We start from the raw sequence: 71,351 nt of genomic DNA on the forward strand, positions 1-71,351 counted from the left end.
TTCTGCCTTTTTTACAAATTGAAAATTTGTGGCAACCCTGCATGGAGCAGAGATCTGTCTGTGTTGTTTTTCCAATAGTATTTGCTCACTTTGTGTCTCTGTGTCACATTTGAGTAATTCTCACAATATTTCAAGCTTTTTCATTGTTATATTGGGTGTGGTGATCCAGTAATTTCAATGCTGAAAGCTCAGTTGATAGTTAGCATTTTTTAGCACTGAAATATTTTTCATTAAGATAAATACATCTTCTTTAAAGACATGATGCTATTGCACACTTCATAGACTACACTATAGTGTAAACATAACTTTTTATGAACTGGAAAACCAAAAAGTTCCTTTGACTTTCCTTATTGCGGTTATTTACTCTATTGTGATCTGGAATCAAACCTACAGTATCTTTAAGGTATGTGTGTACCTACTCCGTGGTAGTTGGTAGGAAGTTTATACTAGCCCTCCCCTTCCTCCCCAAGATTATTTCTATAGTTTTGGTATTGTTTCCTCAGGAAATTGTGCTTTTCCTTAATATTTGCAGTTTTATTAGGTAAAAGTCAAATAGGGTGGTAAGAGTGTGGTCTCTGCAGGCAGAAACAGGGTTAAGGCCTGAGCTCTGACCTACTTTTGGTGCCTTGGGCAATGTGCTTAACCTCCTGAAGCCCCTGTTTCACCCACAGAGCTCGGTGGCAGGGGCGCCTGACCTTCCTTGGCTGTCAGGGGGACTAACTGGAAATTTTTCACGTACCACAACACCTGAGCCTAGGGAAAACTGTCAGCTGCTGCTGTTTTCATTACCTAGAGCTCTTTCCCATTCAAACGCTTTGGGGTTGTAAACCTCTGTTCACCTGTTAACTGAAAGGAACTGGGAAGCCCTCCCCTGGTTTCTAGGCCTGGGGACATGCTATGGAACAGAGAAATTATTTGCACCTTGAAAGTCAGAAGTTTATTCCTTCTCCAGTGACCCTTTAAAGCCATATTTTTTCTTCTTTTTGGGGAGCACTTTTTATATATTCCTCCATTTAATTAGGAGTTTTAAATTTAATACTAAAGAATGGGGGAGCAGGGGTCAGTAAACCTTTACTGTAAGGGATCAAATAGTTAATACTTCAGGCTTTGTGGAATATATGGTGTCTTGAAAATGACTCAACCCCGCCATTGTAGCGTAAAAACAACCATAAACAGTACTTATACATGGTTGATGCTGTGTACGGTACAACTTAATGGGCAGTGAAATTTGGATTTTATGTAACATTAGTGTGTCGTGAAATATTCTCTTAATCTTTTTTCAACTGTTTATAAACACTTTTCAATTCAACCATTTTGTATGTGGACTGCCCCAAAAAGGACAGCAGGCTGGAGTTGGCCTGCAAGCTCTAGGTTGCCATAGAATTTCATGACACAGTGACTAGTGGTTTCACCTGGAGTCAGGAAGATTTGGTTCTAATATGTATTTATTGGATGTATTTGGACAAGTTACCCAGTGCGCTGAGCCTCATGTTCTTCACCTTGCAAGCAGGTGAAACCTAACAAACCTACCTCCTCAGGTGGTTAGGTTGAGCTCATACCAGTGAAAGTTCGTGCAGTGTTGGGAGTCTAGCGGATCACAGTTGAGCTAGCTCACATTCTTTTCTGAGAGTTAGTAAAAATGCTAGCTCTCAGATGCTTGAGGGTGGAACTAGATGACCTCCATTTAAATCCTAGCCATTTGTCAGCCATGTGACTTGGGGTTGGTAGCCAGCCTCTCTGTGCCTCCCTTTCCTCGACCTCTAAAGTAGGGTTATCATCATACCTACTTCAGACTGTCTTGAAGAGTAAATAAACTAAACTTTATAAAGTGCTTAGAAAAATACCCACACATATAAATTCTCATTATTAGCTGTTATTCACAGTAAGACATATCTGGGGTTGAGAACACCAGTGCTGTTGTTAAAATGAAGACTGTCTCTTTTCAATTTATAAAGCATAGGAATTGTTTGTTCCTTGCAAGTGTGAAGAAAGTTGCCTGTAAATGGCAAGGGCTCAGAGCACTTTCTGAAGAAAGCACTCCGTTGACATTTGCCAAGATTTTTTAAAATCTGCCTTCTTTTCAAGAATGATCCATCTCATTATGGCTTTCACATGTAATTGCCTAGAAATGCGCCGGGTAGTGGTTGAGAGCTCAGGCATCTGACAGATTGTGGTCTGACGCCTGACACTACCGCCTATGTGCATGTCCCTGGGTCAGAGAGGCCTCTCGTCTGTAAGACTTGGATCATAATCGTATTTGTCGCATTGAGTTGTTATGAGGATTGAACATGATCACATACAGTACTCGGTGCCAGGCCTTCCCATTGTGAGAGTTTAATAAATGATAGCCATTACTTCTCTTATCCTCCGGGGCGCTGTTACAATAAGAACCATTTGAGATTGAAAACCATTTGCTAGGTTCTTAAGGGACAGCCTTCCCTCTTCTAGGTTTGGAATGCTTAGAAGCATGATAGGAATTACTTGTTTTTAGGAGGTTGCCCTTGTGGACCCATTAGTCATCAATTTATGTTTTCTCAAAAAAGTGGGCCATTTCTTGAAGATTTTTACTGTATTTGCATAGGATTGTGTTTTGGAAAGTAGGAAACTGTGGACAGAAAGCCCTAGGTTTGAATTCTGGGCCTGCAGATTTCTCATCTATAAAACAAGTAGATTAGGTCCAGTTCCATTAAGATCATTGGAAGAATTCACTTAGATAAATATTTTAAACAACTTTATCTGGATACAATTCACATACCCTACAATTCACCCATTTAAAGTGTACAATTCAGTGGTGTTTAATTTATTCACAGAGTTGCGTAACCATCACCCCAAACATCACTACCACACTTTTAGGACATTTTCATTATCCTAAAAAGAAACCCTCAGTCTCCATTCCCCTTTCCCCAGCCCTAGGCAGCCATTCATCTGTTTTCTGTCTCTACAGATTCGCCTGTTCTGGACGTTTCATGGGGGCCTTTATTACTGGCTCCTCTTACTTAGCATGATGTTTTCAAAGTGCACCCATGCTATAGCCTGTGTCAGTACTTCATTCTCTTCTGTTGTGGAGAGACCACATTTTGTTTATCCATTCATCAGCTGGTGGCCATTTGAGTCGTTTCCACTTTTGGCTATTATGATAATGCTGCTGTGAACATTCATGTACCAGTTTTTCTGTGGATGTAGGTTTTCATTTCACCTAGAAATGGAATTGTTGGGTCCTATGGTAACTCTGTTTAGCCTTTCAAGAACTGCCAGACTGTTTTCCAGGCACCTCCCAGACAGTTTTGTAAAGCACTTAACCCAGTTCCTGACACAGAGCAAGTGCTCCTACGAGATAGCTATTCTGGTAACACATCTTCGTTGTAAGAAATACGTTCTTGAAAGCTACTCTTCTAATTTACTTAAATGAATTGGCAAGCCTTCTGTATTTTTTAATGCTCCTGGAACAGTTTGTGCACACTAAGAATAATTTGTTCCTTGGGCATTTGAAGGACACCTCCTGTCCAACTGAGATTTCAAGTAATTTCTGTTTCCCTAGAAATGATGCATTTCTTTAAGCTTTTCCAGTTTGTCAGCACAGAATTATACAGCATGGTGGTTGAAGAATCTGACCTCTGGAGTCATTTACTAGGTATGCCAGTTGGAGTGAGACTCCATGAGCTTCAGTTTCCTTTTATGTGAAGCAGATGGTGAGGGTATCAGTCTTGGAGGTACTGTAAGGATGAGCTGCAAATACACGCAATGCTCAGTGCTGTATGTAGCACACAACAGGCGATCAGTAAATACTAGTTTTTAATCTCATGGAGCTTATGGAGTTGACACCTGTGCTAGTTTACTAAAATGTACTGGAGAAGCTTAACACATAGGAAGTCTTTGTAAGAAGATTTTTCCTAATTTTTTTCTATTCTTTTGGTAGTTAATTTTGGTAACTTTTATTTTCCTTGAAAATGTTCTTTTTAATTAACATTTGAGTATGTATTAGTCTAAAATCTTACTTAATATTAACATGTTTGTTTTAACTTTTAATACATTTCTGTGGTTCAAAATGCAAAAGAAAAGGATATACAGTGAAAATTTCCTTCCCACATCCCATCTCCCAGCCACCAGTTTCCCTCCTTGTAGAAAACCAGTGTCACTAGTTTTGTGAATAATCTTTGCAAAGTTTTTCCAAGCATATAGAAGCATGTGTGTGTGTGTTCCCATCTTTTAACAAATAAAGCGTATTGTGTTCAGTGTTCAACACCTTGGCTTTTCACTTAGTGTATCTTGAAGATCATTTCATAAGATACTTCTCATTCTTGTTTTTAAGGCTATGGAATTTTCTGTTATATGTAATATGTAGAATTTGTAAAATCTCTATCTCTTATCTGCAGCTGTTTTTCTCCTTTCTGAGTTATGTTTTACTTTTATCTCAATGACTGTCTTTTTCCTGTTCTCTTTAGGTTTTTCTTGTGGTGGGCTTGTGGCAAAACCAACCACATAAGAATGTATTTTCTCTTCCGGCCTGATGATCTGCATTGTGGAAGTCAAATCACTTCTCCATATCGTTCTAGTCACGTCCTGAGGTGTTGGCATGTGAGTATGGGTGGCAGTCAGGCCATTTTTCAGGAGCCTTGGGTGAGGTCTGAGCACTGGTCACTCCTCAGGGGACCCCTGCAGCACGCTAGAGGTTGTGGTTACTGGGGCTCTCCAGTCCTTAAATGGCCTACAGGGCCCTGCAAGGTCTGACTTCTCTCTCTAGCCTTTGTCTTATGCCAGTCTGTATTTTAGTTCCATGGCTCTCCATGTTCCTGTCTGCCTCCTAACCTTTGTACTCACTGTTAATTAGGTATGGAAGGTCCTCAGTACCTGGTCCAGGTAAGACTCATTGTACATGCTTAACGCACAGTGCATCTTTTATTCCAGTTACTGCTTGTTGTGCATATTATTTGTGTGTTTATTTGATTGTCTGGATTCATCCATGGGCCACGTGCCTCATGAAGGCAGAGACTGTGTCTCCTTGTTGTTTATCATTGTATCCCTAATACCCAGATGCAGTTGATACTCAATACCTATTGATCGAGTGGTTGACTAAAGTGGTGCCTACCATTTGCCAGTTCAGGATTAGAGCTTTCTGGCTGGTAAACGAGTTTGAGAAAATGTATGTGTTCTGAATAACCCTGCATTTTCTAAATAAGTATTTTGATTAGCATGTGATAACGACTTCTGAATGTTTTTGCTGGCTGGGAGAAGGTACTGTGAGGGGAACGGTGGGTAGGGGAGACTCCCTCGTGTATAGGAACTCCTGTAGTCCTGGACCTTAACACTGTCCACCAGACTGGACATTTTTCCTTTTATAACATCTGATCTGTGATAGGGTTGGCCTCTGCCTATCTTTAATCCTCTGTGTGATTTGTTGCTTTGGGGAGCTGTTCATTTAGTGTTTGAGTTTAGGAGCAGTTTTTGTGAAAGACCTGGTTGTGTTTAATATGAATGTTTGGTTTTCTGTTGCCCTGAAATTCCTGGAGAGGGTTAAAAAATAAAAGTTTACCCTTAAAAAATTGGTTAGATTTGCATTCCTGAGAAACTGTGTACAAATTTGTGCACTAAGATACTTACCTATCCAGCACTGAATGTATATACAAGAGTCCTAAATACTGAAGAACTGGTTTCTTTATTTATTTTGTGAAGTAGTGCTTATTTTAACCTGATTATTCATGCAACAAAACTGCCCTTTGTGGAGGACTTCCAGAGTCAGAGCTGTAGCAAAGAACTTTCCAGAATCCTTAATGTCTGCACTTGCTTGATCATAAGCATTTCCAATGTAACATATCCAAAAGAGAGCTCTTGAGTTTATGCTCTTCCACTGCCCAAACCTGTGACCCAAGGACTCAACTTAAGATTTCCATTTACCCAGTTGCCCAAAGCAGAAGCATAGGATTCATTTCTGATACTAGTTTTCTATGCCACACACACACAAAATTCAGCAAGATTTTTCTTTCTGTCTTTAAAACCCGTCTTGTATTGTTTGCTTCTCTCTGTCTCTATGGCCACCGTGCCAGATCAGAGCACTGTCGCCCTTTGTCTGGACAGCTGCCTCCTAACGGGACTTCCTGCCTCCTCTCTTACCTAGCTCTGTTCCCTGGTTCCCACACAGCAACATGAGTCATCTTGCAATGATTATGCCATGCCAGACCTTATGTAAAAGTCTTTCATGACCCCCCATCCCATTTGGGATTAGATTGAAGATCTTTACCTTGGCCCATAGCTCCTACAGAGCTGGCTCTTGCATACTTGTAGAGCCTCATTTTATGCCCATTGATTCTGTTCTTGCTAACCTCCAGCCATTCTGGTGTCTTTTCTATTTTTTGTGTATTGCTATTCTGTCTGTCTAGAATATTCTTCCCCTTGTTCTTCCGCTGGCTCCTCCTCACAGTTTAGTCTTAGCTTCTCTTTTTCAGAAGCCTTCCCTGACTGCTGTAACCACGATACAAACACACCCCTTCTCATTTTGGCATCCTTATTTTTTTTTTTCTTCAAAACCCTCACTGTAGTTTTTAAAGGTTTATTTTTTCAAAATGTGTATCTTCCCAGGTAGACTAAAGCTCAAAGACATATTTATCAAATAAATGCATTAAGGCAGGGCTATTTTAATTTCTTTCACAACAAACCATGAACCTGGCCTAGCATTGGGCCTTACATATAGGAGGCACTCAGATATTTGTTGGGTGAACAAGCATTTATTGAGACCTCCATGTGTAAAAGCTCTTTGCTAACGCATGTGGTCATAAGCCCCAGGTAGCCCAGTTTATTGCAGATTGATTGTTGGCCAGAGGTTCTCAGACTTTGCAGTCTCAGGACCCACGTACGTTCTTGAAAATTATCGAGGGCTCCAAAGGACTTTTGTTTATGGGGTTATATCTATCAATATATATAGTTTTGGAAATTAAAATGAAATTTAAAAAATTTTTAATTTTAATTCACTTGAAAATAACAGTAGTAAATCCACAACATGTTATTATAAGCATTTTAATGAAAAATGACTTAATTCCCAAAACAAAAGATTACTGAGAATCTTTTGTAATCCCTTTAACATCTGGCTAAAATGAAAACAGCTTCAGTGTTAAATCTGTCATAATTTCACATGTCATACAGCCTTGGGAAAACTCCACTGTACACTTGGGAAATAAGTGAGAACTGCTGTAGGAAGTTTAGGAGATGATATTTTTTTTTTTTTTTTTTTTTTTTTAATAATTATTTTTTATTGAAGGCTAGTTGACACACAGTATTACATTACATGAGTTTCAAGTGTACAACACAGTGGTAGAACATTTATATACATAATTCTAGGTTCCAGCTATCACCCTACCAGGCTGTTACAATATCTTGACTATATTCCTTATGCTATACCTTACATCCCGGTTACTAATTTATTTTACCATTGGAAGTCTGTCCTTTTTTTTTTTTTTTTTTGTGAGGGCATCTCTCATATTTATTGATCAAATGGTTGTTAACGACAATAAAATTCTGTATAGGGGAGTCAATGCTCAATGCACAATCATTATTCCACCCCAAGCCTAATTTTTGTCAGTCTCCAATCTTCTGAGGCATAACAAACAAGTTTTTACATGTAGAACAAATTCTTACATAATGAATAAGTTACATAGTGAACAGTACAAGGGCAGTCATCACAGAAACTTTCGGTTTTGCTCATGCATTATGAACTATAAACAGTCAGTTCAAATATGAATACTCATTTGGTTTTTATACTTGATTTATATGTGGATACCACATTTCTCTCTTTATTATTATTATTTTTAATAAAATGCTGAAGTGGTAGGTAGATACAAGATAAAGGTAGAAAACATAGTTTAGTGTTGTAAGAGAGCACATGTAGATGATCAGGTGTGTGCCTGTAGACTATGTGTTAATCCAAGCTAGACCAGGGCAATAAAACATCCACGTATGCAGAAGATTTCTAGGAGATGATATTTTTAATTGAGATGGTGCTGTGAGTTTTTGTGTTCATACTTCAAACCAACCCCTTTTTAATATAAACTTGCAATGACATCTGTATGGATCAAAACTGAACAGAAAAATACAAGGATATGTGGGGGTGAAGACATAAACCTGCTGAACTTCTGATTTTGAAACAGGCAGATGGTTAATAATTTGCTGTGGAGTAATAAGGCGCAGAACCACACCATGCATATTGAGGTCACGGGCTCTTAAACGGGCTGGGGTCAGATTCCCCTGACACGAATGAACCCATGGTGGTTACCCAGGGCTCCAGGCTCCAGGTTATATTATGAGCAGTGGCAGGAGGTAAAAACACAGCCATGCAGAGAGGACTCAGCCTAAACTTAAATTCTGCTTAGTGACTAATATATCCCTTTATAACATGGCTCAGAGCCTCCAGTTGATTTGACTCAGGACTAAGTTTCTCAGGGCCAAGATAGAGATAAAAAACAAACAAAAAACGTTAGATGTGGAGGAAGAGGCATTGGCAGGGGGAGATACTAACAGGACATTAATTTCACTGCTGAGAAATGCAGTTCAGGTCAAACAGTTTTAGTGTGACTACGTTTCTTGAAAAATAAAGAATGGCGTTCATAAAATGCTCATCCATTTGACAAAGGTGGAGATAAGAAAGGATCGGCTCAGTATTTCAGACATGAAAAAAATACAGCCTTTGTGAAGCACATCAAGGGAAACACTATATTGGATGCAGTTAGAAAGAGTCATTACTCAGAAAGCAGCCCAGAAAAGAATGTGAAAAATAGAGAAGGTAAATGGATGATGGATTACGAAGGGCCAGTGTACTGTAATTGGTTGAGAAAATAGAGTTGAAATAGCAGAAAAGCTATACTGGCCAAGACTTCTCCAAAATGGAAGAAAAACCTTAATCAGTCATAAGTCCTGAGCAGGATAAACAAAAAAAATCCTTACATAATACCTATTTTGAAAGCTACAGCGGGGAAAAAACCAGAGTTACTGGGAACATTTGGACTGACAGCAGACCTTCCCATCAGCAGCATTAGACATTAGAAGACAGAGGAGTAGTATCTTCAGACTAAAGAGACAAGAGTCACCTGAGAATTCCATCTCCAGATAAACTGTCATTCAAAATATCTTGTAAAGCCATTTTTAGAAATACAAATAGACTTCTTTATATACTAAGAGACTTATTTAGAGATTTTACTACAATGAGAAAAAAATGAACCTAGAAGGAATGAGTGAAATTCAAAAAACAACAATGAATGAATAGATTCTCAAAATATCAATGAGTATAATGAATCATTGACTGTAAAAATGGTTTGTTTTTTGGGGGGTTTGTTTAAAAAGATACAGCTAAAATTCTAGGCCTTGGCCAGCTATGTGGGAATAGAACATTCAGTGAATTGCTTAGGTATGCCAGAATCCTTTTTTATTCTATACTATGTTTAAAAAACATGTACATGTATATAAGTTAGTAATTTAAATATAGATAACAAAGAATCTGAAAAAGACCTGAAACATAACTGAGATCTTCCAAATTAGAAAAATGAGGAGTAAAAAGAACTTGATCAAGTGAGTAGAAGGTAAGAAAAGAGAAAAATAATTTAGAGCTGATAAACAGACGACTAGGAAGAATAATGAAAATGTAAACACAATAAGCTTGATTCTATAAACATAAATAGAAATTGGTACCTAACAGAGAATACTCATTTTTTTCCCTCACATTGAAAATTAAAAATTGATTATATCTTAAGATCACAAAGAAAGTTTTAACTTTCAAATAATAACATATAGGCCATATCATTTGATTATAATGCATTTAAGTTAGAAACCTAAAATCAAAAGAATCTGGAAACTTAAACATGTTCTGTAATGTCGCTGAGAGAAAATATAGTGGAAACAATGTAATATAGTACTGAACAATAATAGTGAGCTATATGGAATGTGGTTCAAGTGATACTTGGAGGGAAAGTTATAGCATTAAGTGTATCTGTTAAAAATTAAGAAAGGTTGAAAATAAATGAGTTAAAAATGTAACTCAAGACACTAGGAAAGGAAACCCAAGTAAATAAAAAGAAATAATAACTAATTAAATGGAAAAGAAGAATATGGTAAAAAACCCAAGTGACTTAAAAGACATAAAATTGTTAAATCTTTAGCAAAACTGATGAGGTAAATAAGAGTAGATTAAATGATATTGGTAATAGAAAAGGGACGAGATTACCAATAAATTAAATGTCAGAAGAATGTGAGTAATTCTATGCTAATAAATTTGAATGAAATAGATAATTTTCTTGGAAAATTTAAATGATCAAAGTGACTCATGACAAAGCAGAAATGTAAGTTCACAACTAAGGAAATGAAGTCTAATATATTCCATGCAAAAGGGCCTCAGATTTAGATAATTTTACTAATAAACTTTAGAATAGAGAATCTCTAGTTTTAATTTACTGCTGTGGTGAATATAAGTAGCAAGATAACAATCCAAGCCATTTTATAAGGCTGGTATAACTTGACACTGAAACCAGGCAAGGGTGGTATAACAAGTAAATAGATGCAAGAAACGAAAGTACAATGGACGCCAGGAGTATCCAGCTGCATGTGTGTATATAAACAGACCCTCGTAATCATGATCAAGTAGGATTTAGGAATGCAAACAGGTTTCAGCATCAGAAAATTTGCCTTAGACATCAACTGGAGTGTATAAAATAATAGAGTGTAATCTTCCTAATAGATGTAGATAAGTCATTATATCCAAAACTAAACTTACTTATGTTAAAATTTTTAGAAAACTAGAAATTAAGGGAATTTCCTTAACCCCCCAAAAAGAGGCTCTATAAAAAATGTGTGAACATTTTTACTTGATGGTGAAAGATAAGCAGCATCTCCTGTCTCCTCTGGAACATTACTTGTTCCTTATCACCCCACAGGTCCTAGCCAAGCACAATCACAGCAGGAGGCATGACGGCCAGGGTAAATGACTGTCATTGATAAAGATGTTAACATTTTAGAGAAACCAGGAAAATCTATAGATGAACTATTAGAACCAGCAAGAGAGCTCAGCAGGTTCACTGGATACAAAATCAACAGATAAAAAGCAATAGCAGAAAATTCTTCTCAAAAACTCAAAACCCAAGACAAATCATGAGGACACAATAGGCAAACTCAAGTTGAGAGGCATACTACAAAATACCTGACTAGTAATCCTCAAAGCTGCTAAAGATGTGAAAAACAAGGAAATACTGAGTAGTTGTCACAGCCCAGAGTTGTCCATGGAGATGTAACCTAATGTAATGTGGTGTCCTGAATGGGATCCTGGAACAGAAGGAAGACATATACAGAAAAATAAGTGAAATCCAACTAAAGTCTGTAGTTTAATAGTTTTGTACTAATATTAATTTCTTCATTTTGACAATGTATCAAGATTATGTTAATTACCATCAGGGGAAACTGAGTAAGAGATCATTATGATATCTTTACAACTTGGTAAACTATTAATCTGCAGTTATCCCCCCCCAAAAAAGCTATGCCACTGTTATAACCCTAAAATAATCAATTAGATAATAGAAAAAAAGACCTCCTAAAGTCAAATAGGACCTTTATAGAAAAAAATTACAATATACTGTTACTGGCAGTAGAAGACATGAATAAGTGGGTGGCATAGACCATAGTCAAAGGTGGGAGGTCTTGACTAACATTTTCAGTTTTCTCTAAATTGCTCTATGGATTTAGTAAAATGTCAATCACAATTGCAATAGGATATTTCATCAGACTTAACAAGTTAATTCTAAAAGTCATTTGAAGATAGAAGACTATGAAATAGCCAAAGACACTTTGAAAAACAAAGTGGAGCATTTGCCATTTCATAAATTAAGATATTTTACAGCTGTAATAATTAATGTAATGCTTGAACACACAGAGATAGACAAATGGGTTAATGGGAAAGATCAGAGAGTTTTAGAAACAGACCCACTGATACATAGAAACATAATATATATCAGGAAAAAAATTAGATTCTTACTACAGAACATACAGAAAAGTAAACATTAAAAACCTAAAACTTAAGATTATATGAATATCTTGGTGACTTCAGTGTGGGTAGGGATTTCTTAAGGTATAAAAAGCAGAAATCTGAAGGAAAAGATTGTTAAATTTTACAGCACCAAGACATCCTACAGTATGGGAGAATATATTTGTAAATGACATATCCGACAAGGGGTTAACATCCAAAATATATAAAGAACTCACACGCCTCAACACCCAAAAAGCAAATAACCCTATTAAAAAATGGGCAGGGGATATGAAAAGACACTTCTCCAAAGAAGAAATTCAGATGGCCAACAGGCACATGAAAAGATGCTCCACATAAGTAATTATCAGGGAAATGCAAATTAAAACCACAATGAGCTATCACCTCACACCAGTTAGGATGGCCAACACAGAAAAGACTAGGAACAACAAATTCTGGCAAGGATGTGGAGAAAGGGGAAAGGAACCCTCCAACACTGCCGGTGGGAATGTAAGCTAGTTCAGCCATTGTGGAAAGCAGTATGGAGGTTCCTCAAAATAAAAGTAGAAATTTCACTCCTAGGAATTTACCCAAAGAAAACAACTCAGATTCAAAAAGACATATGCACCCCTATGTTTATTGCAGCACTTTTTACAATAACCAAGATATGGAAGCAACCTAAGTGTCCATCAGTAGATGAATGGATAAAGAAGAGGTGGTACATACACACCACAAATACTGTTCAGCCGTAAGAAAGAAACAAATCCTACCATTTACAACAACATGGATGGAGCTGGAGAGTATTATGCTCAGTGAAATAAGTCAGGCAGAGAAAGACAAACACCAAATGATTTCACTCATATGTGGAGAATAACAACAAAGCAAAACTGAAGGAACAAAATAACAGCAGACTCACAGACTCCAAGAAGGGACTAGCGGTTACCAAAGAGGAGGGGAGGGAGAGGGCGATTGTGGGGTATCATGATTGGTGCACATGGTGTGTGTGGGGTCACGGGGAAGACAGTGTAGCTCAAAGAAGAGAAATAGGGACTCTGGCATCTTACCTCACTGATGGACAGTGACTGCAATGGGGTATGGGGGGCACTCAATAATAAGGGCGAATGTAATAACCACATTGTTTTTCTTGTGTAACCTTCATAAGAGTGTATATCGGTTATACCATTAAAAAATTTCACAGCACCAATATTTATCACTCTTCCTTGACAAAAGATACTGATGGCTTTTCTTTTACCCTTGTTTATGGTACAGTTTCATATTTATATTTACATGTTATTGGGGGTAGGCGGGAGGAGGTAATTCAAGCTGGAACATGATGTCTTACCCTTTAAAAGAGTACCTTGTATCCTGTGTAGAGAATACTTTGGAGGGAAGGGTTTGGAGTGGAAGCAGGTGGTTATCCAAGGAGGCTAAGATGTAGGGAAATCATGGTGACTATCAGGCAGAGGGAAAACGGGACAAATTTGGGATGTGTCTTAAATATAGAGTCAGCAGACTTGCTTGGTGAATTGCATATTGGTGGTAAGGAAAAAGGGAATCACAAACAATTCTGAGAGCTTTGGGTACCACAACTGGTACCATTTACAGAAAAGAGGGAAAAGGGAACTAAGTTTATTATAAATGCTTTGAGTTGCCTATTAGACATCCAGGTGGAGCAGTCAGCTATTAAGCAGACATATATGAGCCTGGGCTTCTGTGGAGAGTTCAGCAGAGGATTTAAATTTGGAAGCTGTTGGCATGTGGGTTGTATTTAAATCATGCCACTTCCTAAGAGTGGATGTTGATGGAGAAATGTAGTGACTGAGTTCTGAGGACTTAGAGGTTGAACAGACCAGAAGCCAGTCACAATGACCTTGAAGAGTCCATTGAGAACCAGGGAAAAACCAGTGCAGTGTAGTGTCACCGAAAATAAGGTAGTTTGAGTTTTTGTTTGTCATCATCATTTGTTTGTTTTAACGAGGATGTTGAATGTTAGTGAAAGCAAGTGAGATTCTGAACAAGTATCCTAGTGGCATGAAACTGCTGAGATTTCAAGGGTGTGGAACGGACAGGATGCCGAATGGCTTAGTGGGAGAGAATGTGCGGTAAGGCTGTGGAGTCAGTGCTGGAAAGCCATTCTATCACGAGGAGTTTTTTGGTGGGGAAGGAGATTGCTGAGAAAAGGGATGGTAGCTGGAGAGCCCTGAGAGCATGTGGTATCTGATGAGAATGAATGATCCAGGTTCCAGAGAGAAACTTGTTTTGAAGATAGAGCCCTTTGAGAAGGAGACAGGGATGATGGGGTCCATAGTATGTGTTAAAGTCACCTCCCAAACCATAATCAGACATTAGGATCACTTGAGGAGTTCTAAAATGAACAACTCTGTGGGACCCTGGGCATCTGTGGCATTTAACACTCCCCAGGTAATCCTAACGTTTAGCCAGATTTGAAACCCTCTGACCTAGGTAGTACCACATTTACTTTTTGGTGGTGCCTCTAGAATGTCTGTAGAGGCTGCTGGGGGATATGTTTTGAAGGCACATACCAAACAATGTTTGCATTAGGTTTTATGTTTATGTGGCCGTGCTGGGTGAGAAGAGACAAAGACTTGGGAAGTTAACACATCCCCCACCCCAAGCCAGGAGTTTCTTAATGCAGCAAGCAACTCCTGATTTATATTTATACTAACTTACAGTTACATTCTTTGTGCTCTTAGGTTACCTGCTCTTTGTAATTAACTATCTTACGAATTTTTTCCTTTAAAATTGAAGTCATACATTTTAATTTGCCATATAAATTTGCACTCTATGGCTTTACTAGAATAGAATTTAATTCTGCAGGATACTCGCATGTAGTCTTTTGTACATCTCTGCTTATTTCGTTGAGAGTGGAATAGTTGGATCAAAGCGTATATTAATGAGCTTTTTATAACTCATGGATTTTACTACTAGAGAAGAAATGTGGTTCGAGCAGGGAGATTCAGACCCTATTTGCTGGAGAAGGAAAAATCCCTTCATCCTTCCCGTCGCTTTTCCCTAAAGGTAACCAGCCAGCAGTCTCCTGCGTCCCTTCCCAGAAGCCTTCCCTGCACATGTGTTCGTGCTTAGCCAGCAGTGAGAACACTCACCGGTCCGCCCCGTGGACGCGAGCCCCGCACGCCCCGCGCTGCCCGCTCCGGGTCCCCTCGCCTCGTGGTGTCGCTCCGTGCGGGCCCTCCGCCATTTGCGTTTCCTGTGAACTGCGGGTTCCTCCCCTGGCGCCGGATGTTCTGGCTTGGGCTGGTCTTTATTGGTCTCCGAGAGGTCTTCCTTTACTAAGCAGCCCTTCGTCCTTCTTGTCTCCCTCTTGTTGGTCTTTATACTTGGACGTACATGATTTTCATTTTTTTAGACAAATGTATACTTTTTTTTTCTTTGGTTTTGCATTTGAGATTTGTTAGTGGCCCTTCTCCGTGTCACCCCTTTCTTTGTTCGGGGGCCGCACCCACGCACCCTCATTTTTCAGATCCCTTTGGGCACCTCGTATTGTCTTCAGTTGACGTCAACCTCCTACCTTCGTGCCAAGTGGTTGCCACGACAACCGCGGCCTGCTCGCCAGGACTCAGGGGCGTGGCGAGGGCTCCCCCGCCCCCCGAAAGGCAGCGGGGCTTCTGATTGGCCTGCGCCGGAGCCCCGCCTCTGCGGGGAGCCTGACAAGGAGTCGCGTAGCGAGGCTCCGTGCAGACGGCTGGGAGCCGCAGTGGACGGCGTCGCGAGCGGACAGCTGCAGAACGGATATGTCCACCCTCGGCTGGTGGCTCCGCCGGTCGCCGTAGGTGGTGCGCATGGGCTGCGCTTGGCCGAGCCGTCGGTCCGAGGCACGGTGGTGTGCTGTGGTGAGATGAGGTGAGTCCGCTCGAGGCTGGGCGGCCGTCACCCCGCAGCCCGGGACCCTGGTTGTCGGGGCGGACGGTGGGGCGGGTACACGCCACAGCCGGGACCCTGGTCAGCGGGGCAGACGGCGGGCGCACACTGCGGCCGGGACCCTGGTCGTCGGGGTGGACGGCGGGCACATGCTGCAGCCGGGACCCTGGTCAAGCGGGGCGGACAGAGGGCACACGCCGCGGCCGGGATTCTGGTCAGTGGGGCGGATGGTGGGCACATGCTGCGGCCGGGACCCTGGTCAGCGGGTTTGGGGCAGCAAGCGACCTCAGCGGCTCTGGGGTGGGGGCTGCCGCGCTTGCCGCAGCTGCTGGGGTCTTGGGCGGGCTGCCTCAGTGAGGTGGCCCTGGAGCCTGGGAGGGCTCCGTGCCGTCTTGCTTGTGGAGACTGGTTCTTGTCACGCCAGCTTGCTAGGGTGGGCACCGGTGAAGTGGCGGGCTGTCCCTAAGGCGTGCAAGCGGGCGTATTCTCGGGGAGCCCCCCACTTTTCTCGGCTGGGTCTGGGAGCTGTGGAGCACTGTCCCCATTCCTTGGTGGTACCTGATGGTCTGGGTCCCCTTTGGCCACCCCTGTGTTTAAGCCAGAGTTTGGGGGCGGGACTTGTTTTGCCGCAGTGGCTTCGGGAGGGGCTAAGGGCCGCAAGAGGTGGGGCCAAGGCCTTGTCGTGCCTGCGGGACACTTCTTCTGGGCGGTGGCAGGCAGGGGAGCCCCGCCCAGCCCCGCCCGCCCCGCTCCATCTCAGCTGAGGTTTGCTGCACAGGCGCTGTCCTGATTGGTTGACTACGGAGTGGGGCGGGGCCGAGGGCTGTACTGACTGCCCGTCTCCTGCTAGGAAGATCTCATCGTGCCCCGCCCACCTCGGCACCATCTTGGATGGGGCGGCTGAGGTTTGCCGTGCAGGCGCTATCTAGGCTAGCAGGCTGCAGCGCGGCAGGACCAAGGGATGCGGAGGCCGCAGTGGCTGAGTTGGTCCTGTGTTCTTTGCAGTGATTGAAGGCTGCGGGGTCCTTTCTACCTCGCATCTTCTTTGCTGGTTGACAGTCTGGCTGTAAGAGTCTTGCCGTGTCAGTGCCACCCTGACTGGCATGGAATGGGGTCTGAAGTCTGACTTTTGAGACTGAGCCGCGGCTAGTGACTGGGGCGTTGTTTTAAGGGCTGTGTCCGTGTACCTGAAGAATCCAGCTCTGTGTTCGAAGTTTGCCACAGCAACTGCAGCCGCCGCTGTGGAACTGTTAGTCTTGAGGCACAGGGCCTACCTGCTATTTCTCCTTGGCTAGCTCTGGGGGCTGCAGAGGTTCACCCGTTCCCAGTTGTCCAGAGACATTTTTCACCCTGGGATGTGTCTGGCTCCATCTTTTGGTTTGTGGGTGGGGAGCAGCCCAAGTGTGTTGTGCAAGCACCCCATCAACTGGGCTGAGGGGGTGGGGCCATGGGCGGTCTTGGGAGACTGACTGTTCCACATAGCCCCGCCTACTCGCCCTATGCGTATTGGCCAATAGGTGGCAGCCGAGGATTAGTGTGCATGCATCATCTTGACTGACGTAGGGTGGCTGCAGCGCTTGGCCCACCGATGGCCTTTGTGCCCTGATTGGTGCTCCAGACTCCAGCCCCACTCCAGCACTATATTGGTCGGTAGGTGGCTGCGGAAGCTTACTTCGCAGAAGCCCTCGTGAATGCTAATGAGTTAGAGGGGCGGGCTTGAGGGAGGGGCTGTCGCGTCCTGAGTGACTGATGGGGGCTGCAGAGCTCTGCGCACTCAAGCATTGTTGGCCTAAGGGTGGCAGTTTACTCTACAGGCACCACCACAAATGACAGCGGAACATCAGGGACTATGTCCTGAGTGACTGGTAGGATGGGAGGTGGGCTGCAGAGTCCCACCATCTCTGTCACTTAGTTGACCGGTGGTGGTACTTGAACCTTATTGCGCAGAAACCATCTGTAATAATCTGGAGCTGGCTGCGGAGGGCGGACCCGCAGGAGGGGTTGCGAAGCCCTGGCCACTGGCGTTGTGCTGGCTGACAGGTGGCATCTGAGGCTTCCTACGCAGGTACCATCTCGAATGACGGTGGGGCTGTGTGTTCGGTGTGACTGGCGGGGGCTACGAGTCCTGCCCACTTTTGCTCGCCAAGGGGACTGAGGTTTGTTGCTCAGGTGCCATCTTGAGTGACAACGGGGCTGTGGTGGGCTGGCCAAGGGGCTTTGGAATCCTGGAAGGCTGTCTGCTGTCTCCACTGACTACTGCGCAAGTGCCAATTCAGCCCGCCCCGTGGGCTTGCTCCCGGGCCGGAGGGGCACCACAGCCGTCTCCAGGAATACGGGGGCAAGGTTCAACAGCCTGGTGTCAGTTAGAAAAATTGGGATTCATAATTCAGGAATTTTAATAGGGTTGGGTAAGGGCAGGATCTTAAGTGAAAAAATAGAGGCGGGCTGTGGGTATAAGATTCGGGGTTTGGGAGCTCTGAGAGCAGTAGGGAGTTTAGGCAAAGAAAAAGGCCTGAGTGTGTGAACTAGCGAATTCTGTTCTGCAGATGGTTAGAGGGGGTGTGGCGTGGGAAACGCCGGAGAGGGGAGGCTCTCTGGGCGGTAGGGGCGTGGTCCGGCGTGGACCCAGGGGAGGGGCGGGGACAGCGGGCTCCTGCTCTGACGGGGAGCCGGTGCCTGCGCCCAGCTGCTTGTGGCGCTGTTGCAGCGTCCTCTAGAGGACGGCCATCGCTGACTTTTATTCTCTGCTGAATGCACTCTAGACTCCAGTGGGGGCCACTTCTAGTTAGTCCTAGCTCCACCCTAGGAGGTTTAAAGCCCCTACCTCATTTTTTTTAAGTTAGAAAATCACACACTGGATTCTTCGTTTCCACCTAGGTGATGGGAGAGCCCTAATTAAATATGCCCTCGCCAGTGACTGGTAACTAACAGAAACCACAGCTGTGATCTTGAAGGTACCTCCTCCAGGGGACTCTAATTGATGGAACACATTTTCTGACGCACAGTGGGACTTGAAATGATAGCGCTAATTCACTAGGAATATGTTGATGATCTCTAAAGTATCACATGAGACTAAATAATGATATCATTGCCTAATGATAATGGTGGTATTAACATTAAGGTCTCTTCTTATTACTTAAGCTTTATAGCATTTAGATTTGTGACCCTGCGTCACTGGCTATTAAATGGCAAAACTAGAGTTTTGACTGCGTTTTTTAAGGGGTGCATATATCGTTGCTCCTCAAGGTCTCCTTGGAAAATATCAGTGAAGTACTATTTTTCAAAATGACATTAGGTTGATTATAATAGTTTTCTGTGAGTTCTAAGGTTGAGTTTTCTCAATCTCTGCTGCTTTTCTGTGAAATGAGAATTAGAAAATTAGATAGCATTGTGGTGTGGATTGAGCTGGTAAGATGCTAATGATTATGTATGGCATGTAATTAGCAGCAGTGAATAATAGTACTTTCTTGGCCATTATTTTCCTCCAGTTTTTACCTGCAACATGTGTCTCTTGCCTTTAGAAGGATGGCCAGTGCTACATAGCTAATAAGCGGGGAATTGGGTTCTTGAATTGATTTCTTAATCCAAAGGCTGTGGCTTTAGTATTTCGCTCTGCTTGTTAAAGAAGGTTCTGAGACACCCAGAGATTGACTTGCACACCCACTGACACAACCTCATGGGGAAAAGACTGTGATCACAGCCCAGGGCACCCCATGCACCTCAGGGAGCAGTGCCCATGGCCTGCTGTCCTAGGGGAGAAAGCTGTTCTTCCTGGTCTCATTTGACCTCTGCCACTGCAGGAGATGACGATGACCTGCCGTGGGACCGTCCCATCCTGAGGAATCCAAAGTAAATTTGTGTCTCGTGTTTTTCTCTCCTTCCCCAGCTCTTCCTTCTTGAGCTTCTACCCTTCTCAGAGACGACTGGCAAGAGGAAGAGGGACTAGATCTAGATGCCAGGTGGCTGGGTCCAGGTGAGCTGAATTCCCTTCTCACAGTGCCACCCGTGTTGGAATGGGCATGACTCCTCACTTTCCTGCTGCACGTGCTCCGTGTAGCCACACCAGGACCACCCGTGCTCTCTGAGAACTCAGGACTCTGGTGGGACATGGTCTATTTACCAAAAATTCTCCTTAGCCTTATGCTATCCTTTTAAGTGTCCTACATCTTTTCTCAACACTCAGCTACTCTTTCAGGCCTGTTCCTTCTCTCTTGTTGGATGATTAAGAAAGCATGAGAGATTTATCCATTTATCTCTCAGACATGTCCCTAAGTGGAAAAGGAAGTGTTTCCCTGGAGCTCATAGTCTACTGGGTAATGAAAGACATTGAAAAAATAATTGTGTGATTCTGGCTTTGAAAGAGAACATTCACTATGGCCCATTTGCAGCCCCCCTGAGATGTGCAGGGACATTAAGGCAGATCCCTGCAGGACAGTGCACGGTAGTGTTTGTAGGAAAAGGAGTCTTGAGCACAGGGGAGGGATCCCTGAGGGATCCCAGGAGGAGCTGAAAGTCCAGGATGCCTCCAGCAAAGGAAAGCATAGGGTGGCGCTGTACTGAGGTGAGGAGAGTGTGACTGTGGGCTGGGTCACGTGAGGCCTTGCCCTCGGTGGGAAGCACCTGGGAGTGATCACAGCGGGAAGCCATTGAAGTTTTTTAACACAGAAGTGATGTGATTATTAGATTTGTGTTTCAAAAATACCTGGTCGCAGAGTTCAGAAAGGGAGGGTGGAAGCAGCGCACGGGGAGCCCACTGGGGCCTGGGTGAGAGATGGGGGCTTGGGTTGGGGTCACGGCAGGGGATGAGTGAGGCGGGGTTATTTAAGAGAAGCACTTCGGAGAGCGACTCAGTAGGGCTCGTATGGTGCCTATGGCTTGCTGACTGACTCAGGCCAGATGCAGTGGCCATGTTCTGTGGGGAGCTGGGCACGAGAGCCAGAGGTTGTTCATTCCGTCAGGAGGCACCAGCACTGCCTAGTCTGGGGCAGTATCATGCTGGACTTGCAGTTTCCCTGGGCATGAGTGACATACCACCAGCCTTCTCTGCCGAGTGAAAATTCCAATTAAATGGCCAGTAGGAAAGCGTGCTCACCAAAAGAGGTGACTGTCCAGTGGTGTATCGCCCCCATGGAAGGTGGGCCCCTGGGCTGGCTTGGCCTCTCCCGGCCCCAGTGGGTGCTCCAGGTGCCCATGTCTGGGGACTCAGAGGCCTTACTGCACCTGACCTGGACTCACACTGGTAGGTCTGCATTAATGAAGTGCAGGAAACTTATGGAAGCCTTACAGACACTAGTTTATGTTGAAAGACAGTGTGACTGAAGTATGTTCCTGTTGTCTCATTTCTGATTTACTGGATAGGAAAGCATCAGGGACCCAGATACTCAAAAGTGTGTATGATCAGCACATTTTCTCCCTGTAAGCAGACCTGCAAGGGGAACAAAACCGACAAAACCTTGGTGAGTATGGAATTGGAACAGTGGCCGTGGCCCAACTTTAACAGCCCTGGCCCATGAGGTGGGCTGGTGCCCCCAGCTGGGCAGTGGGAAGCTCTCCGCTGGGGTCACCAGGACGCCAGAAGCCCCTCTTGGCAGCCCTGCCTTCCCCAGGCTGCAATCAGGTTAGTCTGCCCGGGGTAGTGTTCTCTCCTGGCTGAGGTTAAACGAGCCGTGCTCAGGGCCTGCCTTCCTGTGCCTCCCCCTTTAAAAGAAACCTTACCAGCCTGTTACTGATTCCAAGTGGTGGCCAGATGAGTCATACTGGCACAGAAGACGTTTTGTTTCTTTAAATTAGCCTCATTTATCTTGAACCATTAGGGGGCCAATCATAAAACTAAGCTCTTAGATACTGTTCCCTCGCTTTTGAAATTTTTGGGGGAAACCAAGAATGGACAATAATAAGGATATTTTGCTGCAATGTGATAAGTGCTAAGCTTATGTGATAGAGGTAAGCTTGGGGTGATACAGAGATTATCTGAGAGGATCCACTTAACAAACCAGAGGTGGAGGTTGTGGCCGTTTACTCCTTGCTCACATTCCCATATTGATTGTTCCCCCAGCAGCCCCTGTTGTCTGTGTGCACCATTCACAGTTGGTTGGACCAGACTGGACGCCTAAGCCTGGGGTAGTGGCTCTCAAAGTACAGTTCCTAGAACGCCTGTGGGAATGTCTGTTCCCTAGTGGACCTTAGGCCTCCCAAGTTGTCACTCCCAGAAAGGCAGGTGTTTTTTTCACAAGTACCTCAGGTGACTTGGCACCCCCAAGTTTGAAAACCACTGGCCTCAAAGGACTGGAGCTGTGGTGTACACTTGGAGACAAAGAGAGCTTGGGTGACTAGAGGCCCAGACCACTTAGTCTGTCGACACTGGACCTGCCCCAGGGACTGAGGTGGGACAAGCCCTGGGATGCAGTTTCCCCGTGTGCATGCTGAGGTGGAGAATGTTGGTCTGCAGAAAGAGGCAGGAAAACAGCGCAGAGGAGGAGAGGGGAGATGCTGTCCCTGAGAAGTGACCCAAGTAACCTCCTTGGTTCCTGACTTAAAGTTCTCACTCCAGCCCCCTTTGCTAAGGTAGGTAGAACAAGTAAGGAGCTGAATTGAGGTGCATGTGAGGAGGGGCCAAAGTAAGTACGTGGAAATGGGGTTGAAGAGGGCATTGCGGAGCTTCTCTGCAACTGAGGGGGTGTGGGGAGCCGGAGGTCAAGCACCGGGTCATGGGCTTGCTTTCTGTCTCCTCACATGCTGCAGCCACATCACCACCCTCTGACGCATGTTCTTTAATTGAGTGCTTCCCTGTTCAGAGGCCGCCTGCCCCACTGAGCCCCTGATTGAGACCAAACCCCCCCATCTTGCAGCAGGGATGCCTGGTGAATTCCATCTTTGCTCCAGTTACATTAGTTGTGAGACCCATGCTTTTGTTTTCTACCCATTCTCACAAAGTAGAAGTGAAGTGCTATAAAATATTCAGAAGCTGCTGTAATACTCCTGCAGAGACCACGAAGGCAGCGTCGTTGCCCAGCAGGCCCACCTCTTTTAAAGGGGGAGGGCATGGAAAGGCAGGCCCCAAAGCATGACTTGTTTAACCCTAACCTTTAACTCGCTTAACCTCCTCCAGTCCAGCTCACACAGGCAATGTACCTTCACACACACTTGTAACGTGTCCAGCATTGCATGCTTAGATGCTTTAGTGGATTTAAGAATAGATTTGGGGAGGTCAGAAAGTAGCTAGAAACCCATAAGCAACTATGCACAGTGCAGAGTGAGACTATTACTGGTTCCCATCGTTTGTCCCCTTTCCTTCCCTCCTCTCGGAATTGGTGGCCTTCCTTGGCCCCTAGGACCAGAGTCGGCTTGGTCCCCTTGTGTCCCCACCTTCATCCCTTTCTTCTGAATGTGGTCAGACCTTTTAAAATCCTGCCCTCGGCAGAGCAGAGAGAGATGAGGAGCTTCAGTAACCAGGGTGTGTGAGAGCCCACCTCCAAGCCAGGATCTGAGTTACCGTGAGACCAGAATTCTGGGCATTGTGAGACCGGACAGCTGTTGGTGAGGTCAGGGTTCGGGCGTGCAGGTGGTGAGTGGAGGACTCCCAGGAGGGTCCCGGGCGGCGGCGGAGGAGGTCAGTGGTCAGCAGTGGGCGGGGGCCTGTCCTGGGGGCTGCCGGGAGGGGGTTCTCATGAGCAGTAACAAGTAAAGGAGAAGCAGTTTTCCAGTCTATTTTTTTCAGTCTGTATATTCAATTTTTTTTTCTGATTGTGAACCTAATATTCTAAATTGGAATGTAAAAAGAATGGAAGTAACTTTTATTAATTTTTTTCCCCATTTATGATAGTCTATACAAAATATAGATTCCCCCATTTTATGAATACTCTGTATAAGTTTATATGGAAGTTTTCTTCTAGTTTGTACATACTTCTATTTGTTTAAGTGCCTCTTGAGTTTTTTTTTTTAACATAAAGAAAATTATGCCTAATTCATTAACATTTCAAACTTAATCTACTAGATCGAAGTATATAGGGTGTGAGACAGTGGTTGAGGGGAGGGTGTGATGTGCGCTCTGGAAAGTTCATATGATGTGCCTGTCATACTCTCAGTCTCCATTTATATGGGGGTGGTGTGTACAGACTGCAGCTAGTTAACAATATCTACAAGAATTTCCACGTAAATACATCTCCACTGATAGCTTTGCTTTCTGAAAACTACATTATATTCCATCATGTAGACACTCTCATGGTTTTCAGTGTACTTACAAATGGGTGTGTTTGCAGGTAAGAATGTCACATATACTGTACAATTTTACACCCAGTATTTTCACTTAATACTTTATAAACATTTTTTTACATTTTCATCAAGTTTTAAATAAACTGGTGTGCCCACAGAATGGAACGCTGTGTGGCTTCTAGAAAGAGGGATAGAGAACTGTGTGCACCGGTTTGGGACGGTGTCCATCATGAATGACTGGGCCTAACAGTACACACATACCGTGAGTGCACAGCTCCCGGTGTGACTTCATCTTGGTAAGAACAAGATGGACGGATGGATGGATGGATGGATGGATTAGGTAGATAGATTGATTTTAAAAGTTTTAGTATAGCAACAGATTGGATCAGTGGGTGTGGCTTGCAGTTTCTATATTAAGTATTATGTAATATTTGAATGTTATACTATATTTTATGTTTGTAATTAGAAAATAAAGCTATAAAATTTCTTGAAAATGGTTACTTAACATTCTCTTCCATGACTTAGTGCCTACCTAACATTCTATTAAAGATTTTATGTTTACATTCCTTCCTGTTTGATGAAAACTTCGGAGGAGTGCTTTGTTATTTGAGTGCAGTGATTTATTTTAATGAGAATAGAGAACATTTATCACTGGCCTTAGTGGACTTTCTGGAGATGTGTAGTTGAAATAGAGAATTTGTTTTGGGGAGGCCAGATGCCAGCACTGGGTGTAGGGTCTTTCCTGCTGCATTTATAAGAGGCCTTGCTCGATATGGTCAGAGATTGGTCGTCCTCTCTTGTCACTTTTGCTAAAATACCCTTTATCACTTGCTCCTAATAAAGTTCCTAGTTTATGGTAATTGACGTTCAAGGGAGGATTGACAACAGTTGCCATGTAGCTGTCTTCACTTACTTTAGGACTTGTTTTATGTCCTTCCGTACATTTTAAAAATTTTGTTTGCAGTTGCACGTACTCTGTTGATTTTATTTATGGGAATTTATTTATTTTGCTATCAATGGGATTTTTTTTCTTGTATGTACTCACAAGGCTTTCAGTTCAAAATAATGCCTATTCCACCTCTGGCCTTCATTTCTTTTTCTTCAGTTGTGTTAATCAGACTTGCAGAATGGTGCTGAGTGGTGGTCGGGTGGTGGGTGGGAGGGCCTCGATGCCTTGTCCCCACCTTTAGTTGGGGTGCCTTTAGTGTTTTGATGGGCTTGCTTGCGTTTGAGATAGATCTTCTTTGTGTTTAGATGGTCTCCTAGTCTTACTCTTTGCTAAGAATGTATAAGGAGAGGCCATTGACGTTTGCAGATGTTTTTTTAACATGTCACAGAGCCCGTGGGGTCCCCTCCCCCCTGTAATCCTTTATATGTAAGTGTGCCCTAATTTGGGTATCATCCTTGTATTCCTGGAATAGCCTTCCATAGTCATGGGCTGTTATTCAGACTTTTCGAGACTGAATTTGTTAAATGTTTTTGTATATAAGTGCAAAAAAAAATTGATACCATTCCTGTGAAGATATAAACAGTGATAATAAGGACTTTGTGGTAGGGCCTGAGTGCAGGCCCTCATTTTCTCCTGGTCTCGGGCTTCTTCAAGCACATCCCTGGTGCCGAGGGGCTTACCCCTCAGCCTCAGTGTCCCACTGACATGTCAGGCACACCTTCGCAGGTGGGGACCTTCACACGACTCCTTTTTCTGCTTCCCTACTGGCAGCTGTCTCCAAACCCCTGTCTTGTTGTCTTCAGCTGTAGGCGTGGATCTTGCCGTGCAGCCAGGGGCTGGCCTGGGGGTGGGGGCGGAGTAGGCAGAGCAGTTACGCTTTTGATTGGCTAAAGGTGCTGTCACACTAGAAGCTCCCCATGGGTCTGCATCTTCCCATGGGTGAGGTGAGTGTGGGGCCCTGGCAGGCCCTGGCTCAGCGTCTGACCCCACTCTTCGTTGCCTTTTGGGCCGCGTGAGTTGGGTGCAGGTTGGGGCCTTGGCTGGGAGGGCACCTCACCTCACAGAGCCCACCTGGTGTCAGGTAACCCCTCAGGAGAATGTTGGCCAGCACTCCCTTCTCCTGAGTTCGGTCCTTGGTTGCTCTGATAGGATGTGCACCCCATGTCCATACTGTGGCTGTATGACAGCACGTGAGGGGAACGTGCTCCTCTCTGACAGGCTCGGCACTCCCCGTGGCCCCACGTGTAAAGCGGTGTCACCCGCCCTGTTGACCAGCAGCTTTTCAGTGTTCATGGTTTTACGTTTTACACACTGGAAATTAGGTGCCCACACAGGATGTTCTCATAGTAGAAACCTGACTTTTAGCTTTTCTCTTTTCTTACTGATATTTTTTCTACTTAGCTGTCTTAGTCCTTAAATGGAGACTTGCTGTTCAAAAGGAACAGGTATTTTTAATGTTTTTAAAACCTATGCTGAATGGCCCAGAAATAGTTCCTGCCTACACCAGCCCCACCTCTCACCAACATTGATTTTTTTTGAAGTATTTGCCCATTTGATAGGCCAAAGTGTTCACCATAATGTTTTACATTTGATTTCTGATGTAAATATTAGCTCTTACCACTAACTTTATTTTCTTTTCTTTATTTTCATGTTGGGCCATTTATCTTTCTCTTTCTGTTTTCTGAAAGCTTTTCACATTTCAGATGTTAACCATCATCTGTGTTGTAAAATACTCCTCCCGCGCCTCCACCCAGCTTTTTTGGTTCGTTTTTATTTTTCTTGGCTTTAGCAGTGAGGATGGTTTGTGCCTGTCTGCCGCCTGGAGACCTCTCGGTGGTCTCTGCTGGAGCGATCCCCCGCCTCTCCCTGTTCTGGCTGCTGTGAGCAGTGTCTCTGGGATCACTGGGGAACCGTATCTTTGTGCACATGGCAGATGTGTCGGTCACACTTTAGAAATGGAATCACTAGGATGGGGGAATGGTGTTGCATTAACGGACTCAGTTCCCAGAGATCCGAAGGGTATGTTCAACTTGAGTCTTCGATTTAAGTATTTCTTGGGTCACAGAAGTTTCAAAGACAATTCTTTGGGGTTTTCTGAATTGCCTGTCATGTTTCCTGCAAATGGCCAGTTTAGGCTGTGCGCTTCCCGCAGGTGGAGGCAGCAGGGCAAGGGAAGGGAGGGCCCTCAGGGTGTCAGTGCTGCCCGCCTCCACGCAATGGGAGGCATAGTCCGTAAAGGCCTCGGCCAGAGCTTTTGTTTATTGTTTTAACTTCGAATTTATTTCTTTGACTGGGTAGCACATGCTCGTAGTAAAATCAAGTAAGTAAAAACAAAACCAAAAGGAGACTATACAGTGAAAAAGTGAGTCGCCCTTCTTGCCTGGGCCTCAGCTCCCGTCCCCAGCGGCAGCCCCCTTGATCACCGTGGGCAGCCTCACACATCCTACCAGAAGTCGCTGAGTAAACGTGCATCTGCTTTTATGGTTTCTCAGAAAACGGTACACGTTGTTGAACCATTTTGCACTTAGCTTTCCTGGAGGTCATCTCATACCTCTCATTATTTCACAAGTCTTCATAGGCATTAAATGATACACTACATTTTGTGCATTATTAACAGTACTTGAGTGACCATATTCTTGCCTATATGCCGTTAATATCTCGGGGTAAACTCACAGACCATAGACTGTAGGGCAGGATATGCATATTTTAAACTTCGGTCAGTAGCCAGATTGCCCTCCACAGAATTTCCATGGCCACAAGCAGTCCATGAACATGCCAGTTTCTTCTTCACGTGGAAATGTATGTTGTCTGCCCGTATGGTTATTTTGTTCCCACGGTCCTTTTTCACTCTCAAATGAATTTCCTTTGCCATTATAGGAAGTAGGATCTGATTTTTTTTATTTCAAGGTTTTCCTATTTTTTTTATTTTAAGGATTTTTTTTCTAAGGTTTTATTTAAAGATTTCTTAAAATTTTTTCATTTTTCAGTGCTCTTGCTGACATTGGCCTGATCAGAAAATCTTGGGCACATTTAATGAAGATCGTATTTGTTTCCTGTAGTCCTGAATTTCTTAAGGAACGAGTGAGTTTTCAGCAAAGAGGTTACATCTGCCTTGTGACAGGATACCCGTGGCATTCACATGGTCTCATTAATGAGGAGGAAGTCATATTCTCTTTTCTGTCCTCTAGAAAGGTTTTTAATAACATGGCAAATACTCTGCTCATGGAAATTTCATAGGAAGTTGCTCCTTAAATCATTTCATCATTTTAAATTGTTCCTGGATTTTCCTGTTTCCTAAGTCAGGTTTGCTTGTTTCTATTTTCTTAGAAAAATCGTTGGTTTCCTATCAGACTTTGCAAGGCTACAGTTTTTATATATGGCTTTCATTTATGGGTACTTTAAACTTTAGGTGCATGCCTACTAGGAAGAAAAATTGACCTGAGGGAGAAGTTTGTATGAAGTCAAACTTGTCCTTAATATCTCCTGACTTTAGGTTACAAGGGCCCTTCCTTGCTCCAGGATTATAAAAATTAATGTTTTATCCTATTTATCTATTTTATTTTTACTTTAGTTTTAGCATTTTTATATATGGTGTGACCTTTCCCCCAAGTAAGTGGTTGTCTAGTTTCCCTTTTCCTGGTCATTGAAACAAGCCATACCCAGCCTGGTGGCAGTCATGGTACAGCTCCTCGGCGAGTCAGTCTTTCTGTCTTAAGTCGCAAGTAGGTTGTTTTTGTTGTTGTATTATTTCTTTGGCTTTCACGGTGTAAACAAGACCATCGTTTGTCATTTTTTGTCCTCTTTCTGCTTTTAGGCATCATACTATAAAAGAACTTTCTCACCCTCTGATCATATTAAAATATTGCTTAGATTTTGTGTTTGGTTTGTTGGCCTTTTGATATATAAGTATTCAGAATACTGCTCCAGATGGAATTCCTCCAGGCCATCTTTGGGACCATTGCCAAGTTCCCCGGCTGTAGGATTCTTTGGGATTCCACTCGCTGGTACAGATGAACACAGGGAAGAATTCAGAGCTTTACGGTGCCAGATCTGTGCATCTCCCCTGATGATCCTGTGTCTGGTTACTCTTTTATATTGCAGTCTCATTTATAATTTTATATAGGTGGTATTTTCTTCCATTAAATCTTTTATTGTTTTTGTAATGGAGCTCTTCCCATTTTTTGAAATTTGTTATGGTTGATTCATATTTAGGATGTCTGTTATAAGTGATTTCCTTATTGTAAGGTCTGTTTCCTTATAGAATGTATCTGAGTGGGACAGTCTCATATGAGTGTGGTGGTAGTCTTGATGCCTCAGATTGTTCTCGTGTTGTGACTGGCTGGAGCGCTGTCAAATCCTGTTCCGTTGTAACAGCGTCAGCACCGCTGTGTCAGCTTCAGGATGAGTCTGGCGTGCGGTCTGTTAGTGCTGGCTTTCTCTTGGGTTTTTGAAGTACTCCAGTTTCATAAAGAAAATTGGAAAGCTTTCTTTTTCTCGTTTCTGATTTATATGACATGGGAATTAGCCTTTTCTTTTAGATGATACATAGGGCCTCACCCCTAATGCTATCTAAGTACACAGCCATTTAGAGAGTTAATTCACTGACACTGTTTTTACATTTCTTCCTTGTTTACTATCTATGTATTTCTTTCTTTAAAATGTCTGCAGGTCCCTGGCATTTTGACTCTGTTCCTGTGGATAGCTGCTTTTTCTGAAGCCCCAGAAAGGATCCTATTCCAAAAAAGGTGATTTACGTACCTGAGGGTGTCCTGTTGCCTCTGAGAGGCTGAGCTAGTGTCATCCAGGGGACCAGAGTTCTCTCTTGAACCCGGATGTCACGAGGCGGCCTTGGGCGCTCTGCCGCTTCTCTCTCCCCTGCAGGCCCGCTGGCCCCCGACGACTCTGCTCTCATCGGAGGCAGTGCCTCCAAGTCAGGTGCTGGTAAAAACCGTGTCCGCCCACCCAGAGTGTTGCCCCAGTTCTCCAAGGCCTGGGCACGTGCCTTGCTTTGGGATTATTCTGCCTGGCAGGGTAAATTCTAGTGCCCTCCTCTCCGTTGTCCCCCGCCCTTCCAAAGGAGGGCCGGGCGGGCCGGGAAGGAGTGGTCTCGTCGCCAGTCCTCAGTGACCTGAGGCTCCAGAGGACGCAGTGGAGGAGGGCACAGGGGACAGTTTGCACAGGCGCAGCGCAGAGCCCCACCCCTGGAGACAAAGCACGGGGTTGAGTTTAGTACGTTTGTTCCCAAACGATAAAGACTAGTTTGAGCCTCTGAATAATTAAAACACCTTCTGTTCTCTTTTTAGATGTTAAAAAAAAACCAAAAACTTAATTTTAAACTTATTGGTTTTCCTTTTAAAACAAAAGCAGGGGATTTTGGCTGCATGTGGTTTTGTTTTTTGGAAGTAGAGCCAGAAGTACAAACTGTCAGGTAAGTTAACCTACCGACCAAGCTGAGAGCTCTTGCACCAGCTGTGGCTGACCAGTGAGAAAAAGGCTGCATGATCCAACCTACCTGCAACTGGAATAGTTCAGGTGACGGCAGGTGTACAGTCCTAATAGGTTCCATGAGGGGGAGAGAAAATGAAAATCAGCTTTTATACTCATTCTGAAAACGTTTTATAAAAGGAGGGGGCAGATAATAAAATAAAGACAACTAATAAATAAATGGAAAAATAGAATTGTCAGATTTTTTTAGATAAATAAACTAGATCTTTGGCAAGGTAGATGAAGGCAAAAGATGGTGTAATAGCATGAAGAAGCCTGATGGTCACTTTATCAGATCCTCACTGTTTAGGTGGATAAATTAGGACATCAGGTATGTGCACGGCCTGTGCAGGGTTTCTATGAACTGCCGGTTTTCACTGGACTCCCCCCAGGGTGCAGGGCGCCGGTGTAGGAGAGCTCCCCATGCCCTGGCTGGTGCTTCCCACGCCCAGCTGTCCTGGAATACCTGGGAGAAGCCTGGCAGCAGAGCAGGCAGGCGAGGGTGAGCAGCACCCACTCCTTTGGCAACAGTGGCATAGTGGTTAATTCAGGACACCCCCTCTCCCCAGAAGCTATGCTCTTTCTGCAGGAATATAGTAAGAACACATGCCTCTGTCTAAAACCAACTTAAAAGGGTTTATGTCCATCATTTCTATCAGACCATACCAGTACTGATACCCGACTTTGTGTTGGCAAGGGATACAGTGATGGAAGGGTGAATCTCTGATCCCTTTGTTACTGTGGGGAGGTAGGCAGGTTAACGTGAATATTTGAAAATAAACGTGATGAGTGGTTGGACTACCTGATAGATGGAGTGCGTCTCCGAAAACACACCTGAGGAGGCGGCGTTAGCAGGAGCCCGAGGCTGGGTTTGGGAACAAACAGTGCAGAAGAGCAGGCGCTGCCGAGGAGGGGCCTCAAGCACCCCGGCAAACTCGGCCGCCGCGCGTCCCCCACCTGCCCCGGGACTTGGCACAAGGAGGAGGTGTTCTGTGCCGCCGGGCACCTGAAATGTGGCCAGTGTGCCTGAGGAGCTGAATTTTAATTTACAGCCACATGTTATACAGCAGCGCAGGGGCAGAGAAATCAACCGGTAAAGAGCAAAAAGAGCGCTTGCCGTCACCCAGAGCTGAGCACTTCCGACATGTGCGTGGTCTTCATTGCTTCATTGCGTGCATGTTGTTTACGGTTCTGACGGTTGTGTTGGGGAAGAAACGCTCAGCAGGGCAGGATTGCCCCCGTCCCCTGAGTCCCTTTCCTGTTTTTCCTGAGATGAAGTTGACATCCAGTCTTAATAATGGCTGTGCCTTGCGCCTTTCCCGTGCTCTGGGCATTGGGGAGGGAGGCCTTTGTCGTACATTAGCTTATTCAAAAAACTTGTTACGTTAGTTCTAAAAGGGATGTGGGTCTGTTATTCCCATTTGGCAGAGAAGGGGACGGATTCCAGGACGTTAAGTCAGTTGCCTGGAGTCCCGAGAACAGCCAGCAGCAGAGCCCACTCCTCAGACAGGTCCATGGTGCTCAGAGCTCTTGCCGGAGACTCCCACGCAGAGGCAGGCTTTGTGTCCCGTGTGCTTGTATGTGGTGAGCGTCTGTGCATCCGTTCCCTGCTTGGCCTGTTTGCAGAACGTTGTTGGTGCCCCTCTCGGGCAACTCCACACTGCACCTGATCCTCAACTTGTGGGACGTGTGTATCTCCCTACAATCTGCAGGTCCCTGAGTACTGACTGTCACAGGCTGCTGCGTCTTTCCCGCTGACTCATGTTTGGTTCCTGCAGTGAACACTGTACTTAACAGAAATGCTGCCTCCAAAGTGCTTGTCTGCCACCAAACCCAGGAAGTCCTGGGGCTCAGATCTGTGTAAGCTAGACAGTGACTTGATTAAGGAGCCGGATGCCATCCTAGGAGGAGCTGCAACTGACTCTGAATTCTTTCATCAGAGGTTTCGGAACTTCCTCTACGTGGAATTTGTTGGGCCTCGGAAGACCCTGATCAAACTCCGAAACCTGTGCCTCGATTGGTTGCAGCCGGATTCTCGCACCAAGGAGGAGATTGTTGAGCTCCTGGTCCTTGAGCAGTATCTGGCCATCCTTCCAGAAAAGATCAAGCCTTGGGTGCAAGCCAGAAAGCCAGAGAACTGTGAGAAGCTGGTCACCCTGCTGGAGAGCTGCAAGGGCACGCACGAGCTGGAAGGTGAGACTGTGCAGGGGCTGCGCGGCCAGGCACTGCTGCTGTTCGGCGCTGCATCGGCCCCCTCATGGGGGCTGTCCTGGTGTAGGAGGCTCCAGGCACCCCTGCCTCTCCCCAGCTGTGCCATCCCCAAGGGTGATACTGCCAAATATCCCCCGGGGAGAGGACTTGCCCGGCTAAGAACCACCGCTCTGAGGTGTGAGAGGGAAAGACGACCCTGCAGTGCAAGGGGCTCCTGCGGAGCTGGAGACCCGATGTGGCTTGCACCCTGGGTCCGAGCTGCCTTTTGTGAAACCTAAGGGTGTGATGCCCACAAAGTCATGCTTGGCTGCTTCTGCTCCAGGACGGGTAGGGAGCTGAGGTGTGAGAGGACCAGGCCTCTCCAGCTGCGGGAGGGGGGATTGTGCAAAGGGGGACGGGGGTGGACTCCGCCGGGGGAAACGTGCGAGAATAGAGGTAGCGGTGCTGTGGCATTAAGTCAGTGTCTGGTGTCCTCTCAGACGACGGCAGCAGTGACGCCCCCAGTGAAGACAGCATGAGCCGGAAGGGGACAGAAACCCCACCGCCGCGCTCCATCTACTCTTTCTGCAGTGAGTAACCTGGTCAGGCTTTGCCAGCCATCAGGGCGCTTTCCCAAATGTCAGCCTCCTTTCCCCTGGAGGTTTGCCATGTTGCATAGAAACACCCGACAGGCATCAGGACTGCAGTGACGCCAGGTGCTGCCCTCCCCAGGGTGTATGCTGCTCAGTGATCTGCGGGGAAAGCAAGTCCCTGATGCCACAAGACGTTCTTATAGCCAGGCACACACCATTATAGGGAGTGAAATGGGATGTCTTTTAAACAATGTGACAGTATTTACAGTTGTTTGAGATTTGCTGCAGGCAGTTTCCAGACTGTGCCCACAAGCTCCCCAGGAGGGGCAACGCATGTCGCCCTTTGGCTTCTAAGCTGCTTTACTTGTTTACTGTTCGTGAGTGAACTTTTTAAAAGAGCAGCACTTAGGGGAGAACACGCGTCTTGTTTCTCTGGAGGATTAGAGCGACAAACACATTCAGATCGGCCGGAGCGAGCCAGGGAGTGGGGGGTCCGAGGTCCGCACCCCGACTGTGGGCTTGACTAGGCGGGGGCTGGGAAGCCGGTGGAAGCCGTGGAGGGGGAGCGAGCTTCTAGCTCTGAGCCTGCTCTGGAGCCAGCCGCTTGGGCAAAGCCACAGGAACAGGGCGCCAGGTCCGGGGTGAAGGGGAGAGTCCAAGTCACACCCGGGAGTCTCGGGGCTCGGTTCAGGGTCCAGCCCGTCAGGGGCAGGGCAGCAAGGATGGTGTTCCTCTCTGCAGGGAGGCGTGTGGCACAGGGTGGGTGCACGTGTGTGTACAGCACTGTGTCAGCTCCTTGGGTGTCTGGCTTTCTCAGGTGACCAGGACTGGGACCGGGACTGGGACCATGACCAAGACCGGGACCGGGACTGGGAGCAGGACCGCAGGGGCCGAAGCAGAGAGCTGGCGTCCCGAGACTGCTGGCCGTTCACCAGGAGCCCCCGAAGCAGTAAGTGGTGGCCCTTACTGCCCAGCGCTGCGTGTCTGTGGAAGTGGCTGGCCCCTTTCCTTCACGATGCTGTTCTCTTCCCAGGGCTTCCGCAGAGGGGCCTTGCCCTTCCTCCGATGGAGAAAACAACTTTGGCCATGGAAAGAGAGCACCAGCGTAGGGCCTCCATGATGGACTATGAGTCGAGACGCCAGGTATGCTTAGGTTTCCTCTTTGTGGAAAGACCAGCTTCATTCATGGCAGAGATGGCCTTCTTTTCCCAAGAGGTCGTGTTCCTCCACCCCCCGGATCCCACCTGGCTGCACTCCCTGCTAGGAGCCCACGCCTGTCCCCAGTGGTGACAGGTGGCCAGGGTAACTGCTGCCTGTTTTCTGATGCACCCACACAGAGGAACTCCCTCCTACTCAGCATTTGTGTCACCCGGTAGGTGGGTAGCGTTGGCTGTTCACGACTGAGCCGGGGAAGCAGACGGTCCTGGAGATCTTCCTGGTGCTTAGCTGGGATCCAAGAAAGTTGTAAATGCACAGGGCGGACTGGCCAGAGGGCGACGGCTCGAGCAGACAAGCCCCGCCTCCTGCGAGCTGTGCAGCCTCAGACCGTCTCCATAACCAAGCTGAACCTCAGTGTCCTCGTCTGCAAAATGGGGCTGGTCATTAGCTCACGAGAGCCGCTGGGAGGAGTAAGATTCCAGCGTGTACATGAAGTGTTCATCATGCTCTCTGGCACATGGTGGCACACCCTGAATGCCAGCAGTTCCGGCAGTCATTCTAAGAGGTTGTGTGCTAGGGAAATTGGTGAAGGGAAAGCGGATGTGGAGTGTGAGCTGACCCTCGAGAGGGCCGTGTGGAGGAGGACTGCAGCATGGCAGGGCCTGGACAGACAGGAGGGGCCCAGGCACGGAGCCTGCCCCTCAGCCACGCCCTGGGGAGCACAGGGGTGCCTTCAGGGCCGGGATCCCTGCCCTGCAGACTCAGTCTTACAACAGGTGGGCACTCAACAACGGCACAAGTCAGTCTCCACAGACATGTATACATGACTGCTCACTCTTCAGAGTGCTCTTAAGGAAGAACAGAGGGCTAACAGAGTCACAGGGTCTCAGTTTGGATTCGGAAGGAGGGGTCTTGAAGGCACTAACACTGGATGTCCGAAGGGGAGGTGCAGCTGGCTGGGTGAGTGTTGGGGCTCGGGAAGAGCCCAGGCAGAGGCCTGGAAGCAGGTAGCCAAGGCCAGGTGGGCCCGCACGGGGCGGGAGGTGGGCCTGGGCCTTAGTGCCTGGGTCCGTGCCCTGTGCCCCGAGACGTATCAGCAGTGGTTCCTGCGGTGGGATTTAGAAGCTGGAGTCAGATGATGGAGGGAGTTGAATTCTAACCACAAAACTGCCTTTTGTTCTCTGTCCTGGAGGCAAGCAAGGACCCATCCACAGGTGTGTGTGAGGAGGAGAGGTGATACCCCGAGGCTGAAGCTGAAAGCAGAGCTTCTGCAGGGGTAGGGGCAGGGCAAGGCTGATAGGGGAGGGAATGTCGGAGAAGGTGAGCAGGGTCAGAGGTGCCTGAGGCCCTCCAGCCCACGTGTCCAGGGACTGTTACATCCTGTTGTCTCAGGGAAATACCCTAAGTTTGTGACACTAGTTTTTCAGGAATTTTGATTTATTTGTAGAAACCAAATTGACCAAAGTATTAGGAATCAAGATAAAAATACTAAATCATAGAAACTCTCTTAAACTTGATTTTGAAAATGAAGCCTCTGAAATGCATTTGTGACCCATGAAGGCAGTCAGTGATGAACATCAGTGATTTCCCAGCACTGCTCTGTGAGCCAGAGACTGTTTTCACTGATCTGTGCAGAAAGGGGATGTGTTAGTGTCCTTATTTCAGGAGTGTTTTATGAAACAAACATGATAGGAGGTTGGTAGTTGGATTTTGTCTTAGCTTGCTTTCTAGATGCCCTTTCTTGATGCTGTAGAGCTGGCCCCGTGTCTGTGTAGTCCAGAGCTGGGAGCCACTAACCCTACTAACTTAGTGTGGTGGAAATTATAGCAGCAGACAATGCAGATTACACTTGGGGGTGTGCAAAGCAATATTCCTGTCATCTTCTGGCTTTATGTGTCAGTCTTAGTGACTGTCCACGTGCAGAGGCCATGCTGTGAAGAAGAGGAAGTGTCCGGCTGTCCCCCCCGGCACCTTCTCAAGTAGAGCTTGACTATGGTTTGTGCAAACCATTGCTGATTACATATACAAAGTGAAAACTAACTGCTTTAGGGCTACCCACTTGCATAAATTAACTTAATTTTACATCAAAGTATCATTTTTCTTTCATAGGAACAACGTAGTTCAGAATTTAATGTACATCAGATTAGGCAAATGGAAAGAAAGATAGGAGATACCCCTTCTCTTTTGCCGTTGCCCTTGGGGTCTGTCAGCACCAAGGATGGCGACCCTTGTGACGCCCTCCACCCCAAGTTCTTGACCTTGTTTGCCCTCTGCCAGCCCTGACAGTAGGAGCTCGGTTGCTTCCGCCTCACCACACACGCCTCTGTCCTGCCACAGTTCTTCCCTCTGTGTTAGAATAAACCTGTGCTCAGCCCATTGGAGGTGCTGTCACAGCCCTGAGCACAGCTAGCCAGTGCTCCCGAGGGACTTGCTGTCTAACCGGAGGGGATCGGCCCCAGCAGAGAGGGTGTGGCTGGCGTTCGCGGCAGTAGGTGCACTGGTTTTGTGGCGCCTCTTGAGCTTTTGTGGCTTGTTTGCTGTCCTAGATGTTCTCAGCCCCCCGCAAGGAGGAGTGTCATCTTTGGAGCTGGGCTTAGTTTTGGTCATTGTTTTAACCACTGGACGCCGGCAGGTGTGTAAACGAGGCTTTCCTCCTCGGTCGCAGTGCCTGTGCCTGATCGCCTAGGCTCAGCAGGGGGTGCGCCCAGTTGTGCCAGCACCGCTCTTTCGGCTGCCCTGCTGTGTGGCTGCAATGTCCACGCCAGTTTCCAGCAATGGCACTGTGGTAAACATAACATCAAAATATCTTTACCTGGTAGTTAAGCAATAGTTATTTACATTTCCTTTATCTAGTCTTCCTTTCTATTTTAACAACACATCACATTGCAGACACAACATTCCACGTCACGCCATGCTGCCCTTCCTCCATTTTACAGATGAAGGACCTGAGGCTCAGAAAGATTTCTGTAGCCAAGGTTGCATGGCTCATGAACGGTGCGGTCCTCCTCGGGCCCTGAAGTTTTCTCTGGCTCCGAAGCCTGTGGGTTTTCCAGGGTGCTGTCTGTCTCCTCAAGTCTGTCTCCAGGCCTTGGTGCTGTACTACTTAGGACTACAGTTCCCTGACACTAGTGACATTCTGCAGCAATAAGAAAAGGTCCTGTAAGATCCTGCGTAGAAGACTCTTCTGAGTAATGCATGGAATTTTTAAATTCTTTTTAGGGAAGTATCCACTGAAATGGAAAAGGCAGCTATAAAGAAAAGGCACTCGGTGCTTTAAGTTACTCCTGCATTACCTGCAACTTGTACATATGCAGAAGAACCCACATTATAGCCATGTTGTGCAGTGGAGGTGTGCACAGGACACAGTGGGACAGGGGAGGCTTGTCACACTCCCTGTCAAAATGTCTGCAGAAACATGTTTTCTTTCTCGTCCTTGCATGCGCCATGCATAGTTGATGTTTTATGACCCGTTAAAGCTTTCCCAGCATCCCCCTCTCTGTGTCAAAATCTTACCCACCATATAAGGCCCCACCCAAGCCTTCTACAAAACCTTTGCTCAGTGTTCCAGCCCACCCTGACCGACCCCTCTACTAAACCCATTTAGCACTAATTATCTGTACCCCACTTTCCTGTTGATTGTTCTCTAATTGTTTCATGAGTCTTTTCTCTCCAACCAAATTATAAGCTGCATGAGGGCAAGGAATATGTGTCATGCGTCTTTGGGATCTTCCTCAGAGTATAGCCCCAAGGTAGGTACCAAGTAGGCCCCTAGTAGCTTGGCCTGGGTCACTCAGAATCCCAAACGCTGTGAGCACCTCTGCACACCTTTGTATGTGCAGCTCCCATGTTGCCAGCGTTCTTCCCTCTTTGGATTCCTGTGGGAACAGACTGCGTTGGATGGTCTGTGTCCACTGTTTCAGGATGCGGTGTCGTACCAGGACGTTGTGGATCTTACCGAAGACAGGAAGCCACAGAACCCAATTCAGGACAACATGGAAAACTACAGGAAGCTACTTTCGCTGGGTAAGCTGCCGTTTCTCCTGTCACGCCGAGTCAGGCACCTAGCATTCGGCCACCTAACCCTTTTCAAGCTGCAGGATATTAAAAGCCATGTTAATATTTTGGGCTTTAAGGGTAATAAGCTTTTGAAAAATTTCAAGCAGAAGAGGCTTGTGTTTTTAAGAAATCACTCTGATTTTGGGAAAAGAATGTATTGTACGGGGCAGGAGGGAACAGGGAACCGGCTCTTGCCACAAGAGTTGATGCTTTTTCCAAAGTGGTGACTGAATATTTTTCAGTACACATTTAGAGGGGAATTCTGACTTCTAGTTTGGACTCCCCTGGAAGCCATCTAACTGAAGTCCCAATAGGCAGTTGGCCCTGCACGTGTCGCACTGGGGGGAGCGGGCCGAGGAGAGTGTTATATAAGGCAGGAGATCCGGGGGAGCTCAGGGTTTGGAGAACAGGTGGAGAAAGAGCAGCCTAGAGGCAGCAGGGAGATTGGAGGCCAGTGAAAACGAGGGGATAGAAATATTTGAGAGGTGGTTACAGAAGGTGGAGACTAAAAAGATACACAAAATGTAGAGACATATATGGAGGTTTTCATACAAATTTCTAGGTGGAGTCAGGAGAATTAATAAGACTCAGACTAGAGTGGGCTCAGAAATGGATAGTTAGGAAGTGAGGCTGCAAACAGAAGCTACCCAAAGAATCGGGCATTGGGTATGGGCTGTCTCATGACTAGTGGCTCAGAGAAAGAGATGACAGTAGTGACATGTGTTGGCCCTCAACCTGAGCATGAACTCTCATATTATTACTGTGAACAGGGGTTCAGCTTGCTGAAGACGATGGCCACTCCCACATGACACAAGGCCATTCCTCGAGGTCAAAGAGAAGTGCCTACCCAAGCACCGGCAGAGGTAAACACCAGGCAGACCGTGTGCAGTGGCCACTTTAATCAGTGATCTGGGAACGGCATATACACATTGATAAACCTACACTTTATGTCCGCACCACCATCACAGAAGCCCCACTGTTATTTTGCCCAAGCATAGGGACCAGGCGGTATTTATAGCTGGGGTTTATTTTCAGGTCTGAAAACTATGCCTGAAGCCAAAAAGTCAACCCATCGGCGGGGAATTTGTGAAGATGAATCTTCCCACGGGGTGATAATGGACAAATTCATCAAGGATGTTTCGCGCAACTCCAAATCAGGACGGGCGAAGGAATCTAATGGTCGGTCTCAACGGTTCCCCAGAAGGCCAGACGGTGATTGGAGAGAAGTTCCATTCAACAAGAGGGCATCGGTGATTCAGGAGAGGGGCTATGAAGGGAACGCCTTTGGGGGAGGCTTTACTTTCAACTCTAACCTTGTTTCTAGAAAGAGAGTCTTGGAAAGAAAAAGACGGTATCACTTTGACACAGACGGGGACGACCCAGTTCATGATCAGAGAGGCTGTGCCAAGAGAAAGTCCTTTGAGTACAGTGACGTGAGGAAAGCCATGGGCCTGAGCAGCCTTGGCAGCCCTGCCTGCACCGAGCTGCAGCCCTTCGCCCTTGGGTCACTGCCCTACACATGTGATGAGTGTGGGAGGCCCTTCGGTGTGGTTTCAGAGTTTGTTGAGCACCAGATCATGCACACAAGAGAGAATCTCTACGAGTATGGTGAATCCTTCATCCACAGTGTGGCTGTCAGTGAGGTTCAGAAAAGACAGGCCGGAGGGAAACGCTTTGAATGTAAGGAGTGTGGGGAAACCTTCACCAAGAGCACTGCCCTTGCTGAGCACCGGGAGAGTCACGCCAGAGAGCACCTCATGGAGTGCGAGGACGTGGAGCCTGAGGAGCCCTTCCTGCCGAGCCCGACCTTCCGTGAGCTTCAGAAAATGTACGGGAAGGATAAATTCTACGAGTGCCAGGTGTGTGAGGAGACCTTTCTGCATAGTTCCGCCCTGGTCGAGCACCAGAAAACCCACGGCAGCAGCAATGAAGACGATGAACATGGGGAAGCCTTTAAGCCCAGCCCATCCCTTAATGATCTTCAGAAAATGTACGGCAAAGAGAAAATGTACGAATGCAAGGTGTGTGGGGAGTCCTTCCATCACAGCTCATCCCTGAGGGAACATCAGAAGATCCACGCCAGAGGGAGTCAGTTCGAAAACAGGGGCAAAGTGTGTGAAGAGACCTTTATTCCTGGTCAGTCCTTCAAAAGGCACCAGAAAACTTACTCCAAAGAGAAGCTCTACAACTTTAAAGATGGCGGGAGTCCCTTCAGGCACAACTCAGACCCCAGCGAGCATCAGAAACTTCACTCTCGGAAGAACGTCTATGGAGGCAGGGGGCACGAGAAGTCTGTCATCCTCAGTGTGTCCTCCGCACAATCTCAGAAGAGCCATACCATAACCAGACCACCTGAAAATGAGGAGCAGGAGAAGGCGTTCACCGTTAGCTCTAACCCTGAAGGCGACCAGAAATTTTCCTCTCAAGAAAATGTCTGTGAGTGGAAACCAAATGAGAGGTCTGTTATTCACAGTCTAGCCTTTGCCAAAGCTCAGAAAAGTTGCAGTTCAGTGAAGCCCAATAAGCCAACAAAGATTACAGAGGCTGCCATTCAAACCTCAGGGGCTATCGATTACCAGGAAGTCCATGCCGGAGACAGTACCTCTGAAGGAAAGAAACATGAGAGGTCCGTTATCCACAGCTTATCTGCTTTCAGGCCTCCTGAAAGTCACACTGAAAATGAACTTGCTGAGCTTGAGGAGAAGGGAGAATCCTCCGCTTATGTCTCGGGCCTTCACAAGCAACAGAAAACAACTGCCAGAGACAACCCTTACGAAGTGAGTGAGGGTAACAACCCCAAGGGCTCTGTTATACACAGTGTGTCCCACACCCGACCTCAGAAACGTCTTACTGGGCAAGAACCCAGTGATCTTAAGAAGGATGGCGAATCTTCTGTCCCCAACTCAGATGTCCGTGAACATCAGAAGGCTCGTGCTAAGAAGAAAAACATTGAGTGTAAGAACCACGAGACCTCTGTAATTCACTCCCTGCATTATGGCGCACCTCACACATTGCGCCCTCGAGAGAAAGTCTATGAATGTCCGGAGTGTGGAGAATCCTTTGTTCTGAGCTCTGACCTCACCGAGCATCAGAAGATTCATGATAGAAAGAAGCACTCTGGAAGGAAAAACTATGAGCCATCTGTTATTCAGAGCTTAACCTCTACTGATCCTCAGACGGGTTACACTAAACAGCCGGGCCAGATGGGTCACACCGAAGAGCAAGTGAGCAACGAACGTGAGGAGTGTGCGGAAGGCTTGGCCACCAACAAAGACCTTGGTGTACATCGGAAAATGTGTGCCCGGGAGGAATTCCACGGTGGGAAGCTGTCCGGAGGCTCTGTTTTTCAGGCTGCCAGTCTTGATGGGGCTCAGCAGGAAGAGCCTCAGGCCGAGCCAGATGGCGAGGATGAGGGCGAAGACGCCATCTACGGATGTAAGGACTGCGGGCTGGGATTTGCAGATCGCGCAGACCTTAGAGACCATCAGAAAGTTCACGGCAGAGAGCATGCCGTCGACACTCGCGAGTACACGCATTCTGTAATTCACACGCATTCCTTTAGTGAGTACCACAAAGATCACAACGGAGAGCAGCTCTGTGAGTGCCCAGCATGTGGGGAATCTTTCGTTCATAGCTCATTCCTTTTTGAGCACCAGAAAATCCATGAGCAAGATCATTTTTTTGACCATAGGAGGTATGATGAGCCTTTCATGCCCCCTTTGGTCATTAATCCACGGAGGTCTCGTGGCCCACAGAAGAATGCCGCTACGGGGACGTCCCTGCAGTGCCGCGTTTGTGGTCGAGACTTCATTCACGGCTCTGTCCTGAATGAGCACATGGTGATTCACACTGAAGAGAATTCACCAGAGCAGGACCAGGGAAGTGAGGGTGCTGGCAGTGCGGGCGTGGCCCTCAGCGGGCGTCAGAGGGGCCAGACCAAGGAGAGGCACTGTGAATGTCAAGCATGTGGTGAGTCCTTCTGCAGTCAGTCTGATCTCAGGGAGCACATGAGAGTCCATGAGAGAGACGAGCCCTATGATTATGGGGCTTCCTTTCTCCACACCTCCTTTCTTACTGATCCTCCCAGAAGAGGCTCACCATTCTATGAATGCAAGGACTGCGGGAAGGCCTTTACTCATGACACAGTCCTCACTAGACACCAGAAGCTCCACCTTGAAGAGGAAGAAACAGCAGAAGCAGCCCAGGAAGTTGAAGCCAATGTCCTTGTTCCCCGAGAAGTGCTGCGGATCCAGGGCTCAAACGTGGAGGCCGCCGAGCCCGAGGTGGAGGCCGCCGAGCCCGATGTGGAGGCCGCCGAGCCCAATGTGGAGGCTGCCGAGCCCAACGGAGAGGCCGGAGGGCCAGATGGGGAGGCTGCAGAGCCAAATGGGGAGGCCGAACAGCCCAACGGAGAGGCCGAACAGCCCAGTGGGGATGCCGATGAACCAGATGGTGCCGGGATCGAAGACCCAGAGGAAAGAGCAGAAGAGCCAGAGGGGGATGCCAACGAGCCAGATGGTGCTGGGGTTGAAGACCCAGAGGAAGAAGGTGAAGATCGACAGATTCAGGTCGGAGAACCGTATTATGACTGCAGGGAATGTGGAGAAACATTCACTTCCCACTCAGCCTACGGTGAGCACCTGAAAACCCATGCCAGGGTGATAATATTAGAGCCTGGAAATGTCTATGGGGAAAGCTCACACTACACAGAACACGCCAGCACCAGCACTGGTGACAGTGACAGGGCCCGTGACAAGTACTTCAGGTGTGACGTCTGCGGGCAGCTCTTCAGTGATCGCCTGTCCCTTGTGAGGCACCAAAATACCCACACTGGCTAGAACACCAGTGGGAAGGTTGCAAGACCTCCACTCGGAACACGACTCTTACTCACCACAGACTTCACACCCCCCATGCGAGTGTCAGAAGGACACTTAGCCTCGACGTGTGCACACCTGACTGAACCTCAGACAACTCAGACAGAAAAGACACTGAAGGGGGAGACGCCCTCGGCCTCCGCTCAGCAGACCCGGGGGGGTGGGTGTGGAGGAAGGCCAGGGCACATGCCCTCTCTTCCATCCGGGGGCCACCCTGAGGGGAGCCACAGAAGCCGCCCCCGGTGACCATGAATGACACTCTGGACCTATGTGAATGTTCCCTGAGATGTACATAAAGTAGCGAATCCTAGCAGAACAGTGATCACATGTATTTGGATTCGATGTGATGAACAACAGTTCACTGTGCGGAGGTTCTGCACCTGGTCCTCTGTAATCTTTTCTTTTTTTTGGAGGAGGAAGAGAGCAACAAATTAGAATATATTTGTAAGCATCTTAGATCCTGAGAAAGGTTTCTTGTGCATTATTTGAACCCCATCACTATCTTTTTGAGTAATTGTGTGCTGTTCCTTAGTCTTACGTGTCCCTGTAAAGGTGTAGGCATGAAAAAGTCTTCTACATTTTGCTGTTTGAAAAGAGAAGTACGTGAGCTTTGTTCTCAGCCATCGTGTTCACACCGACGCTCTGGAATCTGATGCTTGTGATCCTGTACGGTGTGTGGATTGGCCTTTGACCCGAATGGATCAGTTGCCACATTCTACCTTGTAGTGATTCTCATGTAAAAGTATTACAAGTGTTTTGTTTTAACCAACTTGATGTATGTTTGATAGTGAATTCACAAAAGCTGAAGCTTTTCCCTGTAAATCTTGTCTTTTGCCTTTAAAGAGTGGGTTGCAACCATCACTAGATCACGGAAGTGCCTAATGAAGGTTGAGAAGTGTAGGAGAGGCTCTCATGTTGTAAATACAGATGCAGACTATCAACTTTCATCATTTCCTTGCGCGCTTCCTGCCTTAAGTGACGAGGAGCGGCGTGGCTTTGTTAGTAGGTACTGCCCCGAGTCAGCTTGCACCCCGGGTGCCCAGGAGCTAGTGTCCTTAGAGCCTTCTGTCACTGAACGTAGTCCTTGTCTTCACCTGTCTGACCCTCAATCCCATGCCTAACTTGCATTTTTTTTTAAAAAAGCTTTCTTTACAGTCAGCCCACGCTTAACATGGACTCAGGTTCCCCAGCAGCCTTAACCTGTTCTGTTACCGCGTGTTCCCTCCCTCTTTGTCCCCCGAAGCATTTCTGAGCTGCCCCCTGGAGCAGTTCCCACTTACCCACAGAGGCCTTGCAGCTTGCAGCTCCTGTGTCTTATTCTGTGGGCCACCTGTGCTCCTTTTGTTTCCCTTCCCCTCATACATCACTATTAAGAAATTATTTGGCTTTGAGTTGGCTGGAAAAAAAATTAAAAATAATAAAATATTTTTTAAAAAAGCGGATCTGTAGATGAAGTGAGCAAAAGTTAAGAGCAGAGAATTTGAGCAAGCAAAACTAAAATGCCTGCTGGGGGAATTAGTCTACATCTCACTCTTCTAGATCCGCGTGGTTAGGGCTCTCAGCAGGGGTGTCAGCTGCAGGGAGTGCCGCAGTGGAGGGAGGTTGCAGGGCTGAGAGGGTGAAGCAGAGACGAGCAAGCCACAGAAGGGAGTCCTGGGAGGGCGAGCAGGCAGACAGGCGGCATCAGAAGCAGGAGCTGGGAGGCCAGGCCGGCGGGAATGAACGGAACAGGCTGCCCTGGGCAGTGTGGAAGAGGGGCCCTCTTGGATGGCATGGTGTAGGTGAGGGCCAGCTGCACCAAAAGACCTGAGGTTGGAATGGACCGCCGGGAACACAGGACAGTGAGCCACCGCATTCGCGGAGGACCCTTGACACAGGAGCCAGTGTTGATGTCATAGGGGTGAACTTGGGTTCGTCACTGTTAGGACTAATTGGTAGAGCCTTGTCAGAAAGCAACTTGCCAATTGTCAGGGTGTCCCTTATATTAGTGAAAATTTAGGAACAACTTAAATGCCAAACAACAGGAGAGTGATTAAGTGAACGCATCCATGGACTCTTGTGCAGCTGTTTAAAAATGATAGCCATGGAGAGTTATGTAGCAAGGTGGAAATATATTTATGGAATATTAAGTGGAAAAAACAGGACACAATTATATTTATACTATAGTTATAACTGTTTAAAAATGTGCTTATAGTCAAAAGCTGTTGTGTCGTCATTGTCGTAGGCCTATAGTTGAGCATTATTTTCCTAAATTCCTTGAGTGTTCTTTATGGTAGTGTGACTAAAAAGTTTTATAGTCATTTTTCCATTGTGAACATTATTTGAACTCATTATCAGACACTTGGAAAATACAGAAAAGTGGAGGAAAAAAATACCATATTCTCACCATCCAAAGATAGATATACTCTTAAATCATTTTATTCTCATTTCTGTGCACAGGTTTATGATTATAACTGTGTCAAACTGTGTATTCAAAATAGCTATCATGTCACCTTTGTGGAATTATGGTCACTTTCATCTTATGTCTTCAAATATTCCTTATAAAAGTGTCCTGATAAGAAAGTTTATTATGTTTGTTTCCATTACAAGCATAATATGTACCCAGAGGAAAAATTGGAAAATAGAGTAAATTTTTAAGGAAAAAAAAAAGTCACCCATATTCCAAACACCCAGCAACTACAGTTAACATCTTGATGTTTCCTCCTTCTTGTTTCAGTGCACAAGTTTGTGATTATAACAGTGTTAAATATGTACTCATAGAGTCTAAAATGAAAAAAATGCAGAAAATAATTAGTGTTGTCATTGTGGAATTATGGTTAAATATTTTGTCTCAGATTCCTTGAATGATCTTTGGTATTTTGGTATTAAATCTTATGTATGTATTTTTCCATTACAAATATAATACATACTCATACCAAACTTTGGGAAATTCGGTAAAGTAGAAGAAAAGAAAGTCACCCATATTCCCAACACCCAACAATGGCTGTTAATGTCTCACTCTGCGTGCCAGTCTGTGAGTGTCAATGATAAGTATGCATAGCATTGAAGATGGGAAGAAACATGGAAACCAATTAAGAAATAGTTGTGTGGTGGTTGTGGGATTTGGGTTGAATATTTTGTCTCGGTTTCCTCAAGTGGTCTTTATCATAGTGTTTTGGTAGTCTACCTTTATTACGTATATTTCTATTATAAACACAGTATGTGTTCATTATAGAAACTTTGAAGTTACGGAAATGTAGAAGAGACACTCACCCATATTTTCACCACCCAAAGACTGTGGTTAACACATCTTGACATGTTTTCTTCATTGTTTCTGTGCACAGGTTTTTTTGGTTTGTTAATATGGTTGTGGCTGTTCTATCTGTAATAGTGTCAACAATAAAAATAAAGTTAAAAATAAGATATTTCTCAGCCTCTCTTGTTCATTTTAAGTGTTGGGGTTGTTAAATACAGTTTCTTATAACTGTAAATCCAGAAACTTAGTGCCTCCTTAAGCTCCTTTAAGTTTTACATACAGATCTTACTCCATTTTAAAGTATTGCATATTTCAACAGTTACTTCTAAGGGATCTTTTACTATGACATGATCCCACATTTGTAACTGCACTTACAGAATTAAAGCTATATTTTCTAATAGTGTTTTTAAATTTGATAATAACCAGAAGCATATTTCTGTTAACTTGAGTCAGGGTTTTTAATTTTAATCTCATTTAAGGTGATAATCTCTCAAAAATACAAGCAAGAATAGTCCCTTAACATAAGAATGTTAATAGTATGGTTTAGAATTTCTTTAAAAGTATCTAATCCTAACTCTTCTCTGAGGTTAAAAAGTGTTTATCCTTAGGGAAGCAATTTCCCTTATTTTACCCTAACTTCAACACCAGAAACATCCCATGCAATTTGGCAGGTTATCATCCCAGATAAACTGGAAGGTCATTTTTAAACATGCTTTTAACTCCACCACAACCACAGTTTTTCAGCCAGGTCGCTCACCGTTGGCTGCTGCTGAGGGTTGCACCGTACCCAGCTTGGGATCGCCTCGTGACCCAAAGGAGATGGTCACGTACTTCCCCCCTTTCCAGTGCCCTGCATGTCACACAGTTGAATTCAACTCTTAAGATACAGAAGCGTACTTCTTATTTAATTCTAACTCCTGTGAAATTTGGTAGGGTGGCAAGAGTCCTTAGTTCTTCCATATTATTAGAACTTTTAATAGTTCTATATGAGTGTCGATGATAAGTATGCATAGCATCGAATATGGGAAGAAATACGGAAACCAATTAAGAAATAGTTGTGTGAAACCCCGTTGAATCATGGTTATCTCTGGTAGCTCTGACTTCGGTCACAGCTTTGATGATCCTTCTTCAATAAGCGTGGGTCAGTGAGAGGGTCTTTAAAGACTGACTTCCTGGAGAGTGCATTACAAAAGGAAGTAGAGGAAGCAAGAGAAGTGAGGGTCATTTGGGGTTGCCCGGCCAGCACTTACACTCTCAGGGAGTTCCCTCTACGCACACCTCAGTCGTTGGGGTGATCACAGCCCTGCCGCCATGTCTGTTCATGAGATTTGACCTTTCCCTGGCCTCGGCTGGCTGATGCTCATGTCCAGTCACACTCAGACTAAGGGTGGTTATGTCGGCTAGGGCTGGGTGTGCTATGGACAGACCCACGTGGCCAGACGGGAGCGTGGCTCCTGGTGCCTCACCCACCCCAGCTGCTGTGGATCCTGGCTGAACTTCCTCCCCTTGGCTTCCTTAAGAACTGTGTCTTAAAATAACCCCCCTTTCGTGTGAGCTGGCTTTTTGATACTGGTGTGGTTTTTACTGTTTCACCAGCCCCGCCCCTGCCCAAACCGAAGGCTGAGCCTGGTGCCAGCCTGGCTGCCCAAGCAGGACACCAAAGGGAAGCCGTCCCGCTGGCAGTGCTCTCTGTTCCTGCCGCAGAGGGAGCCCGAGCATCCTTGAGGCCTGATTGTTCAGTTCTCCCTTTATTCTCTGAGCTACCCAGTATGCTTCCAGTCTATTCCTTACTTGTTTTACTAGGCCAGAGTTAGTTAGTTGCAACCCAAAAGAGCCCTAAGTGATACAGAACTCACCACCAGAAAGGGTTGGGGCTAATAAACCCGAGGAAAAGGTGGGTACTTTGAATTCAGTCTTGGGCCTCGGTGTGGGAAACTGGTGTACAAAGGCGTATGACTGGAAAGCCTAAGTATTGCCTCTGGTCAGCCGTCTGGGGTAATCTACTTCCTGGGGTGAAGGGCTTGATAGCTGCTGTCCCAGACAAATCCAAGACGGTGAGCAATGTCAAGATCAGAGGGACAGGATTTCAACAAACACCTTGATCCACTGACTTTTATCAGCTAAATCCATAGTCTCACCTATTCCTAATATGAAAAATATGGGTGACCCGAGGGAAACAGGGTCCTGGCAGTGGGACGGTGGCATGTAGGAGGCTCGGAAAGACTGAGACAGCTCTGAAGCTCCAGTCCCTTTGAAATACGCGTGTCACCAGGTCCTCCAGCACAGGACAAAGTTGAGAGGGGTGTCTGTGGGAGGGGCAGCAATTGAAATGCTCTCTATTCTCCATGGTGATGGGAGGAACCCCAGTATTGAAAAGGGGACCACTTTTCCTAGGAAACGTGGCTGGTGTAATAAGATCCTGGGTCAGGGGGAGTTCTGACAGATTCTTGGGTGTGATCCCCCAAAATGGTTTATATAATGAAACCAGTCTAGGTCTAAAAGAGGCGGACTAGGGCCAACATAATAGAGTGACCACATCCTTGAGTCAGTTTATACACAGAGCTACAGAAGGACACTCTAGGGAGCCTTGAGGGAAGACTTTGAGATATATACTGTCTGCTATCTAGGTATCTATTACATCCATACATCTATATCCATATTATCTATATATCTCACTTCTGCCTTCCACATAGGAGGCTTCAGCCTTTTACATAGATAATTCTTGTGTTGACAAACCTTCCAGGGACTAGTGGATGTTGCTTCTAAACAAACATGAATTCTTGGGGATTGAAACATTCCAATGTGAAAAACAATTAAGATACAACATGCTGTCTACAGGCAAGCCAGGCTATACAACTCCTAGTTACACCTGCTAAATTCTTGACTTAGTTTACCAAGTCCCTCCTCTTCTGGGAAGGCATGAGTGTGGAAGGAGCCAGGATTGACACTATATCCAACCCCCACCCTAGATGGCAGCAGGTTAAACACACTGCATCTCTTTCATCAGAGAGAGGGCAATGTTTTATCTCAATGGAACAGAGAGTTGTTCTGGATTTAGATTTTTCTTTGTTCACCAGTCTCTTATCTACATCTGCGGGCTTACTACATGCCTCATACACCACATATGTACCATATGTGGCAGTTATCAATCATGATAATGCTGTATAACAAGCAACCACAAAACCTCCATGACATACAACCCATGTTTGTTTCTCAGACGCCCAGGATCGGCTCAGGATTGCTCACGTGGCTTTGCTGGTCGTGGCTGGGCTTGCTCACAGCTGGGGGTTGGCTGACAATCAGCTAGTGTAGCTAGTTATAGCTGGAGGCGGGGGGCTCTTATTTGTCTCTCTTCCTCCTGAGAGCAGTGAACCCTCTCCTTATGGTGATGGTTGAAGTGCAAAAGAACAGGTGAAAATGCACAAGGCCTCTTGAGGCTTAGACTCAGGACTGGTGTACTGATGCTCACCTCATCCTGTTGGCCAAAGCAGGTCACCTTGGGTGGGGAATACAATATTCCTTTAGGAGAAGAATTCTAAAGCCATGTGACAAAAGATATAGATGCAGGGAGGAGTGAAGAACTGGAGGCAATGCAATCACTGTACCATAGTGTACCTCAGTACATTGCTAGTAACCAAGGACTGTCTTCCCATCGATGTATATCCCACAGACCCCCTTAAGTCATAATTTTTAAAAAGTGGCATATCCAGGTGGAGAAAGACAAGTGCCAAATGATTTCACTCATCTGTGGAGTATAACAACAAAGCAAAAACCGAAGGAACAAAACAGCAGCAGACTCACAGAAGAACTCAAGAAGGGACTAGTGGTTACCAAAGGGAAAGGGGTTAGGGAGGGTGGGTTGCAAGGGAGGGGCAATGGGATTAAGGGGTTTTATGATTAGCACACATAATATGGGGGGGTGGGCACAGGGAAGGAAGTATAGCACAGAGAAGACAAGCAGTGACACTATAGCATCTTACTATGCTGATGGGCAGTGACTGTAATGGGGTGTATGTTGGGGATGTGATAATAGAGGGGAATGTAGTAACCACAATGTTGCTCATGTGAAACCTGAACATAAGATTGTATATCAATGATACTTTAATCTAAAAAAATTTTTTAAGTGTCATATCCTAAGGAAAACAAACCTATGGGTTTTTGACGAGAGATGCTACCTCTGACCTTGGAAGTTGCTTAGCCATATGTGATATATGTTCCAAACCTACAATGTGTCCATGGTTGGAACAAAACAACTCCAGGAAAAAGAATTGAAAACAGAGGTGTACTTCCTTCCATTATGTCTAATTACCATTCTAAAAATTTGAGCTTTCTGCTCCAGCCATCAGGAATTCTGTTAATTTAGTTTTATTGCCCAAGGGAGTATTTCCAGCTGGAGACACCATAGTTCCATAGAATGTGAGGCTGAAACTACCCCCTAGCCCCAGGTATAGCACCCCTAGTGTTCCTCTTACTGCTAGAAAAATAGACAAAAAGAGATTGGCTCTAACCATCAAGTAGGCATATAGTTGGTTACTGCTTTCTTTTTTGTTGGTATCTCTTGTCATGTAATATTCTAAAACGTAAGGACTTAAAGTAACAATCAACAGTCATATATTTGCTCACAGCTCAGCAGTCTGTGTTGGGCCCAGCTTGATGGCCTGCTGTCTTACCTAAAGTCATTCATGAAGTTGTAGTTATGTATCAGGAAACTCAACTGGGGCTTCCCGATTGGTTAGTCTCTAGCTTGCCTCAAGTCAACAGGTTTTGGCTGACCAGTGAAAAGCTCTCCCAGTCAAACCCAAACTTGAAGCTGCTGTTTCAAGTGCATAGACAACCAAGCAAACCTATGGGAAACATGAATAATCAAGAAAACACAGCACAAAGGAAGAAAACAAATCAGTAACCAACCTGAAAGAAATGGAAATCGGCAAATTGCCTGAAACAGCATTGAAAATGATCATCTTTTAAAAGTCAGTGAAGTTATAAAAGAACATGGATAGATAACTAAATTAAATCAAGAAAATGATAACATGAACAAAATGAGAATATCAACAAAGAGAAAGAAACAATTTTTTAAAAAACCAAACAAAAGTACTGGAGCTGAAGAATACAATAACTAAACTGACAAATTCATGAATAGAGTTTAAAAGCAGACTTGATCAAGCAGAAGAAAGAATCAGGAACTTGAAGACAAATCATTTGAAATTATCCAGTCAGAGGAGCAAAACGAATGAAAAAGAGTGAAGAAAACCTAAGAGACTTACAGAACTCCATAAAGTGAACAAATGTGTGCATTATGGGAGTCCCAGATGGAGAAATGTGGGCAGAGGAAGGAGGGAGGCAGGAAGAAAGGAGCAGAAAGATTATTTTAAGAAATAATGACTAAGAATTTCCGAGTTCTGGGGAAGCAAAAGAACATCAGATTAATGAAGTCCAAAGAATCCCAAGAAGGTTGAACCTGATAAGATCTATACCCAGACACAGAATAATGAAATTCTCAAAAATCAAAGAAAGAGAATTTTGAAAGCAAGACCCATCACAAACTACATAGTAGGTAGCCCCAGTAAGACAGTCAGCAGATTTCTCTGCAGAAACCTTGCACTCCAGGAAAGAATGGGATGATATACTCAAACTGTTGAAAGAAAAACCATCCACCAAGAATATTACGCCTGGCAAAGCTATCCTTCAGAAGTGAAAGGAAGATAAAGGATTTCCCAGACAAATAAAAGTTGAGGGAGTTCACCGTAGACCTGCCTTACAAGAGATGTCAATGAGTTCTTCAAGCTGAACTCATTGTGAAAAGATGCTAACTAGCAGCATGAAAACATATGAATATAAAACTCACTGGTAAAGGTAAGAATATAGTTAAATACAGAATACCCTAATTCTGTTATGGTAGTGCATAATCACTTTAAATTCTTCTATAAAGTTAAAAGACAAAAGCATTTAAAGTAACCATAATTATGATAACTTATGGATACACAATATGAAAAGGTGTAAATGGTGACATCAATAATAAAGTATGTGGGGTGGGTGGAGAAGTAAAAGTGTAGAATTTTTGTGTGCAGTTGAAGTCATCATTTTAAAATAGATTGTTAAGACCATAATATGTTTTATGTAAATATCATGGTAAACAGATTTTTAAAAACTGAAGTAGATACACAAAATATAAGGAAAAAAGGAATGAAAGTATACTACTACATAAAACCATTAAATCACAAAGGAAAACAGCAGGACAAAGAAAGGAATAAATAAACTCAGAAAACAACAAAATGGCAACAATATGTCCTGACCTATCAATAATTACTTTAAATGTAAATGGATTAAATTCCCTGATTAAAAGACAGAGTGGCTTAAAGAATCATAAGACACCACTATGAATGATTATATGCTAACAAACTGGACAACATAAAAGAAATGGATACATTCTTAGACATACACGCGCGCGCACACACACACACACACACACACTGTGATCCAAATATTTGCTACCTACAAGAGACTCAGTTTAGCTTTAAGAACATACGTAGGTTGAAAGTGAAGGGTTGAAAAAAGACATTTCACGTAAATGAAATGGCAACCAAAAAAGAAGAAAAGTGGCTATTCCTCCATCAAACAAAGTAGACTTGATGTCAAAAATTGTCACAAGAAACAAAGAATGATTATATAATGATAAAGGGGTTCATTCATCAAGAGGATTTAACAATTACCTATGCACTCAACATCAGAGCCCCAAAACAGTAACAGAACTGAAGGGAGAAACAGCAATACAATAATAGTAGGAGGCTTCAGTGCTCCACCTTCAACAATGGATAGATCATCCAGGCAGAAAACAAAGAAGCAGTGGGTTGGATTGACACTATCCAAGTGGACCTATGGACATGTACAGTACCTTCCTTCCAACAGTAACAGAATATACATTCTCAAGCACACAAAAAAATTCTCCAGGTTAGGCCCCAAAACAAAGCTTAACAAACTTTGGCAGATGGAAACTATTTCTAGTATCTTTTCCAAACACAATGCAAAACAATAGAAAAGATCAACAAAACTAAGAACTGGTTTTTTAAAGATAAAATTGACAAACGTTTAGCTAGATTAAGAAAAAATGACTCAATGAAATTATAAATGGAAGAGGAACTGTTACAACTGATACCACTGAAATTTTTTTACATCATAAGACGCACTATGGATAATTATATGCTAACAAATTGGACAATTTAGAAGAAAAGGATACAATCTTAGAAATGTACAACCTACCAAGACTGAATCATGAAGAAATAAAAACTTTGAACAGGCCAATAACGAATAAGGAGATTGAATCAGTAATCAAAACCTTCCAACAAGGAAAAGTCCAGCACCTGGTGGCTTTCCTGGTGAATTCTACCACACATTAAAAGAAGAATTAACAGCTCTCCTCCTCAAACCTTCCCCAAAAATGGAACCAGAAGGAACATTTCCAAATTCATTTTATAATGTCAGCATTACCCAATACCAAAGCTAGACAAGGACACTACGAGAAAAGAAAACAATGGGCCAATATTCTTGAAGAACATAGAGGCAAAAATCCTCAACAAAATGCTAGCAAACTGTATTCAATAGCACATTAAAAGGATCACAAACCCCATTATCAAGTGGGTCCATTATCCCTGAGTTGCAAGGATAGTTTAACCTCAACATAATAAAGACTATATATGACAAGGCCGCTTGTCGTCATACTCAACAGTGAAATACTGAAATAATTCCCTCTAAGATCAGGAACAAGACATGAATGCCCACTCTCATCTTTTTATTCAATGTACTACTGTAAGGTAGAGCGGTGAGGCAAGAAGAAGAAATAAAAGGCATGTAAATGGGAAAGGAAGAAGTAAAAGTACCTTCCTTTCTGTCATGGAAGGTAACATTTATAGGTTCTGGGGATTAAGATGTGGACATCTTTGGGGAGCCCTCCTTTAATTTGGAAAAGAGGGAAGAGACAGGATGTTGTCTGCTTTGTTTCCTGGAGTGAGACGAGGAGGAGCTGTCCTTCCAGATGGGTCCCCTAAGGGCAAATGTTGCCTGTGCCAGTGGTTAAGAGCGCCCACCCTTGAGCCAGGCTGAGTCCTAGTTCAAATCCCAGCTTCCCATTTCCTAGCTGCTCCTTTCAACAGCTCTGAGCTTTCATTCCCTGAAAAACAGAAGCAATAATATCTATCCAGGACTAGCTACATAATTTTCATGATCTAGTACAAAATTAAAATGTAGGATCCCATGTTCAGAAATTATTAAGAATTTCAGACATGCACAGCAGAGCATTAAACATACCTAGGGACGTATCTCGAACTGCACATCCAGGAAGGGAGAGTTCTAGGTCCTGACCATGGTGGGGTGGGGCTGGTGACACTGTGAGCCCAAGCTCATTTCTCCTCTCTCCCACCAGGGACAGGGACTCACAATGGCCTGCAATAATCCTTTAATCCACCTGTGAGAGAGGGAACAGGAGTCCCTTCTCACCCCTGCTCTGGGCAGAGTCCTCCTGGGTGAGAGGCACAAACCTCTCTAGTCAGTGACTCTGGCCTGGACCTAAAGGAATGGCCCCCTCTAACCAGTCCCCCAGATCCAGGTAGGTGGTTGAGGGGCTGTCACAGACTGAACTCCCCCAAATCCTAGGATAAATGGTTTTCTGCCCTGGGCTCCTTCCACTATCCTTGCTGTTCTTCAAACGCATCACACAAGGCCCCATCTCTGGGCCTTTGCACTAACTATTCCCTCTGCCGACAACACATCTCCTCCAGACATCAGTATGTCCTGTCTTGAGCTTTGTTCAAATGTCATATTTTTAGGAATACTTTCATTGGCCACCCTGAAATTGCAGCACTTCCCAAACACCACATACTCCCTGTTTAATTTTTCTTTATGCTACTACTTTCCACCATCTGATTCACTACATACCTTACTTATTTTTTATTGTCTTTCTTTTGCATTGACAGGAATTTATGTCTATTTGCTTCCCTACTGTATCTTCAGCACCTAGGTCAGCACCTGGCATTCCAGTAGGTACTCAATAACAGTTAAGTGAGCAGTCAGGTGCTTCGGCTCTGGATCTAGACTTCCTGGGACCCTGGCTTTGCCACTGGTCAACTATGTTGCCTTGGGCATGTATTTTAAACCTCCTGACCTCAGCTTCCTCATTTGTAAAATGGGGTTCTTTTCATAGTTCAACGGAGAAATACATGTAGCCTGGCTGCTCTTCCATAAATGGCAGTTATTTTTGCTATGATTAGGACAACTACATCCCCAGACACCCACTGTGTTAGTCTCCTTTTTGTTTGTTTCCAATTTTATAGAGAAATGATTGACAAGTCTGTGTATATCTAAGGTGTATGACATGATGTTTGATAAACATACACATTGTGAAATGATTACTACAATCAAGATAACATGTCCATCACCTTACATGTTTACCATTTTATTTTGTAATGAGAACACTTAAGATCCACTCTCAGCACATTTCAAGTGTACAATATGGTATTGTTAACTATAGTAACCATACTGTACATTAGAACTCCAGAATTTATTCATCCTGCATAACCAGCTTCATGCGCTTTGGCCAACACCTCATTTCCACCACCCACAGCCACTGACAACCACCACTCTATTCCCTGCTTCTGAGTTTGAGTTTCCTAGATTCCACATATAACTGGGCGTTCAGGCTCTAGGAGGTGACCTCTGAAGGCCAAGGGAGGTGGAAGACTAAAGAATGAGGCAGATGAGTTTTAAATTTAGTAAAGGGGTTACTTACGGAGGAATGTCTTGGGTGGCAGCAGATATCAAGTAGGGCTTCTCTCTTCCTGTACCCTCTGGGTGTCCTTGGGCCCCTTTTGTAGCCCAACTTGAAGGGGGTCTATGTGCAGAAACTTCACCTACTAACTACTGCTGAGGGGTCTGGTGTCCTGCAGCTTATCACTATGTTCCATCAGGGGCCATGCTGGGGAACAGATGCACAAAGCAAGGCATCTGGTTAGGCTCACAACGTTCACAGGAGGGAGAGTGACATGAAGGCCACTGGGAAGGTAAGCAAGTGGCGGGCTGCACAATCTGGAGGCACTCTGGCTCCACAGTGAGATCATGCAGCACTTATCTCCATGCTATTTTCCATGGTGGCTGTATCAATTTGTATTCCCATCACCAGTGCACAAGGATTCCCTTTTCTCCGTGTCTTGACAACACTTGCTATCTTTTGTCTTTTTTCTAATAGCCATCCTAACAGATGTGATGTGATACCTCACTGTGGTTTTGATTTGCATTTCCCTTATATTTAATGATGCTGAGTGCCTTTTCATACACCTGTTGACCTTTTTGTATGTCTTCTTTAGAGAAATGCTTATTCAGATCCTCCACCCACCTTTGAATTGGGTTATTTAATTTTTTTGCCATCGAGTTGTATGCATTCCTTATGTCTATTTTGGATATTAGCCCTTTATCAGATGTATGGTTCACAGATGTTTTCTTCCATTCCACAGGTTCTCTTCACTCTGCTGATTATTTCATTTCTGTGTAATTTGGTGTAGTCCCTCTTGTCTATTTTGCTTTTGTTGCCTGTGCTTTTGGTGTCATATCCAAAAAAAATATTGCCAAGATGCATGTCAAGGAGATTTTCCTTTATATTTTCTTCTGATAGATTTTATGATTTCAGTTTTAAGTCTTTAATCCATTTTGAGTTGGTTTTTGTACATGGTGTGAGATAAGGGTCCAATTTCATTCCTTTACATTTGGATATCCAGTTATTGCAGCATGATTTATTGAAGAGGGTACACCCCATGGTGTGTTCTTGGTACCTTTGTCAAAGATGCATGGATCTATTTCTGTCATTCTATTCTATTCCATTGGTCTATATATATGTTTTTAATCCAGTATCATACTGTTTTATTACTGTAGATTTGTAATGCATTTTTAAATCAGGAAATGTCAAGCTTCCAGCATTTTCTTGGTCAAGATTGCATTGGTTATTTGGATCTTTTGTGGTTCCATATATATTTTGGGATTTTTTTTTTCTATTTCTGTGAAAACACCATTAGAATTTTGATAGGGATTGTGTTGAATACGAAGACTGCTTTGTCTGGAAGGAACATTAACAATATTAATTATTCCATCCATGAACATGGGATGTCTTTCCCTTTATTTGTGTCTTTAATTCCTTTCATCACAGTTTTATAGTTCTCAGTATACATTTTTCACCTGTTTGGTTAAATTTATTCCTAAGTACTTTAATATTTTTTGGTACTATAAATGGAATTGTTTCTTAATTTCTTTGGATATGGAAACATTACTGATTTTTGGGGTGTTGATTTTATATCCTGAAACTTCATTGAATTCATGTATTAGTTCTAACAGTTTTTTGGTGGAGTCTTTAGGAATTTCCATATAAGATCTACCATCTGCATACAGTTTTACCTCTTTCTTTCTGATTTGGATGTCTTTTATTTCTTTTTCTTGCCTAATTGCTCTGACTAGTGCTTCCAGAGCTGGTGTGGTGAGACTGGGCATCTGCATCTTATTCCTGACCTTAGAGGTAAAGCGTTCAGTGGTTCTGCCACTGGGTATGATGTTAGCTGTGGGCTCATCGTGCGTGGCCTTTGTTCTGTTGAGGGAGGTTCCTTTTATACCCAGTGTGCTGAGAGTCTTTATCATGGAAGATATTATCAAAGGCTTTTTCTGTATCTATTGAGAAAACTTCAAGCAAATAATGAATTTCAAATAAACAATTACATTTTGTTGTATGTCCTAAATATTGAATGGGACTTGCCTATTTAAAAAAAATTCAGTAAAATAAGTGAAAACTGATTTTTTTTTTTTATATAGGCAGATGCCCTGAAGTGTTTGGGACATACTTATACTAAAAAATTATGTGCTCATCTCAAATTCAAATTTCAGTTTGCTGTGTATTCCCTGTTGCTGTGGAATCTGGCCAACGTGACCCTTGGCCTCCCAGCTAGTGGCCAGCAGGCTGGGGTGCCCCCATGCGTGTGCAGACAGACTGGACGGGGCCCCGCCTACCCCGCGCCTTCCTGCCCACCGGACGCGGGGGCGCGGGTGGCAGTCCCAGGGTCTCCTGCTGGGTGGTCCTATAAGCGCCCCTGCCGCTCAGTAGGGAGGGTTCCCCGGGCCGCCGCCCGCGCCCCACAGCAGCCCCCAGAGGGAGCTGTACCGCGCTCCGACTGCAGAACAGTGGGCGCCGGGGCCGGGCCAGGCGGGGTGGGGGTCGGAACCGCTTCGCCAGGCTGCCTTGGAGCTTCAGAACAGGGCGCGAAGGGCAGCGATGCCCACACTCGCCGAGAGCTGCATTGAGCACCTGCTGTATGCCAGGCACCCGGGGCCCGTCTGACGCCGGGTTAACAGCTTCACCTGCGGAGCCTCAGCAGTTTACATCGCATGTTTTTCTATTATTTTCTTGGAGGGACGCCCCTCTAAGCCCCAGGCCCCTTGCCCATGCCAGACAACATGCCAGACGCCCACCACACATCGTCCAACTGGCCTTGGAAGCGGGTCTAGGAGGCTCTGCCCGAGGCCACCCCGCGTCTGAGGGCTGAGCTGGGGCCACGGGTCTGCAGCGCCCGCATAAGCCGCCGGTGTCCCGCCCGCAGGGGCGCCGCGGGGCCCCCGGGGCTGCACCTCAGGCGGTCTGGGAGGGAAGCCCACGGGGTGCAAAGCTGGGGCAGGCGCCGGTGGGCGGGCCTCCAGGGCACAGCCGAGGGCCGGATAGTGTGCACCGGAGACCTGCCCCCCGCCCCGCCCAACTATCTCCCACTGGCTGGCCCTGGGCTGGAGGGCGCGGAGGAGCACCCAGCATGGAGGCTCCCTCATATCCCCGCCGGGTGAATGGGCCCTGGCACAGCCCTGCGCAGAGCCTGCAGGGACGTTTTCTGGGAAGCCATCTGCGTCCACGTTGCGGCCCTGCGGCCCGTGGCCAGGTCAGGGGGCCCTGGGGCCATCCAGGTGGGGGACGCGGAGGCCCGGCCTCGGGAGGTGGGCAGGGGATGGACGGGAACGGGTGCGGCCTCCGGTGCGTTGGCGGCTTGGCCGGATGAGGGAGGGCTGCAGGGTTCGCTGGCATGCTTCCTTTTAAAACATTTATTTGTAAATAACTTATATTCACAGGAAGTTGCCATAATAGTGCGGAGAGGTCCCATGCGCATCAAACTGGGAAACATGGGCCCCAGGCGCGCGCATCTTTCTGTGCCATTTCATCACCGGTCTAGCCGTGTGGAACCATCACCCAATCAAGAAACAGAACCGTTCTGTCGTGCCAGGTTCTGCCGCCAGCCCCTTCCCAGTCAAGCCCCGTCCCCCGCCGGTATCTCCCCATGTCTGATTTTGTCCTTTCCAGGTTGTGCGAGTGGAATCACGCGGCAGGTGAGCTTTTGAGATTCACTCTTGCCTCCAGCGTCGCCCTGGACAGCCCAGGGCGGCCGGCACCAGCCGCCTTCCTCTTTACTGCGCAGTAGGTTTCCGTGACCCTCTGGAAGGACATTTCAGTTGCTTCCAGTTGTTGGCTATTGCAAAAAAGCTGCTCTAAGTGTGAGTCACGTCCAGGGTTTTGTGTGAACGCGCACTTTCACTTTGCTGGGTTAAGTGCCCAGGTGTGCCGCTGTGCGTGGGCAGACTGGCCAGGCCAGGAAGGGCTGTCCGACGTGTTGTGATGCTGTCCTCTAAAAATCTAAGAAACCACCTTCCTTCATATCCTTGGGAAATCACCCACTTCATGTGATCTGAGAAGAAAAATGGCCCAACCTGCTTGTTCCTCCCTGCCTGGTGGCTGCCAAGCACTCAGGGGGTATCCTGGCTTCCACTCCTGCCCCTCCAAACTGTACCCCACATGGCAGGCCGACAGGGTCTTATAAAAATGAGGGTCACATCCAGTCAGGCCTCCAAAGCTGGAGAATGATGCAAAAACTCTGCCCCCCAAGGGACTTAGCCCCTGCAAGCCTCTCTGACGCCTTCCCACACAGCCTTCCTTCCAGTTCTCTGGCGTCCACCTCAAGTCCTTTGCACACGCTGTTCCCTGCCCCAGAATGCTCTTCCCGCATATCCTCACTTGGTGGTCTCCTTCTCAAAATGAAGGTTGAGACAAAGTAGTCACAGGCCTCTCAGAGAAGCCTCGCTGAAGAGCACCCGGGGCTTCACCCTCATTCCAGCCTAATTTCTTTCCGTCATGGGCAGGTGGTGTCTCTCCCTGATATTTTCCAGTGCACTGATTTGGTATTTGTCTCTCCTCCTCCCTAAATTGTAAGCCTTGTGAGGGGAGGGGTATCCACACATGCGTGTCCGTGAGTGTGCGGGAGGCGGCAGCCCAGCTGAAAGGCTGGCTCCTTCCTGAGGGCCACGGTGCTTTGAGCCCCAGGCCTCGGTTTCCTCCCCCCCATTCGGACTCTGGCAGCCAGAGAGGAGCAGCCCCTCGCCCCAGCCAGCTTCAAGCGGGGGACCGAGCTTCTCCCATGGTGTCCTCAGAGCCAAGATCAAGGCCATAAACAGTCTGGTAGGACTTTCCTGCCCTGGACCATACAGTGCTATGAATAAGTGTATGAATTTAATCCAGTAACTAAATAATCTCTTAACTGTTCCAATGTAATTTAACTTTGCAATTGGAAAATGCCTGCCTATGGCCAAAATGTAAGCAGGTGCAAAGATAACGGTCTGCATCTGGACAGGTATTTTGCTGCACAGGCAAGTGTGCATTGAAATCCTTGAAATGATGCTCTTGAGATCCATCCATTTCACTGAAGGTACACTTGTCCTGAAAAGCGTTGCATGGGTGTCAGACTGGACGACATGCATGTGAGGTTGCTTGACAGGGAAATGAACTGATGTCTGCAAATGAACTGCTTACTCTGAACTGCACCCAAAAATAAGATGGATTGACAGACAGACAGATGGATAGACACATGACAGAGCAGGCACAGCCAGTCATGCACGGGAGAAGCCAGGGGGAGGGGTGCTCACCGCGCAGCTCTTTCACTTAATCTGCGTGCTGGAGCATTTTCATATAAAATGTTGGTGTTGAGGAAGCAAACATTGCAGAGAAGCACGAGCCTTAGCTGGCAAACATGGCCCCTCCCTTCCTTGGCTGCCTCTTCCTTCCCCAGAGGCAGCTGCTCTCCAGCCTCTTGTGTGGTCTGCCCAGTGCTCTGTGCCCGCTCGTTCAAACTCCGGTGAATGTACGGATACTGTGTGTCTGTGTGTGATACTGCCCCGCACAAATAGTGACATACCACGTATACTACTTTGGGCCCGTTTTGCCTTGTTTCATTTAATTCTGATAAGCACTCACTACGTTCCCCTCACTGTTCTGGGTGCTGTCCATGTACCCACTCATTCCCGGGGGGCATCCCTCAGCCCTGAGGGGGCGCGGTGGTCACCCGTTCCACAGATGGAATGGTTGAGGGATGCAAAGTCAGAGTGATCAGCTCTCACCGGGATTCGAACCCCGGCAGTCTGGCTTGAGTCTTCGATCCCAAGCACCCAGACGCTGTGAGCCTTCCCCACAAGATGCCAGGTTTGCTTTCCCGCCGCGTGGTATTCCATCCGCTGCCTGTATTGTGCTCTGAGTTATTTAGCCATGTTCCTGCCGGCGGGCACTTGGGTTATTTCCAGTCTTTGGGGAAGACAATTGGTGCGGCTACAAATAGGTGTATAGTCGGGTCATTCTGCCCATGGGGGAGGAAGTCTGTGGGATAATGTTCAGAAGAGGAGCGGCTGCACCCAAGGGCATGTGTGCACGTCCCTGGGACAGGGGGGCCGAGTGCTCCTCCACTTCCTGGGCCCCCAGGCTGAGTGGAGGTTTGTAAGGCAGTATCTGGATTCGTTGCCAGCTTTCAAGTATCAGGAGATTTCACTCCAAATCTAGACAGCCGGCCCCCCATTTGCCAGAGGCCAGAGTCCCCTGTCGTTTTCCCCAGTACAGGACACTCGGCAGGTACTGGGAACCTGTTAGCTCTTTGCTAAGGGCTTCATCCTGAGCACGTTATTATCCTCGAGATTCCTAACCCTCAGAGGGCAGGGTGGCCTCATTACCCCTTCCTCCACCCCTCGCCCTGCTTCCTCAGCACCCTGCCCACAAGCCAGGCAAGCCCCCCAGAAAGAAGGGAAGAGTGCCTGTCAGACTCCTGCCGGCCTGGAGCCCAGGAAGCCTGCTTGTCTTCTCCCGGTTCTGAGAGGTCTGGCACATCTGCCCCTCGCTCTGCCCAGCAGAGACCTGTGGGTGGCCCCATCCCGGGCTGGGTGGCTGTCCCTGGGGGTACTGCCATCTGTCCTGCCTCTTTCTCTTTCCCAGGTCTGCCTCTGCTTGAGTGTCACCTCCCCCAGGAAGCCTATCTGCTTACTCTCTGACCCCTTGCCTTGCTTAATCTTCTTCATAGTGGTTATTGCTGCCTGACAGCATACTGTTTCCCGATGTGTTCGGTCTTTCTCTCTTCCTTGTCCAGTTCTGAGAGGGCAGGGGCCTTGTCTGTGGCTGACCGACCTGCCCCTGTGCCTGGGACAGATGTACCGAGTGGCAGGCAGTGTGCACCCCAGGGCTGAATGAGTGAGGGAACTGGTGAGTGGCACCGCCGAGGCAGGCCCTGTGCTTGGTCCGCCTGTACTCAGGCCCCCTTCTGATAACACCCTTGATTTCCCTGGGGGGCCCGTGTCTTCCATGTCCTCTGGGTGACTCTGATCCCATCCTCAAGGCCCTTGACAAAATAAGTTAACTGTCCTGCTCTGAACAGGCGACAATCTGAGATAAGGGCGGAAGTCTGTAAGTGGTTAAGAAAGGAAGAGATAAATTCCCCAACTTTTGAGACTACAACTCACAGTGTACAAGATATTTTGAACCTCTACCCAGAACACACATTTCATATGTGTGCATGAGCATGTGTATGTACACACGGGAAGGAGTTTAATGAAACACTACTTACCCTTATGATGTGCACGCACTGACTCTCTTTCACTTGAAAACTGCTGGTCCGCACCTCCTAAATCGGTTTCACTAGGGAACACAGGGACCCGCATGTTGAAATGTCCTGTCCTGGTGGCTGGGCAACATAAGATACAGCCTCCTTGCTGAGATGCTAGGGGTTTGAAGCCTCAGCTGGGGCTGGGTGTGGCACCAGTACTGGAGAGTCTATCAGAAGACAGAGATGGAAGCCCCACACGTGGAGCCTGTGAATGTGCACTTGCTCCACGAGCAGCTGGGGTCCTTGACATTTCCCCAGCAGTGGGAGGACTGAAGGATCCCCAGACAGACTGAGGGTGAGGATGGAGAGAGCACAGATGGGGGTACCCACAGGCGGGTGGGGCTTTAAGAAGAAACCGTCTGGCCATGTGGCTGCATCGTGCTGGAAGTCATCTTAGGAGCAGGGCTAGGTGGTCAGGGAGGGGTACGTGTGGCAGGCCCTGTTCCCGTTGTTGTCTGGGAGACATCTGTGTGTGAGGAAGAGCAGGCGGGTGGAAGGCGTCCCTCTAGAATAAGGGAAGAATGTGTCTGTATATATTCACCAGACTTCTCTTGGTTACAAATAACAGGAACCCAACTCACAGTAGCTCAAGTGAAACCAACAGCAACAAAAGGAGTCTGTTGGCTCCTGCACCGGGGAAACTTCCTTGCTTGAAGACCTCTTTGACTTTAGAGATTGAAATGGAGAACTGGAAGTGGCTGGACTCCTTGCACATCCCTTATCTCCAGCCCCCTCTGCAAGTCTTTGTTCCCCTTTCAGCAGATGGGAGTGCTGTCCACCATGGGAGAAACACAGCCACCGGGAGTGCCAGGTCACAACCTGGAGGAAAGAGTCTCTTTCTCCCCCGGATTAGGAATCAGTCCCAAGGAAGGATCCCAGTGTGGCTGCTGTATGCTGGGTGTGGGGTTGGGAGACATGTTTGTCTTTTTTCCTTTGCATACTTGCAGCAAAGACATTTCACTTCTGTAATTTTTGCAGAGGACTTTAGCAAGAAAGAATAAACAGTCACTCTGGCTGGACAGGGGTTGTGTACAAGCATGAGGATCCTTTACAAGGTCAACGCGGCCAACCAGAGCAGGAAGGACTGGTGGCCTGGCCTGCGCCAATGCTAGTGCGATGGGCAGAGTGGGTGGATCAGCAATGGGTATTCAAAAGGTCAAACCAACCAGCGTGCTAGGGATTGGGTGTGGAAAACTATGGGGTGTCTTGGAAGACTCCCTGGATTCTAGCTTGAGCCAGCCGAGGTGCTAGGTTACCAAGAGGGGGATGAACTGGGAGGGACAGAACGGGAACAATAGTCCAGCAGGAGTTCACTTAGTCTTAGACATGCTAATTGGGTTACAGTCAAGTAAGTGCTGGCAAGAGCTGAGAATGTGTATTGAATTGATAAATGTTTAACTGATCTTTGTGTCTGTGTGTTTGTATAAAATTGCCTCACCATTCATTCCCTCCTTGCTCATGTCCAAGGATGTGGCACTGCCCAGGAAAGTCAAAGTTGGAACTTGAGAGTCAATGAAGTCATTCACTTATTTATTCCAAAATCTTTTACTTATACCACAACCAGAGTAAAATATGATGAAAAACTGATAAAAACTATTTTTGGTATACATTTCAGATAAAAAGATCATGTCCTTATTATGTAAAGAGTGCTTACAAATAAATAAGAAAGACCAATGACATAATCAAAAATTGGCAAGAAACATGAATAGATAATTCATAGTAAAGAAGTGAAGCTGTTTTTAACCATATTTTCACCTAACAGTTGGAAAGATTTAAAAACTTTCAGTATACCAACTTGGCCTTCCAAATGCACTGTCATACATTGTTAGTTGGAGCTCAGTTTGGTACTCTTTGCGGAGGGCAGTTTGGCAACAGCAATCCAAAATTTGAAATGCACATGCACCTTGAGCAACGATTCCGGTTCTAAAAATCGTGCTGGTTTCCAGTTGTGTGCAGTGGCACATGTTCAAGGATGGTCATTCCACTATTGTTGGTAGGGAGAAAAGACCAGAAGCAACCCACATGCCCATCCATGGGAGACTGGTTAAACAAGTTATGGTAAAGTCATTCAGGAATAGTTTACCACTATTAAAAAGAGTGAGGCAAATCTATACGTATTAGGGTTGGAAAAATATGTGTGTGTATGTAGACACACATGCATAAAGCATATAGAAGTATATCAATTAAAATATAATTAAGCAAATTAATGAATAGATGTTACCTCTGAAAGCACACACAGGAAACTGGCGGCACTAGAGGGACTGAGCCTAAGGAGGGGAACACTGGCAGGATACTTGAAGTGGAGGGAAACATACTTTTCTCCATGGAACATTTTGCCTTGTTAGAAGTTTTCACATTCCATGGTCACCGTCCCTGTCGCTGGGTTTTCTTCTGGGGGTTCAAGTGCAGGTGCCCTCCCCCACGAGTCCCGCTTGGGTTCGGGGCCCGTCGTCCAGGGACGGGCACAGCACGGTTGGCAGGGAGGGTCAGCAGGTCCTTCACCTGCGTGCTGCAGCAGAGCAGCTGCACAGGGGTCTGGATGCCCAGTCAGGGGAGTCTGGGGCATGGGAACGAGGCCGGAGGATCGGGAGACACACGGTGACTGTCAGCACTACCCTCACACACGCACACACAGCATGATCAACTGTGCTGGACCCTCACCCTCTGATGACAGTAACATTGTAGCCAGCACGAGAGCTGACTATGCTGGGGCTTAGGCAGTGTTCTAATGACTCCAGTGCATGTGTGTGAGTGTGTGTGTGTGTGACTGTGTGATTGTGTATGTGTGGGACTGTGTGGTTGTGTGTGACTGTATATGTGTGTGATTGTGTGTGTATGTGTGTGACGGTGATTGCATGTGTGTGACTGTGTATGTGTGAATGTGTGTGTGATTGTGTGTGGTTGGTATTTGTGTGTGTGATTACGTTTGTATGTGTGTGACTGTGTGGTTGTATGTGTCATTGTGTGTGCATGTGTGTGGTTGTGTGGTTGTGTCATTGTGTGTGTGTGTGTGTGTGTGTGTGCGTGCGGGAGGAGGGCAGGGGCTGGGGCAGGCACCTGAGCTCTCCGAGGCGTCTGCGAGGCTGTCCCGGGCACGTGGTGAGAGCGCCCCACGCGGGCGTCCAGGACGCGCACCAAGCGAGGCTTCGGACCCCTGCCGTGGGCAAGCCCAGTGGGGACGGGCACCTCCCGGCGGCTGCAGGGGCGTCTGTGTTTGTGGGTGTGTGCCTGATGTTTTCTGTGTTTATCTCAAAATCTGTTATTTGTACAAGTTTGTTAGTGTGACTGGCTGCGTGATCCCGGTGATGGAAGCTTTTTGTATGCGCGCTCTTGCGTCGGTGTGATGGAGTCTCAGTGTGTCAAATAAGGCTTGCAAGTCGGAGGGTGCGTCTGCATCACAGGCCCGAGAGCATCTCAGCTGCATGCCTGTGTTCGAGTGTGTGCGCGTCTGTGTGTGAGAGACTTGGTTGATGAGTGTCGCTGCACGTCTAGGACGCATAGTGTGTCTTTTTTTTTCCAGAAAGAGCAAGAATTATTCCCTTTTCCAGCTTTGGAGGTGTAACTGTCCAATAAAAATTGAACACATCTGAAGTGCAGAATGTGATGTTTTATATAAATGTACAATGTGAAACGATTATGCCCAACAGTTAATGTTTCCTTCAACTCCCATAGTTACTTTCTTTTATTTTTTTGTTCTGAGCATACTTAATGGGGGGGCAGGGAGGTCACCGTGTGCCCGGGCAAGCTTTTCGTGTCTCAGGAGCCTGCCTGTGCCCAGCACCGCCGCGGGCTCCCCCGCCCTGGGCCGCAGGCCCTCGTGGCTCGGCAGCTCCAAAGCGTGGAGCCCAGCGCGCTGCGGGGCCCCCCTCCGGCCGCGCGGTGCCTCTCGCTGCCGCCTGGCCAGAGCCAGCGGGGACCGGGGGCCGGCGCTGGCAGGACGGATGCCGAGGCCCCGGGGAAGTCACACCCCAGCGCCCGGGGCAGCGCTGCAGGGCCGCTGGGCGTCCAGGAAGGGAGGAGGAGGGCGAGGCCGCTGACCTCACATCCCAGCAAGGGTAGAGCTGCCTGCACTGCCCCCAGATGCCCTGTGATCCCTCGGCAGGTGAGGGGTTCAGGACCCCCCCCCCCCGAGTACGCGCCTCGGAGTACTGAAGCCGAAGGGGCGAGAAGACACCGGGGGGGGACGCCCCCTCTGACCTCCGCCTCCTCTTCCCTGACTCGGGTCCTGAGCCCCCAGGGGGGACGCACGCTCCTGTCCTGGGAGGAAAGCGCCTCCCCATCTCTAAGGACAGAGCCGAGCGGCGCTTGCAGAGGGCCTCGCGGCTGCGCGCTGCGGGCGCCTCGCGCTGAACCCCGCCCGTGCCCGCGCGCCCGTCCGCCCTTCGTCAAACGGTGTCAAACATGCACGTCTCACACGAAACGCCCAGTCCTGCAGCTTCCACTCCCTCACGAAGGCTCTCATGCCACGTACAATTTACACCAAATAAACTTGTAAGCTTTTCTTCTGTTAATCTGTCTTTGTCAGCTTAATTTTCAGATCCAGCCAGGGACCCTTAAGAAGTTTCAAAGAACGCTTTTTCCTGCCCTACACAGTATTTAATCCTAATGTTTAATAACCTACTATTTGGTTTTTCTTAAGGGGCAAGCCAAGACTCAAAGTTTAAATGACCCCTGAATTGCAGTTTTCCAGACAAGGGGTACAAGGGGGCATTTGGGGGGACCCCCCACACTGGGAGTTTGCATGTTCCAAGTTCGTGAGGCTGGCCTGACTCTGCTGAGTTGTGGTGTGTGTATCTCTAAAGTTATTGCCAAGTCCTAGGATATCTGGATTTCTGTTTATGTCTTCTTCCAGTTTTATAGTTTTGGTTTTACATCTAGATCCGTGATCCATTTTGAGTTAATTTTTGTAAAGGGTGGAAGGTGCCTAGATTCACTCTTTTGCGTGCGGGTGTCCGGTCATTCCAGCACCATTTGTTGAAGAGACTTATCTTTGCTCCGCTGAATTACCTTTGTTCCTTTGGCAAAAATCAGTTGACTTTTTTATGTGGGTCTCTTTCTAGCTGTTTTGTTCCACTGGTCTTTTATTGTTTTTTCCACACCACACTCTTTTGAATATGGCATATATACAGTATGTAGTATTGAACTTAAAAAATAAAAGTCAGTTATTCTACCAGCAAAAATGGGTTTATTTGGAGTAGAAGAGAATTGCAATTCAGGACAAGCAGCTACAGCAGAACAAAGGCCAGTCCAGCAAAGGAGAGGGATCTTATTTTTATGGGGAGTAAGTAGGGATGGGTTGTCTTGAACGAAAGTCCACCGGAGAAATGCAGGAGTTGAGGGCAGTGAGGGTTTTCCACTGGCTGAGCAGGTAGCCAATTTCTGGCAGGAGATGCTGGCACATCTTGGGCTGTTGGGGACTGTGGTTGACGATTCCTCCCCCCTGAGGATTCTTCCCCTGGGGTCTGAGGTGGACAGGACAGTTCTTGCCGAGCAGCGGTGGCGTGCGAGCTCCCCCTTCTGGCCTCAGGACTCCAGTTTAGTGAGGTTTCTCTTTATTAATTTTCGTATTAGTAAAGTCTTGAAGTCAGGGAGCGTCAAGTCTGCCAACTTTGCTCTCCTTCAGCATTGTGCTGGCTGTTCTGGGTCTTTTACTTCTCCGTATAAATCCCAGAATCAGTTCGTCGATACCTGCAAAATCACTGATGCTTTCAAAATAACCCCAGGCTCATTCGTTCAGGGATCCTTGTCTAGTCTGGGGTGTATCCCTTACCTGTGAAGTGCAGCCTGGCCACGACTGATTCAGGGCCTTCCTGGGACAGATAGGGCTCCATGGCAGCCCCAGTTTAGCCAGGACTCCCCTTTCTCTCTCGGGCTGAGCAGCTGCATGATCAGGTCAGGGACAGAGTTTGTCTTCTCCCAGCCTGGTCTGCTTGAGCCTTTGGGACGGTTCTCCGAACCTGAGTTACCTCCTCCAGGAAATGGGGTGATTGTGAGGAAAGAATCCACCCAAGAAACCTGGATTCCCCATCCCCACCAGCCTCTGCCACTCAGTAGCAGCTCGGAGCTTCGCGGGGCCAGTCAGCTCACCTCTCAGACCTCATTTCCTTGGTTCCTTAGCCCTTCCATGCCTCAGTTTTGTCACCTGGAAAATGGTTATCATATTGTCGACCTCACAGAACTTTGAAGAGGGGTACTTACATTCGTGTTAAGGCTTAGAACAGGAACTGGCAAGAAAGATTAACCATTACATCGTCAACATCATTATCATCATGCATAAAATAATTATTGCGTGTTTCAGTGCACTGTCCCCATGTATCTGGAGCCCTGACAAACTCTGATTTATTACAAATGGCTCCTAAACAAAGGAAAACACGTTTTCTACCTTGCTCACGAAAAGAGAAATGTAAACTAAAATTACCCAAAGGTGCTATACCTCAACTCTCATCTTGGAAAATTTGACAGAGCAGATTTAACAGTGGGAGTGCAGGCATGCCCACAGAGCTGGTAGGGGGCTGGGGTGCAGCAGCTTTGGAAGGCAGTTTGGAAATCTCTACGGAAACGACACACACATGTGCTCTTTGCCTTAGCGATTCAGCTTCAGGGGATTTGTGCCAGTACATTTACACAGCAGCAGAACTGCCCAAGGGCAAGGCTTTGCACCCAACACTGGTTGCAGTAGTGAAGGACTCCATTATACTGCAGTCAGGAGCTGGGTAAATAAATTAGGTCACAACTGTACAACAGAATCCAAACAGCTGTTCAAAAAGTGGGCAAGCTCTCTTTGTAACAATAGGAAAAACTGAGATACACTGGTGAAAGTAAAAAGAAATCAAGGCACAGAACAGCGTAGAGTGCCACCCTTTGTATAAAAAAGGGAAGAAAGGAAAATATGAGTATGTAAACAGAAAAATATGTCTCATATTTACACAAACATAGAATTATGTATAATTGTGAATCTATGTATTATAAGAATATGTATTACATATTACATAATTACATATTTTGTTATATATTATATTGTAACATAGATGTTATAGATTATATTACAGATATAAAATTTTTATAAATTTGTAAAATAAATTTCATGTTTTCAGTAAAGTCATGTATATTAGATATATTCGTGTGGAAATATACGTTGTAATGGAGATATGTGCATGAATGTACACCAGTGATAATCACGACCAGAGGTATGCAAATGCGTATCAGATGCATATGTTCACATATACTTCAACAGTCACCTTCACACACGCATATATGCATAAAGGAGCGGCGGAAGGGCACTGAGAACGGTTACAGCGGTCACCTGCGTGCAGGTGGCCTAGGGCCGGCACCCACACTGCGGGAGGAAGACTTTTCGCTGCATACTGCTTGCTTACTTAAGAGTGTTTAAACAGTGTTATTACTACTAAACTGCTAAGGAGAGCCTCGGCGGACGCAGGGACCCTGGGCGCCCGCGCCGGCCCCTCAGCCGCGTCCTCGCGCGCCCCCCAGTGGACACCGCAGGGGCCACCTGTTTCTCGATGCTGGCAATGCGCACGCGCCGCTTCTGGGCGCGAAGTCTGAGTCCCAGCGGTTCGGTCAGCGAGACGCCGACGTTGAGGTGAGCGCGTGGGCACCGGGCGCTTATGGGGAGCACGGGCGGCGCGCGGGCAAGCAGGGGCGGGGCGGGGCGGCACGCGGGTGCTTCAGGGCGCGAGGAGACAGGGCTGTGGCCTCGAGTGGCCGACACGAGGGCGGCGTCGGAG

General features: G+C 46.4%; 1 protein-coding gene across 10 annotated transcripts; it reads left to right on the forward strand.

Annotated features, from left to right (window-relative positions):
• The first annotated feature begins 15,697 nt into the window (after positions 1–15,697).
• Positions 15,698–46,803, forward strand: PEG3 (paternally expressed 3). Of its 10 annotated transcripts, XM_057496424.1 has the most exons (12): positions 17,322–17,536; positions 17,834–17,951; positions 18,764–18,840; positions 19,773–19,859; positions 29,715–29,791; positions 32,243–32,723; positions 33,221–33,310; positions 34,131–34,262; positions 34,347–34,456; positions 38,392–38,494; positions 39,298–39,390; positions 39,563–46,803. In XM_057496424.1, exons 6-12 carry the CDS (start codon positions 32,330–32,332, stop codon positions 43,363–43,365), a joined length of 4,725 nt encoding a protein of 1,574 aa, XP_057352407.1. In that variant the 5' UTR covers positions 17,322–17,536; positions 17,834–17,951; positions 18,764–18,840; positions 19,773–19,859; positions 29,715–29,791; positions 32,243–32,329; the 3' UTR covers positions 43,366–46,803. The 10 variants fall into 10 exon arrangements, with proteins under 10 accessions (XP_036782247.2, XP_036782248.2, XP_036782252.2 ...); XM_057496425.1 differs by lacking the exon at positions 18,764–18,840; XM_057496422.1 differs by lacking the exon at positions 17,322–17,536 and having other exon boundaries at positions 17,637–17,951.
• Positions 46,804–71,351: the final 24,548 nt, after the last annotated feature.

The sequence above is a fragment of the Manis pentadactyla genome, assembly GCF_030020395.1.
Source record: "Manis pentadactyla isolate mManPen7 chromosome 15 unlocalized genomic scaffold, mManPen7.hap1 SUPER_15_unloc_1, whole genome shotgun sequence".
Lineage (NCBI taxonomy): Eukaryota > Metazoa > Chordata > Mammalia > Pholidota > Manidae > Manis > Manis pentadactyla.

What these genes read in the sequence shown, in the direction of transcription:
- PEG3 (XM_036926352.2), top strand. Translation starts at nt 32,330, where the DNA reads ATGCTGCCTCCAAAGTGCTTGTCTGCCACCAAACCCAGGAAGTCCTGG. An exon ending in GGGCACGCACGAGCTGGAAG is followed by an intron (nt 32,724 to 33,220) that starts GTGAGACTGTGC and finishes GTGTCCTCTCAG; the next exon opens with ACGACGGCAGCAGTGACGCC. An exon ending in CACCAGGAGCCCCCGAAGCA is followed by an intron (nt 34,263 to 34,346) that starts GTAAGTGGTGGC and finishes TTCTCTTCCCAG; the next exon opens with GGCTTCCGCAGAGGGGCCTT.